This window comes from Falco cherrug (assembly GCF_023634085.1).
Source record: "Falco cherrug isolate bFalChe1 chromosome W unlocalized genomic scaffold, bFalChe1.pri SUPER_W_unloc_1, whole genome shotgun sequence".
NCBI lineage: Eukaryota > Metazoa > Chordata > Aves > Falconiformes > Falconidae > Falco > Falco cherrug.
In genome coordinates, this window is record NW_026599288.1 from 12,875,818 (window position 1) to 12,933,116 (window position 57,299).

A 57,299-nucleotide genomic window follows, 5' to 3' on the forward strand; every position below is an offset into this window, starting at 1 on the left:
AGGAGAAAAAGAGAATAAAATAGTGCCATGGTGGAAATGTGAAAAAGTGTATGATTGCAATAATGCAGACTTAGTAATCCAAAGAATTCCTCCGTAGGCCGCTGTTTTAAAATATGGTTGTTTTTGTCGAGGTCTTAAGAACACTCTCAATTTAACCAGCACTTTTACAGTTATAAAAGGAACTTTGTTTAGTTGCAGAAAAGCTACTATTCGAAGTCCTGGACATTTAATTTGGGCATTAAGTGATGGAACCTGGACAACTCATCTACCATTAGATGGTAAAGTGAAACAAATTACTTTAGGCATGCCAACATTGTGTCCGATTTGGAAGAAATCACCATTTAGAGGATCCCTAGAAAATTTGGAACTGAAACGAATAAAGAGATCTGAGACAAATGATGATAATTGGAATGAACCTTCTACAGGAGTGAAAATTGGCTGGGCACTTGAATCACTTTTAAATCCTTTAGCATCATACAGGAACAGAGCATGGCTTTATAAGTTAACTGGTCAAGTGGAAAAATTAGCAAACGTTACTAAAAAGGGGTTTAAGGAATTGAACATACAATTAGAGGCAACCTCTAGAATGACTTTATAAATAGAATGGCACTAGATATGCTCCTACTTAAAGAACATGGAGTATGTGGATATCTCTAGGATAAATTGGACCACTGTTGTATCCACATTCCAAATGTCACTCAGGATGTGGAACATGGTCTAGACCTATTAGGAAAAATTGAAAAAGAAACTGAAGCAATTCAAAAGGATATGTCAGAAGATTGGCTTGGGAAAATTTTTAACAAACTGGGATGGAATTTGAGCTCTTGGATACAATCTATAATTAAAACTTTGTTTCTGTTACTAATTGTCTTTTTGATGAGCATGCTAGTATATGCATGTTTGAAGAAACAGTTTACCAATATAATTGTAGTCAATCGTATGATTATGAGAAAAGTACCAACTATTTTATCAAGACATGATCCATCACCAAAATATGTTGAAACAAAAGATATATGAATAATGTGAAAGTATTGAAATAATGATTTTCAACACTTTCAAAGGGGGGAAATGTTATCGATTTGTTAATAAGTTAAGATTGATTGACTTTATTTGTTTGATTATTTGATTTTATAGAGTTATTTTATAGAATAGAAATATAGAAGGATAAAAATATATTTTGAGGAAACTTATGATTGTTTAGTAAAAGCTGCTATGAGACCCTCTGTACATCCTGTACCAAGGCCAGAAGAATGTGCTGGAATCATTGTTGAAACTTAGGTAATAATTTAGGGTTTGAAAGGTTTCTTTGTATCTGACCAGTCTTCTGTATGTAGAAAGTGTATTGAGATGTCAGAATATGAGATTAATGGAAATTGGGAAGAGTCGACTGGAACAGCTTGTAGTTGCCTGCCAAGAAACTGTGAACTTTAGTAAAAGGTAATTCCGGCAGGGGTAGATCGCGACCACCGACTCATATACCACCTACCCAAATCGTACCCCAGACCCATTTCTGGACCTTTCTAAGCTCTACTGCGCAGAATCGGATATGGGAGGAGAATATGTTAATGATTTATGGAAAATATTATGTTTATGCATGAATATTTAATGAATATGTATGAATAAGTTTTATATATGATATCTGATTTTGAAGCTTGGTGTGCGTTGATCGTGAGAGGACTCGCTCACGCACCCGGCCGTCAATAAAGAAGTGTCTGCTTATCTACATCACATTGGTGTCGATAAGTTCTTCATTCCGAGATTTTGGTAACACTTTGGCGCGCTTTTTCAAATCTCAAGGTCTTTGTCTCCTTCGGCGGGCCTTCTCTGGCAGGCCTTCCCTGGCATGTTTTGCTTTCCTTATATCCTTTTGGCGGGCTTTTCCAGGCAGCGATTGCCTCAGGGGAAGGGGAAGCCATCACATTGTCTAAAGGAGAACCACACGCGCCCGCTCACAACTGCAATACAGGTCCCAGATTTACACAGGGTACAACAATTACACTTATTACAGTACATTCCATTTTTGACATGAATCATGACTGCGTTTATCACAATTCCCCCTTTTGTTTTTGTTTACCTTATTGATTCATGTCTTAGTTTCCAATGCTCAAATCAAACAGGGACAAGTAACAACCCCCCAATATTCCCAGGAGTACAGCACTCACTTCGGTAACTCAATTACATACAACAATTGGTAAGATTAAATAGTTACCCTTTGTTATATTTTTAACTAGTTTTACAAACACATTTTTAGCAACTGTGGGAACTCCATATTTGACTCCCGTTTTCATCTCATGATAAAACAAGCTAGATAAAAATGATGGTTTTTTATCTTCTCCTTTCTTTATCCATCCCTCTGTTTTCTTAATATAAAGTTGGAAGTACAAAGGGTGTCCACACCTTCCCACAGGGTTCCAATCAGGACCCTTATCAAGAGAGGTCTGGTCAGGATCATAATGCTCAGCGGTCACCACCCCAGGGGTTGCAGCCCTCGGCAGACCTTGTCAGCTGCAGCACCGATTCCCTCCGGTCTTGCCCTCTCCAGTTTTATCAATGTGTGCGACTCCCAACATAACAAACACCAACAGAGGTCTTGGAAAATTAGGGAAAAGCAGGTTCAATCAGCTACTAAAGATAACATTGGTTCTCTTGTACTTTAAATTTTTGTAAATTCAATTACCCTTTTACGGAAGTCAATATAAATTTCCCCAGCTGTTACATCAAGTTATTTTAAATTCAATCTTTACATTTTTAATAATAGGAACCCTGAAAGGTTCCCCTGTTGCTCCTACTACCAAAGCTGTATCTCTACTTGCTCGACATCCCAAAGGGATGTGCCGAACTGTAGACCGTTCAGCTCCAGTATCAACAAAAAAACCCCCAAAACATTACTTTCTCTTCTTGGGGACCAATCTTGAAATTTATCAAGGGCTCAGATGTTGTTTTTGTCCCCAGAATGTAGAGCCCTGATACACCTATTCATCTTCATTAAACATCTGTTTGTCCTTCATTTGTCTCCTCCAGTCCTTTTTGAAATGTCCCCTCTGCTCATAATGATAACATTCAAGCATTTTCCCCGGGAAATCCTCCATTTGTTGAGTTTCCTGGACTGCCGCTACAAACATTCTTGCTTTCTTTTTTTGTTTTTCCTCATCCCTCCGTACATACACTTTCTGAGCTTCCTTCAACAGTTCTTGTAAACCTCGTTCTTGCCAACTGTCCAACTTTTCCAGTTTCTTTCTTATATCCCTCCATGATTTTCCTGTTGTTCACTAAAAACTTTATTAATATTCTGCCCCCTTGGGACTGCCTCCTTGATTCCTTGGGTAATCAACTCTCTCAAATCTGACATATTTTGTCTATCACGGTCATTTTGGTTACTCCAGTTTGGGTTCTGGTTAGGCCATTTCTGTTCTCCAGGAGGGCCTTGTTGATACCTTCTTTCCCACATCTGTATCCCTGCCTGTCTAATCATAGACCTTTCTTCAGTTGTAAATAATATTCCTAAGATAGATTGCATTTCTTCCCAGGTATAGGTATTAGGACCTAGGAACTGGTCTAATCGTTCAGAGCCTCCCAAAGGATCATCTAATAGACGACCCATTTATTTTTTAAAAGATCTCACATCTCCTATATTCAAAGGTACCGATACAAATCCAATTCCTCCTATATCTCCTCCCATCGGTACCTCTCGGAGGGGAGCCAGAGCCACTGCTCCTTCTTTTTTTATAAATTTCATCTCTCTCTTTCTGTACTGTTTTACTCCTTGTGTGACTAGAAGGAGGAGAGAGTAGAGAAGTCGAAGGAACGGGGTCAGGAGGCAGTGGAGGATGTATCCTCCCCTGACGGCCTTCCACGTTTTGCCTTAAATAAGACGGGGGTAAATTGTCTAATGGCTCCCATGATGACGTGGTTGGTTTAGTTTCAATCTCCCCTGCCTCCCTTTCCCTCTTTTCTCTCAAAGGAAATAATGAAACCAATCTTCCTGTCTCCGACCCTCTCCACAGTGCAGCATATTCATTTTCTTCCTGATTAAAGGGGTCTTTATTATTCACATATAAATTTAATGTCTCACACATCCAATCATCAAAACATCCAAATATTGGCCAATATACATAATCGGATTGAATTTCCTCTCTCGTCCACATTCATACAGTAATGGACCATTTTTGTTTTAGTTTTTCCCTCTTGAGATGGTCAGTGGCCCCAATGCCTGAGCATTATGCCTAAAGCACTATTCAGGGGAATAATTTGTGGGTATTCCTTTTCTTCCTTTGTTTCCTCTTAAAATCTTGACTCCTGTTGGCCCATTGTATTAGGAATTTTGCGGCAATTCCTATAGCCCTTAGCAACCAAAAAGTGTCTTGCAGGGGTTCTGTCTCAAATCTGACGCCCCCCTACGATATCCGGGAGTATTATACCCTTGGTTACCGATACCAATGTCTACAGGGGGTTTTGGACCTATCACCCACCCGTGAATCCTAGGACTTTTACAGTGGCTTCCTATCGCCCTTAGTTACCGGTAAGAGTGTTCTGCAGGGGGCTGAACCCTTCACCCACCCACATACCCTATAGGAGTCATGATCCCACCCACGAATCCTATAGGAACCGCTTTGGTCCTTCACCGGCCAAGTCCCTCGCGGGAGTTTGGAACCACGGTTAGAAGACCTCCACACTCGCTTCGGAATTCAAATCCTAGCTCTGAACCTAGAGTCCGTTTCCAGAATTAGATTCCGTCTCAATCACACTCTTACACACAAGTAACCAATACCCACCCAACCGAATGGCTTCCCTTATACTCACGACTCCGTCGTCTTCGTTCGGATCTTCGTGCACCAGAATTACGGGTCCTTTATACTGCAGTTTTTCCCTTAGAGCTCCAATCCCTTTTGGTTATTGTTTTTCTTTTGTTCATTGATCTCCGGAGACTGACCTAGACTGCTACTCTCGAGCCACAATCTGTGGGGCGCCCCTCGAGAAGTCACAGTCCAGGAAAGCACAGCGAGATCACGTCAGGGTCACCAAATTGTTATAAACAATAACAATTAAAACAAATTTATTTTGGGTTCAATCAATTTAGGTTAAGAAACAATAAGCAAAAACAGCGCTGGGTGCGCGGAGAACTCAATTAGTTCCACCACACGCACACCTGAGTCCTAAAAGCAGCGTCTTTTATCCCCGGATCTTGACCAATCTCTTCTCGCCGGATGTTTGTCCTGCTCTTTCCCCATTGGGTCGTTAGGGTACACCTTCTCCTCCTATTGGCTCTCCTTGGGCTCGCTTTTTCAAATCTCAAGGTCTTTGTCTCCTTCGGCGGGCCTTCTCTGGCGGGCCTTCTCTGGCATGGTTTGCTTTCCTTATCTCCTTTTGGTGGGCTTTTCCAGGCAGCGATCGCCTCAGGGGAAGGGGAAGCCACCACATTGTCTCAAAGGAGAACCACACACGCGCCCACTCACTGCAACTGCAATACAGGTCCCAGATTTACACAGGGTACAACAATTACACTTATCACAGTACATGCTATTTTTGACATGAATCATGACTGCGTTTATCACATTGGAGGAGACTGTTTGGCTAGTCCAGACATGAGAGATGAAAACTGTGCCTCGTCACCTCCTCTGACTTATTTCTGTTCTGGGGATGAAGAAAGCTCGCAAGGTCGCTGATTTTCCCATGGAGTAGAGTCAATCAAAGATCCTCTTCTGGGGGGTGAAATAGGGCTGCTTAAAAGTAGTTCCCTGCCGCACTACCTTTTCTTTCAACAAGTGGAGGTACCAGGAGGGAATGGTAAATGAACTGAGCCCAAATTTCCATAGATTAACATCTCTGCTTCCCAGGAATTGAGTAGGTTATGGGATTCTGGTCAATGATATGCCCTTTTCTCCATTCTCGGGCATATGTGTACATATCCAACAATCAGTTTTATTCAGAATCTACAAGATTCCTTGCACCAGAAATATATGTGCATTCTTATTCCAAAAAGTTAAGTACAAATTTGGTAACCACCCGATTATAATTATGACCTGAAGAATCGTAGTCCTGTGGGTCTTGTCGGGGCAACGGCCCATGATTTCTCAGGAGCTTTCTTCACTCTCAAATAGTGGATCCAAGTGGCTTGCTCCCTAATCTTGATAGCGGTATGGGTTGTCAGCAACACTTGATACGGTCCATTCCATTTTTCCTCTAGGGGTTGTCCTGCTACCAGGTTTAAAGGAGTGGAATGGTTGATCTAACCCTCTGGCCCTTGTTCCCACTAAGAATCAAGAGCCAGGAGGTGGGCATTTAAATTTTCATGCCCCTTTAATGTTGGGTCCAATTTGTGGCTGCGCATGCGTTTGTCAAATGATTCATTGAAGTTACTTTGCGTCAAATACACGGTTTTCAAATAAATCCAAAGGGTTGGGTAATACATATAATAATAACCTACAAAAACAAAACCTAAAAACAACACTTATAGCTATACGTTTCACTTAAGTAATAATAAAATCAATATTATTTAAATGAACTATAAACACTATAGTTTCTTATCACATTCCCCTTTTTTTTTTTTTTTGACATGCGTCACTATCATGGCTAGACTATAGGGATTTCGCATGCGCGGTCTTTCCAGATTTTTTCAACACATTCCGTGGGGCTTTAAAATTGCGCATGCGCATGTTCAAAGGCATACACGGATCATTCATATGATAAAAAAATGGCTACTGCGTGTCCAGATGAAGTCCCGGACCCATTTCCCGAGCTTACCGCTCGGTTAAGTCTGTTAATGGTAACATTTATGGCACTGTGGTCAAACAACAGGTCCCTGCTTTCAATGTAATGTTTTCTCACCACCAGACCGCCATGTCACCTGCCAGGGAAGAAGGGTCTAGAGTGCACATTTCCCCCTCTGAACATTCTGTAAGGTGAGTGTTCTCAAAACGTATAACCTATATGGTTCATTAGAAAGGGGATCAAAATTTTTTTTTTCTTCCTGTTGTTGTTTAGGCAGAGGGTGCGTTTTTCTGTTGTCACACATCAAGAACTTATGGCGGAGGTGGAAAAGTATAAAAGGCGTTACCATATCCTCGTCTATGCATTCCTGGCGGGTTTTTTTGCTGCTATTCTATTTTTATTCTTACTCAGCCTACATTGTTATCTGAATTGTTAAGAGTCAATTGTTCCCAAATTCTTGTTGGCTATTAAATTGTTATTGTGTGTACATTTCGGCGTGCTACTCGAATTTGTTTAATGCCATCGGGTGAAACCATAGTAGCAAATTGCATGTTAGTTATAACGTGTTGAATTAATCTTATAAAACATGGAGCAGCACATGGCAAAAACAATAAGGTGGCTAATACACATAACAAATAAAATAGGATTCATTTTACCCAGGGGCTCCTGAGAAGCCAGGAAAACAAGTCAATATTCCAGTCTTTCCAAGTTCGGATGGGAACATGGGCTAACTTCCCTATCTCTGATGTGATTTGTTTAACTACCTCACCATTGTCATCAATTTTCAAACAACAATTGGAAACATTTAATTTACCACAAACACTTCCTTCTTCGGCTAGCAGGTAATTGAGAATCATCCTGTGTTAATAAATTGCATTTCGTATTTGAGTTGCTTGGTCTGTCAGACTGTAGATAGGTTCTTGAGCACCGCTAATGAGTTTATTAGGATTCCAAGTTGCAGTTCCATAATACTGTATGATACGTTGGGGTGTCCATCCATTTAATAAATATCGGTACCCCCCTTTTCTTGTGAGTCTGGAAAAATCAACTTGCCACTGTTGCCCTGGCTAATTTTCAAACACATTTCACATTGCTGAAGTCACCTGTTTTATTACAGTATACAAGTTCCGCCCTATCAATTTCTGATTTAGACTTTTATATAAATTATCAGCTCCCCAATTACATAAATGACTTTGTTTTACCAAAGGATCTCTTCTCTGTGTTCAGTTCACTGGGATATATGTGTTGCTTGTACTGGAGCCATGAAGAACATCACAAAGTGGTTTGCTTTGTTTTAATTCTAAATTGGAAACAAGCCATTTACAACAAGGCTTTCCCCTTTCCCACTAAAGCAAGCATGGTTTACATAGCTCCCTTTAATTTAGAAGTACCTGTTAAGGTCTCTAAGTTTTGTTAACTACAGTGTAGGCATCATTTTAGTAAGACTGGCTACAACTGCCTAAATCTTTCCCCATCGTCTGCACGGTTAGAGAAACCTGTTCCCAGACGGGGAATAGCAGTCCCTTGGCAGAAGCATTAGGGCAACTAACTTAGTATTTTGAAAACAAAAGCACCATGAAAGCTGCTTTAAAGTAATATTTTCATTGAATGTTGATATCCAGGTGGAGAGTGTGGGTTTTCCCTCATTTAACACTCAGGAACTGTTTGAAAAATAACAAGTTGTGTTCCAACCAGTTAAGATCTAATACATTTAAACAGTATGCGCTAACAAGATAGACAAGTTGCACTGAAATTTGTTAGGGAGGATGAGGGTTGAATTTCTGCCCACTCATAAGTGCTACTGTTGTAGGAATGAAATTGAAGACTCGGGACCTTTGATGTTGAGGTTGCTCTGTCCTCATTTTATTGTTCACTGGCTGCCTATAACAAACTGGGAAAGCATCTGAAGCATTTAATTAATAGTATGTGGCATTTCAGTTGTGTGTTACTGCCTGCCTGAGTCCAAAGCCATGAATCAGCATGGGTTGTGAAAGAATGAAGCAGGAAAACTAAAGCAAAGACACAGATAAGATAATTTTTTGGCAGTTGTGAGCTTGAAGATGAGGGGGCAACAGCTGGTTTCAGCCTGTGGAGGTACAGGGACAAAAGCAGCCCAAAACCTCTGGAGATACTGGATGAGAGGTTCAGTGAGATCTGGCATTCATGGATGAGCAGATGGGGAGAGGCAGAGGGGAAGGTGCGGAATGGGCTGGGCCCCATCTCCATGCCAGCCTGGCATTGTGGTGAGAAGTCTGGTGCCTGAATTTCAGGATATGGAAACTGGCATCCCTGCAGGCCAGGTGAAGGAGGGCAGGAGAGCAGTGCCAGTCCTGGGTGGAGAGCCTGGCTGGAGCACCAGAGAGGAGCAGCAGCCATGAGGGATGTCAGTGTGGGTGATGCTTGGGGAGCTGTGGGGTGTACCCGGCATGGCCTCAGCCTTGTGCTGCAGAGGCCAGGTGTTACAGTGGTGTTTTGGAGGTGGCTGCACCTCTTGGGAAGGGGAAGTGAGGAGGAGAGGGAAGGCTTTCCTGGTGACAAGTCACACCACAAGGTCACCATGGAGCACAGGGGTGGAGGCAGCATGGGAACCCAGTCAGAGGTAGCTGGAGGCTGAGGCCAAGGAGAGCACAAACCTTGTTGTGTTCACAGCCATGGGGTTGCATCCATGTCAAGGCACCATGTGTGCGTACATGAGGGTGTAGCCTAGTGCTGTGGTTTCCTCTTTGGTTTTTTTTCTCAGTTCAGTTGTTTTTCTCACATTTATTCTGTATCCCCTCACAGCTGTGTTAAACTATCAACCTTTGAACTTCTGAATGGGACCACCCAAAAGAAATAGCTCATTCTGGGGGACAGTGGGGCAGCCTGACACCAGGCTTCAGATGCCACACTCATGCACGTCAACAATTTCAGTTGCTACTCATCTTGGGTCCAGTTCAGAGCTGTCTCCTGTAGATACAAATGTTTTCCATCCAGTTCTGGTGCTTCCTTTAAAGCTCTCTGCAGCTACTGCTGTTTTTCTGTCAATGGGCTGCTTCTTAATTTTCTTTTCTTTTTTTTTTTTCCCTATTGTTTAAATGAGCTTTATAACACTGCTTTCTGTAGGGATTCTTAGTTTTCAGACTAGAGGCTTGCTCGGCTGTGCATTTTCAGTTGCAACTTTTGTGTGCAGAACAAGGGAGAGAAAGAATTGTCATCATTTCATGTTTTCATTATTTACGTATTTTTTACATAGTGTCTGCAAAAATATGCACGAGACTGGTAGAGCAAACAGACTTGGTGTACACTTGCCTTTAAAAGTAAGCAGGTCTCATTTGGTGTGAGAAATAAAATGGCTGGTTACTGTAGCCAGTTCCTTCACAGTTCCATAGGGATGTAGAATCAAAAGCATTTTCATTATTTGATTGGGATTTCCCTCTTGGCAGAAACAAGCAGGAGGAGCAATGCCTGGGAATCCCAGGTACCTTTTTTTGGCACTTTTGAAGGTGATTGCTTCTCTGATCCTCTTGCAGATGGTGTCTCTGAATTACTTTACAGCCCATAGGTGCCATTTTATGTGTGGGTGTTAGCTGGTATCAGGAAACCCTCTTCTGAGACCTAGCATGTGCCTGAGGCAAACTTCGGGCACATTTCTGTGTGCCTTGTCTTTGTGTCCTTATGTGAACCTGCTGTTTTCCTCTGATGTAGTGTAGAAACACCCCTTCTTGCAAATGCACACATAGATGTATTTGTGCCTCTTCTGTATTTTTTGGAAGCTGTTAAACAATACTAAAGGTTTTTTTGGGAGAAGCTTCTTCAATTTTTTTTGGTTGTGTTTTTTTAAAAGGGAAATAAGCCTTTTATTTTTTTTTAATCCATGTCCCCTCTCTATTTTTAACTTGTCATTTAAAATGTGTGCTAACATTTTTCTCCTACAGAGCATAAACATAAGGCTTTGTCAAGTAACAAGCAAAATATTTTTGCCAATTCTTCTGAATGTTGGTATAGCTTTTTATCCAAAATATAAAGTGGCAGCCAAGTTTTTATGTTTTTGTGGCTTACAATGCATTGAAATAGTAAAATCAGTCATTGCTTTTATGTTTTTCAAAAGACTGGAGGACCAGAAATACTCTTTAATGCTTTTGTATTATTATATATAGAGGAAAACTGAGGTGGTTGGTGAGCGTGGGGGTGGAGGGAACACGGTGGAGGACATAAGGCCAGTGATGGTTCCTGGGTTTCATCTACAAGTGGCTGACAGAAAACGCGGTGGAGGGGAGCAGCAGAGTGGAGGATGTTTGTCTCACTCATCTCTCACCGTTTCACCAAAGGATGCAGAAGGCAAATGCCTTTGTTGTAGGAGCCAAAGTAAATGAACAAGCTGAGCTCCTGTAACTTGCATGCAGATTTTTGCTTTACTGGGTGTTTGTGATAAGAAGAGCTGGCCCCTGAGAGCAGAGTGTCCTTGGGGCACTGGGGATGGGAGATAGGGAAGAGGAGACAGGGACAATGTTTATATAACATTTCTCAAGGTAGACATTACAATAAATGCAACTCTGAGTTTCAGCAGCATTTGAAATGCAGTGGGTGAGAGACTACACATCTTCAGATGGGCTTCTTTTCCATATACAAGGCCATATTGTTATTTTAAACTGTGGGAAGGCACAAATAAGAGGAAATAAGCATGTGGTCATCTTTGTGTGTGGTTAAACAGGGAACCACTTTTGCAGGGAGGTCCAATTAACTGTATATGCTTTGTTTTGGAAGGAGGGGCTAGCTATGCCATGTGTGTTGGGGATTTTAGTAACTTCTGGTAAGGGAAGTGCAAGGAGAGAGGTATGTACCCCCGGTGCTGCCAGACCTGTGGGGCTAAAATGTTCCCATGACTCTTCTTCACCAGCATCTCTGGAGCATAGCCTTGAGGCGAAGAGGAGGGGGAGGGGGCAGGGGGGAGAGCTCGTGGTCAGGATAGTGAGGGGCTGCACTGGAATGCTGAAGAGTTAAAGTTGCTCATTCCTTCTCCTGTTCTAATAAATAAAATATGGAGAAGGCTGAAAGCAAATTTTTCATGTTAAATTTTTGCTGTTTTGGTCATGACCCCAGCCCTCATTATTCCCAAGCTGTCTAAGTGTGAAACAAAATCAAGTTAATGAATTTTGAATACTGCATCAAATGAACTGGATGCAGTACAGTGTTAATAAGCACCCTAAATGCTTCTCATTCATGCTGTGGTACCAAGGAGGGAGTTTTCTTGTCGGTGGTAGGAACAAGATTTGTGGTACTGAGCCTGATCTAGTGCCCCTTCTCCAGCCCCTTCCTGCAGTAATGCCCAGCATCAGGTGCTTTACTGAATGCTGGAGAGCCCACAGCATTACAGGTGAGAGAATAGATTCGTTGTAGTAGCTTGCATCTAGATGTTTAGTAGTTAGAGCTGCCTTAAGTCATGGACATGAATTTTGATGTTCTCTGACAGTCTGGGACTTGTCCCTCCCCTTCTCAGTCCTCCATATCACTTGGGACCAGCAATGTCCTTTGGCAATCTTTGGAGTCTGTGCTCCAGTCACCTGTTCGGTGAGAAGCATTGCCATTATCAGTATATATTTTTTTTTAATATTTCATTTTCAATTGACTTCAGTGCATTAAACTGTAGAGTCTCAGTACTGTGGAGCCTGTGATTTGGCTGAGAGTCAGATAGTCCACTTCTGGCCAATCTGCTTCAGTATTGGCCATTACATCCTGAAAATCAGTGTTGGATCAAACCAGTGAGTTCTTGTAGCTCAATATATGGTCTTTCTTAGGTGCCTCACAAGGAGGCAGATGAAACTAAACCAGAGTGGAAGCATCTGCATATAGTTTTGTGTCTTTTAAAATCTTTATCAGATATAGATTTTAACTTAAATGTTTTACCTATATATAGGCAGACAGCCCAGGCCTTTGTGTGCATGTGTATAGCTCTTCAGATATCGTGCAACTGCTCCTCCCTCTGCCAGCTTGTTTCAGGCTCCTGGGAAATTCTTGATTCTGTTTTCTGTGAGGTTTTTTGTTTGGTTTGGTTTGGTTTGATTTGAGCTCCTTCTGAGCAGTAGCAGGTTGGCCAAGCTAAGCCAGCTTCTGACATTTGTGAAGAAGCGTTCAGCACACTCTGCTGTGATCCTTTGTGCCAGTGTGCTCTGAAGAGCAGGGCGTGGGCTGCATGGTGAAAGTGCCCCGTGGCTGCAGAGAGCTCAAGTTTTCAATGATTGGATTGGTGTGTGAATATTGAGACAAGTTTGCTTTTACATCCCTAGTGAATATTTTTTAAATTGCTGCTCAAGAGAAGTGGCAGAGGCCTGATTCATCATTGTGAGCAAAGCTCACTGTTAATATATTCAAAGTGTAAGTTAATGTTGTGAAGCGTTTTGGCAGTATAGGCTGACTTGAGAGCACTTCTAGCGTGTGCTTGAAAGCACATGCAGAATATTGCCCTCTAAAAGCAGGGCTAAAGTTACACACATTTTATTTTTATTTTTCCTTTTGCTCCCTAGGCTTTGTCCAACACTGATTCTCCTCCTGGCTGTGAGCTGGAGCCTACAATGAAACACAATTTTGCTTTTGACAACATGGGCTATGAGGAAAGCTTTGAACCTGTGCCCTCGTCATCTTCCCAAGAACACACTGTGACAATCAACATTGTGGGAATGACTTGCCAATCGTGTGTGCAGTCAATAGAAGGCCAAATTTCTAAGGTGAAGGACATTGTGAGTATTAAAGTCTCCCTTGAACAGAACAATGCTGTAATAAAGTATCTGCAGTCAGAAATAAGTTCTGAACAGATTTGCCAGGAAATTCAGGATATGGGCTTTGATGCCAACATAGCAGAAGAGAGGTTGACAACAGCGACCGTAAATTTGTCATGCTTGAGAAAAGCAGTAGTTAAGCTTCGGGTAGAAGGCATGACATGCCAGTCCTGTGTCACCAACATTGAAGGAAAGATTAGGAAATTGCACGGTGTGGCAAAAATCAAGGTGTCACTTGGTAACCAGGAAGCAGTTATTGTTTACTATCCTTACATCATACAACCTGATGACCTCAAGAGCCATATCAGTAACCTGGGGTATGCCTGCACTGTTAAAAGTAAATCAGCTCCTTTGAAGCTGTGTGTCCTCGATCTTGAGCGCTTGCAGAATGCAAACCCCAAGGAGACACCAGGAAGTCTTGGGTGTGATGGGGTGGATCCCTCGGTCGCTGAGATGAGTAGCACAGCTACGGTGGCTGTACGAATAGAAGGCATGCACTGCAAGTCCTGTGTCAGAAACATTGAAGGAAATATATCAGATCTTCCTGGCATACAAAGTATTCAAGTATCTTTGGAACATAAACGTGCTGTGATACAGTATAGCCCAAATTTGATTACCCTGTCAGCTTTGCAGCAAGCTATTGAATCCCTTCCACCTGGAAACTTTAAAGTATGCCTCCTTAATGGTTCAGAAGCAAATAAAGGAGAATCTCCATCATCCGCTTTCCTATGCGATCTCTTCAGAGAGCCACTGCAAGACACGACATGCACAGCTGTTATCAGGATTGATGGCATGACCTGCAATTCTTGTGTACAGTCTATTGAAGGGATCATATCACAGAGACAAGGAGTGCAACATATAGCAGTTTCTCTAGCTGGCAGAACTGGGACCATACATTATGATCCAGCTGTCACTAATGGAGAAGAGTTAAGAGCTGCCATAGAAGACATGGGGTTTGATGCTTCTGTGCTGACAGGTAACAGTGTTTTTAGTTTTGTGGGTAGTGTGCCAGGTTGGGCCATGCAACACCTTATTGAGACTCTGTTCTCGAGAGAAACTCTCGAAACATCCCATTGGCACTGTCTTTTCTAAGGAACTGTCCTGATCTGATCTCACTTAGCAAGGGAGAGAGATTTCAGATGTGGAGCACCTTATTTCAGCCCTTAATAACTGCACTAGTGGGTGGAAGAGTTGAGTTATGTTATGAAGCCAAAAGGTTTGGAAGTTGGTACAAGGTCTTTCAAATAGCTGATCCCCTTACCCACTGAAGTAGGTTTCCTCCTATGTCTACAGGCTGCTGTAAGTAGATCTATCAAACCAAATGTTTTCATTTATGTTCTAGAATACTAAACCCATGACAAACTTAATGAAATCTCTTTCATTTTAAACCTCTTCTTACCTAGTTAAAATCTCTTTTTAGTGTCCTAATCCTTTGACCTTTATTTCTTTATTTTTACTAGCCCTACTTTACTAAGCCTTATTTTAAGCAAGGTGAGTGGCAAGATGCAGGTACTCTTTGGTGGGAGCAGGTGCTTTTACATATCAGCTGCAGCACAGTTTGTACATTTTGTACATGTGCTCAATGTTTAAGAAGTTGCTATGGTGCACAACCTCCTCTCCAGTGAATTTCAAATGTGGCAACATTTATCTGCTTCAACTCATTTGCTTTGAGATACTGATGTAGTTTACCTGCAACAAATTAGGTTGATGGCAATAGCCCACATCCTATTCACTTTTCTCATGGGCCCAATCCCTCTGAATCTTTTATACTACAAATGAGGAGGAGACCATATGTGGTGGTTAATTATGATTTTTTTTTTTGTTTATAATTTGTTGGTGGAAGACCTTCCAATTCATCTGTGGAAAAGGAGGGCACCCCCTGTGTTTAACGTGTTCAGAAGCAACTCTTGCTCCTCTACACAAACCTCTGTGTTGACGGCGAGGGAAGTCAAGCGGGCAAACTCAATATGAGTGATAAAGCAAGCTTCAATTTATTACGGCGCAATTATGTCTTATATACAGTTCCAGTTAATTATGCCTACTAGTCATCTGCTGATTGGCTAAGCTCTAAAGGGTTACATTTTCATACATCCTCCTACTTGCGGTTTCTGCGGATAGCTAGCTACATTTTTTTTTTTCCTCTCTTGTCTACGTGAATTCCTCAAAGTTATTTACAACATTAGGCACAAGGTCAGTGTTTTTCTCAGCTTCCTTATCAGCATGCCTCAGCATAGCTGCAAGGCCTGCTTCAGCTAACTTACGCTAACTTTGTTTCACAAAGATCTTTAAGGGAGTCATGGCCGTGATCACACAGCCATTCTGCAACACCTCTGCCCAAAGGAGGCAGGTTGTGAATGCAGCTGGAGCTGTTGTGTGTCTGTACAGTATCTGGTAAGAACAAAAATTATTGCAACTGGCCTGCATGTGTGGAGGTCTTCTGAGTGCTGCAGATCCTTCCACTATTCATTTTGCAGTACTTGCAGTGTAAATATTGGGCCATAAAGAGAAAACTGTTGAGAAACTTGTCCTTTTCTTTGTCTGAGATGAAGTGCTATGAGTCCTGCATAGACGACAACAGGGGCAGAATGAGTATGACTGGACTGCCTTCTCTATGCTGGACAAGGACCCTATAGATACCGATGTATCTTTATCAAGTGGAGGTAGCTGTCAGGTCTAGGCATTGAAATCGGAGGGAATCATTTGCCATCTGAAAGTGGAAAACTAGTTCTGTAGAGTTAAATGGTCATGCAAGTGGTACTGGTGAGTGTATATTGTTATATGCATAGTAACAATCTATATTATTTCCATGAAGACACCGAGATTACCATGTCACCTCTCAAATAACTAAGAGACTTTGCATGACTGATAAATGTGACCTGTTTGTAGTTTTGCCTCATCCAATCACACTGTAAACAGTGTTTGTTCGGTGTATTGTGCATTTATTCAAGATACCGCCGCTGGAGAACATAGGCACCGGCCTGACACCAGCAATGCTGCCATGCAGCCTCAAGCTCCAGAACCTCCTCGCCACGGCTGTGGGTCAGCTGGTCTTCCAGACATTCCTCACCTCGATGTGCCAAACCAGCCCAGTGGAGCGAGAGCGGAAAAGTGTTTTTTACAAATCACAGGCATGACCTGTGCATCATGCGTGTCTACCATTGAAAGAAACTTGCAGAAAGAAAATGGTAATAAATTTGAGATTCCTATAATGAGTCTATAAGAGACTATGGGATGGAAAAGGTATTCTATGTGATTAATGGAAGAGGGGATGGTACAACATCTGGAAGTTAAATAGACTTAATGCTCTTTTTTAGTGCTAATGTAACTATATCATTGTTTAACTATCCTACTGCACTGGTAGACAAACCCAGGGGACATACTTGTATTGTAACAGTAAGTTGTAATGTGATAAAAATTTCAAATAAGGCTCAAGGCAAGAACAGAGAAATGTTTCTTATTTAGTTTTCAGAGCCTTATTGCTTTATAGAGCAATCCATCTCTTCCAGATCTGTTGAGAGCTCTGACACGTGTGATGTGAAACTTGCACTTCAGGGCACATTTGCACAAGCAGTTACAAACAAATGTGTGGCTCCAGTTCCTGGATAATTATATTAGCTTAGGCACAGCAAAGCTGATTAGGTTAGAAGTCTGCAGGCTGGAGCTGCCTTTCCTCTGGCCATATAGAAGATGAACAGATGAGTCTTATTTAATTTGTGCAGGCATGCCTTTGGAGGGTCTTGCTTATCAATTACTGCACTCCCAGTGCCCCAGTGATGGTTTTACTGCCTTGATTACAAAATCCAAGAAACCATTAGCACTGAAGAACAATTTTTTTGCCTGTGATTTTTGTTTTGCTTTTCCAATTCTAAATTTATGTGTGTTTATTTATTTAAAAAAACCAAAAAAACCCCAAACAAAACAAAGGGAAAACCAAGAGAATAAAAAGGCCTAACATGGTGCTGGGGTGGGAGTGGGTGTGGGTTGTTTAGGGCTTTCCAAACTTACAGAGTCCAGGGTAGAGCTTGCATCAATGAGTGCAAAGATTGCTTCTGAACATCCATTTATTTTCATTAGAGCGTAGCAAAACTCACCTCCTTCCACGTGTAACTGTTGCAGTTCCTTTCATTGCTGAAGGGAACTGCAGTGTGGCTGGATCTCGGTAAAACCTTTGCAGTTGGGACTAGGGAACAACGCTAGAAGGAGGCAGAGGGAAATTATTAGGTTTATAACATCTCTAAGTTGTTCCAGCCCTCATTGGCAATCATTTGTGATATTTTATTTTTCTTACCCTCAAAGGAGCTGCATTATCTAATATTTTTTATTATTGACACTGCAGGAATTATTTCAGTGTTGATAGCACTGATGGCAGGTAAAGCAGAGGTAAAATACAAGCCAGAATTCATACAGCCTCTTGAAATAGCACAGCTGATCCAGAATTTGGGTTTTGAAGCTACTGTCATAGAACATCATGCAGAAACAGAAGGGAGTGTGGAGCTTCTTGTAAGTCATGTGGTTTTGAAATTACATGTTGGTTTTGGAAAAGTCAAGCCTGGAAGAGTAGTTTACTTGCAAATGCTTTTGTTTAAGTAGTTGCGGCTTCAGCAAGTCAGTTCTGGCTGGTGACACTATTTTTTCTTAATAGCTGAAAAGACAAAATCAATTCATCTTAGAAGAACCTGTCCAAAGGCAGTGAAATAAAACCTGATATTTGTACATATATAATAGACTTAGCAAGAAGAAATGAAACAGAACTTTTCTGTGACTTCAGTCAACAGTACAGACTCTGAGCAACTGAGAACATATCACCAAATGTGTGTTGATAATGCCTGGGGCTTTGTACAGAGGTCTGAGAACTTTGGGTAAAATTAATAATTTTTTTATATGAAGGACAGATTCTTCACAAATCTATTTTTGTTCTCTGATATACCCACTACAAGTCAGATAACAACAGTCTGCAGCTGTACTAATAGATCAGAAAGTGAGAACCTACTTACTGAAGCCACAGGAAAATTTAAGTGAGATGAAGTCATACATGCAGAGATTGAGTTTGGCAATGTTAATATAGCTGTTGATAGAACTGTATTAGCTATACCATTACACTTAATACAATGTACAAGTGCTGCTATACAAATATATAGCTGTGACTATAACTGCTGGTTACAGAATTTTTTAATTAAAGTGGACAGTTATGTTCTCAGCTTTGTTTCATTTAAGACAGCTCTATAAAATCTTGATGCTGAGGCCGTGGGTCAGTACCAGAAGAGCCTGAACAGTCATTAGCACCTTTGTGACAGTGGGAAGCCTTGTCTAAAATTCATCCACAAATATTGGGTGAATGTGGGGGACTGCTAACTGTACCTAAATTTGTCTTTTCTTTAGATTACAGGGATGACTTGTGCTTCTTGTGTTCACAATATTGAATCCAAACTCATGAGAACAAATGGCATATTCTACACCTCAGTTGCACTTGCTACTTGCAAAGCTCACATCCAGTTTGATCCTGAAATTACTGGACCTCGAGATATTATAAAAATTATTGAGGTAGGCTTTAGAAAATTTTTATGTATGAACAGTTCTAAGGTGAAGTTAAAAAGGAAATAAAGGAGCTGGTATTTGAGAGCTCTCACTGACTTTTGCAGATGCCATAGTTATTGCCATATATTTTTATGCTCTTGTGGTGAAGCTGTTATACTCCACAGTAGTGCATAGTCTCCCAGGTTGTTACTTTAAAACCACACCCTAAAAACTACAAAAAAGAAACTTTTTTTATTTATATCTGATAAAAGTGTCATATATTAATTCCTTGCAGTTCTGTGTAGAATCATGTGTCTCTGATTTCCAGTCATTTCAGTGAAGTGTTGATACTTCAGAAAATAAATTACCACTTTCTCTTGCCAGTGAAAGAGGTTGTAAAAGAAGTTTTGCAACAGCTCATACCACAAGTATTACACATCTCTGTATATGCTGGCATTTATTCCCACATCAATTCAAATAAGAACTTTTTAAACTGAAAGCTTGTGGTACAGCCACTAAAAGAAAACCATCCTGGCTTACCAGTAACCACACAGATCATAAAATCTGCCATTATCATAGCCTGGGTGTGAACAAAACTTTTTGCTTCTCTGCCCCACCAGAAGGGAAGAGAACTTACTCTATGAGGCGCATGCAGTGAGTGGTCAGGAGGACAGCAGAGACTGTTTGCCTTTCGTGTTCTAGAGTATTTACTCAGAAAAAAAGCTCCTAGACCACAGAATTGATGCAGCAGTAGTGATTAACGTGTTAACTAGTACACTGTTCAGGCTGGCAGAGTATTTCCGTAAAGTGTATTTTGCCACAGGAGCATCTCGTGATGCAGGTACAGTTTAAATGTATTGTGCTTGCAAGTGTGCTTTGGGTTTTTTGTGGCTTTTGACTTTTGGTGGGGGCCTTGTTCTGGCGCAGTAACTCACTGAAGCATCTGTCAAAACTGGCTTGCTACTTGTATTTGTTTCTGGGATGCTTTGCACTGTGGTTTGTTGTTTTACAGGTTTAAACTGATTCTAGTAATTTTGATTTTCAGCTTCAGGTGTATCTACTCACCTGTAGTGTTAAGGAGATGCTTGCAAGGTTGACTAGCCCAGTGGCTTGTATGTTTTTACTTTCCCTTGTGGTATTTCCCATCTCTCATACTTATTCCAGTGGAGATGAAGGGGCATTAATTTTCCTTGAGGAGGAGGGCAGCAGCCAGTGTCCTGGGACACTTACTGCATCTATACATTGTGTCCATGTATACATAGCAGAAATCCTTTGCAGTCCACATTTTGAGTACTGTCTGAAATATCCTCTCATGTTGGCAGAATCTAAAATAAGAAGTTAGCATTTATTAAATATGCAACACTGTCCTTTTCTGACATTTCTTATAGAAGTAGTGTAATTTAAGTATAAGTAATCTTGTTAATTTAATCCAAACTAACTCATCTTCCCTCCCCTTTCAATAAAAAGGAAATTAGCTTTCATGCTTCTGTGGCTAGAAGAGTTCCAAATGCACATAACCTGGATCATAAAAAGGAAATACAGCAGTAAGTATTTCTGTTTCTCTCTCACTAATGAACATGTATAGATCATCTGTTTTAACTCATCTTGCCCCTCACTCTTCCCAGATAATTTAGCTTATCCTGTGTAAAGTATATTCAATTTTACAATTTGCCATTTGATTCAAGTACTTTTATTACTCTCATTAGTTTCAGTTTTCAACTGATAGAAGTCTATACAGTTAAACACGTAGGAGACACAGAAACTGTCCCCAAATGTTGTATCTTTCCAAAATATCCCAAAGCTGTGTGTACAGTACTAATAGCTCAAGCTGTACACTGTGAGCACACTGTTTGGCCTGGGTACTGCTGGGTGTATGACAGTTGGGGATTTACAGCTTCTACTTTTCAGGTGGAGGAAGTCTTTCTTGTGCAGCCTACTCTTTGGTATCCCTGTCTTAATCCTAATGATTTATATGCTAATACCCAATGGGGAGCACCATGGGTCTATGGTGCTGGAACAGAATCTCATTCCTGGATTATCTATTTTAAATCTTCTCTTCTTTGTCCTGTGCACGTTTGTTCAGGTATGTCCACAGTACTTCCTAGGGGTTTGCTTTCTGTTCTGTAAAAACATGTGATAAAGAGAAAAGACCGGAAAGGTTTAGTGGATTAGGCTTGCTCTCTTGTCTGTACCACCTACACAGAATAAAGTGACGTTTTTCTGCAGGTTTTCCATTCTGTAATTGCTCACAGGACTTATTCCTGCCAAAGCTGCATCAGGTAGTTTTCCAAGTGGGGAAGGTAGTGTTAAAATGAAGAAATACCTGATCAGCTGCAAACTAATTGGGTAGCATAGGCAAATCTTTTCAACTTCTGTGCCTTGTTTACTTTTCATTGCTGAGGAAAAGGATGATATTTAGCTGGCAGAGTTGTTTTGAGAATGGGGAAGGGCAAGTGAGAGGATGACAATGGAGTCAGCCTCCTAGTAGACCAGTCAACTGAAGTTATAGCAATATAAAACTTGCATGGGACAGCAATGCTTTCCCTTATATACTACATGCTTATAATTCTGCTATAGGCGGCATCATGTACTCTCTGCTTTCACTGCTGTAATCTTAATGTGCGTCTGTCCATGCTTACATCAACAGTTTCTTGGTGGATGGTATTTTTATGTACAAGCTTACAAATCTCTGAAGCACAAGACAGCCAATATGGATGTGTGTGGATAACTGGCTAGCTGAAAAAGTTCACATAGACATAGTCCAGCTGGCTGGACAAAAATGCACATCGCTCTCAGCTTATCTGAAGTAAAGCAAAAATACACTGTCCTTGGCTGTTCTTGTTACACAATAACAGGAAGATTGCGGTGGGAAAAGAATGTTGCAGGTGGGAACAGATAACTACAGAAGAGAAACTAGGGGCGGGCTTGGTATTTAGGCAACTAACCAATAATGAGCTTAACTTTTGTAATATGTATGAGCTAATTATAACAAGGCATAAAAGGTGACTGTAAGGGACAATAAACGAAGTCTGCTGATCACTCATATTGAGTGACTGTGTCTTCCCTCTGTCGCAACAGATGTGCTCATCGTACTGGCCACGACGATTGCTTATGTGTATTCGTGTGTGATCCTGGTGTTAGCGATAATTGAAAAGGCAGAGAAAAGCCCTGTCACTTTCTTTGACACTCCTCCGACGCTGTTCGTGTTCATTGCCCTTGGGAGATGGCTGGAACACATAGCAAAGGTAACACATCTTCACACTAATTGTGTATTTGTGATGAAAGTAGAATAGAACTATTCAGAGGAATTTTGAGTCAGACGTTTATGATGTAGCCTATATTATAGAAGGTCATTTAGTTCATTGGGTTAAGTGGACATCAGCATTTATCTATCTCAATATATCTTACACACTCTTCTCTGTTTCTTAGAGTAAGACCTCAGAAGCTCTTGCTAAACTTATATCTCTACAAGCCACAGAAGCCACTGTGGTGACTCTTGGACCTGACCACTCTATCACCAGGTATATATTTATGAACAAAAACCCCTTCAGCCTGCCTGAATGCACAGACTAGGCTTGTTACAGTTAATGTGAAAGCTTGGTTATTCTTTTGAAGCTACCGGTGTAAACAATGTGTCTGTTCTACTTGTGTCTTTTGCAGTGAGGAGCAGGTAGCTGTTGAACTGGTTCAAAGGGGTGATATCGTAAAGGTTGTTCCCAGTAGATGGAAAGGTCATTGAAGGCAGCTCTATGGCAGATGAGTCTCTTATTACTGGTAACTTCCCTTACACAAAGAAGTGACATTTTCTAGAACTCTTTCTTACAAGGGAAGAGGGCAGACCCAACCCAAAAGCTGCAGTCTGAATAAACTCCCACCTTAATGGATTCTGTGCCTAGCCTTCTTGAGCTTGAATCCAAATCCTGCAGCTGCACACACCCTAAAATGCTGAAGAATTTCTGCTCAGTTTGGTCACCTTCACTAATGTACTGATGGGATGGATAGAGTTTATTCTGGAGATCTGGTGGGAGTTTCCCCTGGAATGTATTTGTGGAGATGGTACCTTCTCAGAAATAATATCTAAAGGGCAATGGGGAAATATTGTTGAGATGTTGGGTGTATATGCATGGGCACCAAACAGGGCTTCTGACAGCGATCTCCCAGTGAGCAAGGAGAGGGAAAGAGAGCCTCACAACTTGATGCTCATTAAGGGTCACGAGACTTTTTCACAGCTTCTGATATTTTCAATTAATTTTGTAAATATAATAAGAATTTCCTGCATCATGCAATTCTCAGAAATAAGGTAAAGGATATAAAAACTTTACATTGGCATTGGCATACTTGTTTTAGTTATGTATTTACTTTGCTTGGGAAACAGGGACGCCCTTAGCTTAAGAGAACCAGTCACTATCACTAACTCTAAAAAGAGAGAAAATAAAGATTTTGTTGAGCTAGTGTTTTTGGAGAGGCAGCATGAGAACAGGAGCTTTGCCACAGAGACAACTTCTCTAGTCTTTGAAAACTGAGGGTGGTGGAAATAAATTGTTCAAACTCCAAAGGCTATGCAAAGTGTTAATTGGAGAAATTCCTAGAAGCTGCTTTTACAACCAGTTTGCTCCTGGCCCTTTTGAGGGATGGCATACTGGAGAGTTAGGATCAAGAAAACAGCATTTGCTTTGAAACTAAACCTAGGAAGATGTTTGTAGAAGTACGAGACCACTTACATATGTCTTCACTAGACAGAGATACACAATATGTGATTTCTGGTCGTGCATACGGGTTAGCATTTCAAGTTAGCATACTGATTTTGCTACCAAAAAAATGAGCTGTGTGCTAATGGACTATGTTCACTGTTATTAGGGGTATTGGCTCATTTATTCTTACCTTTTCTTTCTAGGGGAAGCTATGCCAGTCACTAAAAAGCCTGGGAGCACAGTGATTGCTGGTTCTATAAATGCACATGGCTCAGTTCTTGTTAACGCAACCCATGTTGGTAACAATACCACCCTGGCACAAATTGTGAAATTGGTGGAAGAAGCTCAAATGTCAAAGGTAAAAATAATAGAAAAGAAAACCTTAGTCCCATATTTTGATTAAATAAGGAAAAGAGTCTATATTTTGATATATTTACTTGTTCAGGAAACTGTGTTTTTTTCCAGACTTCTAAAAAGAATCAGATTAAGACTATTAGATATTTTAATGAACTCTGCATATTTATGTGTTTTGATCATAAACATGAAAATACCTGTTTTTCTTTTTTATAGGCACCCATCCAGCAACTGGCAGATAAGTTTAGTGGATATTTTGTTCTATTTATCATCATCATTTCAACAGTGACATTGCTAGTGTGGATCACAATTGGTTTTATAAATTTTGATGTTATTAAAAAATATTTTCCTGTAAGTAATTTCATTAAGAGCTGGATTTTGGTGTTAGGATACCTTCCAGTGTAATTAACATACCATCTGTGGGTTTGATGTTGCAACCTGGCAAATACTTTTGTACAATGTGGTGTTTTCTACACAGAGCAGATAATTACACTAATTAAAATCTATCTGCAGGTATAAATATACCTTTGCATTTACCCCTTAGTTCTGAATGGGTTTTCTACAAACAAATTATTGGCAGTCTTTCTGGACTAAAAATAATCTATAGCTGCATGGCAAGGAGCTGAACCATTCCTATCATGGCTGAAATATTTCTGGACATCCTTGTTCCTGATGGCAGATAGTGATTTTGGCTTTAGAAAGAAGATGAGCTTCTATTATCTTCAGGATGTGTATTTGCTGTGCTCAGCAGCTGTGGGGATCTGTGTGCCTGGGAGTAGGGTTCTCCCTTGCTAAGCTATGAAGGAAATGTCAACAAGTTATATCGTCATCTGGCAGCCTGAGAGCAGAGTCAAGTATATGTGTGCCTGAGCAGGAAAAAATCCAGAAAATACTGCCATAAACAATTCATAACATTGACCTTTCTCTACCATTACAGTAACAATAATAGATTGCTTTCCTATACGGGAGGTTTCCAGGTAAATGTTTTTTGAAATGGCTATGGTTGATTGTACATCTGTGTTATCTTCTATTAGCAATCATCCATCTCTTTCTTTCTTTTTTTTCCCCCTTCCCTTTTCTTGCAGAATCAGAACAAACACGTTTCAAAAGCTAAACTAATACTGAGATTTGCATTTCAAACCTCAATCACTGTGCTGAGCATTGCATGCCCCTGTTCTTTAGTCTTGGCTACCCCCACAGCTGTGATGGTGGGCACAGGAGTTGCTGTGCAGAATGGTATTCTCATCAAAGGTGGAAAACCCCTGGAAATGGCACACAAGGTTAATAGTTTATTCTGTACTTTGGTAGCTTACCCAGCTGTTGCTACATGATATATAATTTCCCAGAAAGTCATGCTGGTGGAGAGAAAGACTGCAGGATGTTGTTTGGGTTTTTTTCTGTTGTTTGCTGCTCATTAGGTAAAGAAGACAAATCTGACCTTCTTTCTTCATAGTCACAGCAAAGTGTTGAGTGAGACTGCTAATTTTCTGCATGACCTCAGAGGTTTCTGACTTTTGTGCTTTCATTACCTTTTCTGCAAAAAAGCCCAATAATCCAGTGTTTTCCTTCTTTCTTCAGAGGAATGTTGTGAAATGTTCATGATCCGTAGCTTAAAATGTAGTATGTAAGAGAAAAACAGAAAGATTTGAAGTTAGTTTAGTGTATAGAAAAAAGATGGGAGGGAGGCAGAAAAAGCCCTTCAAAGACAGAAAAGAGATGAAAAGAGAAGGAGGAAATCTAAGAAGGAACAGGTTTGACATATTCACAGCCAGTGAAAAGAATATGAGTTTAAACCATGCTATGGTAGACTGGATTAGACATACGCAGAACCTTTCAAGTGAAAAGAGTGGTAAGAATAAATTAATCAGACTGGTAATTCTTGTTCTTACTGTACATTATAAAGCATAAACCAGAACTTTTTCCAAGGCTCTGCAAAAACCAAAAAGTTACTACTAATTAGTGTCAGAACTTTCTACCTTTTGAATTTAAGTGAGGCTAGCGTCAGGGCTTGGAAAATGAGGTGACCTGTTGGATTCTGCAAGGTCGATGGGTTGGAAGAGCTGGGAATGGAAATAGTGCCTACTTTATTAATTTTTTTTGGTTCTTGTGTTTCTCTGTGCTGTGTATTTTAGGATTAGAATTGACTTGGTTTGGGTTTCAGTGTATGTGGGGGTGTGTTTTCTGGTTCATTCCCGATTCCTCAAGACCCTTTGTGCTGGCTAACAAGTGATTGAAGATTCTGGTGAATAACATGAGGCTGGTTTTGGTTAGATTGTTTTTTCTGGAACCTGTTGCAGCTTCTTGTACTCTTCCTACCTGCTCTATCACCAAATAACTTCCTGAGTCCTCTTTCTTCAGTGCTATTGTTAATTGTTCAGAACAGCATTTGTAAAAGCCATCCTTGCATCATATCCCTTGTGGTAAAAGTGATTGAAGTGCCATTACGTGAGTCCTGCATGTGAATACATACACAAAGGACAGTACAAGTCCTGCAATGACTCTGTTGTCTGAGATCCTGATATAGGTACGGGATGGTGAAAGCAGGTGAAATCACCTGCTCTACAGACAGTTCAAAGTACATACAGGAATCTCTACTTTTGTAGGTTTATTATGTCTTGGTGTGGATATAGTCACCTTGTTACTAAGGTCTTGCCTGTATTTATGTGCCTCCCTATGCTTGCAGGGCTTAGGCAGTAGCTCTGGCTTAGGCAGTAGCACTGGTTTATTTCTTGCAGATCAAGACTGTGATGTTTGATAAAACTGGGACCATCACCTGTGGAGTTCCTAAAGTCATGAGAGTGCTTTTGCTGGGAGACATGGCTGTGCTCTCTCTGAAGAAGGTACTAGCAGTGGTTGGCACTGCAGAAGCCAGCAGCGAGCATCCCTTAGGAGTGGCAGTCACTAAATACTGCAAAGAGGTACTTAGCCTTCCTGTTTCATCTGAGACCTGAAGGGATCTGTGCAAATGTAGCAATGTTGCAGAAAAAAAGCAAGTCCCTGAGGGACAGGCCTGCCTGAAAAATAATAGGCTGGAAAGCTGGGAGATTTTATGATTGTGCATCTTAGTCTGGACAATACCAGAAGGCATATTCTAACCTTTGCTTTTCTGGTAATGCTGTGGAGTTCTCAAGCAAGATACTAAAAAGTTTTTCCTGAACTAGTGGGAAAATTCAGGTTTGTGGAATATGTGCAGGAGGGATACTTATGCTTCAAATAGCATTGTGAAGCAAATGTGTGTGGTGACATTTCATGTTACCTGACTCTAGTCTCTTCTATTAGTCATTTGCTTATCTGAATAGATTAGTCAAAAAGCTTTAAACCGTGATATTTGTGAGTTTCACAAATGAATTAATAGATCACTCAAATTGTTGCAAATTTTGCAAATGCTCAAAGGTCATTTATGTGTTGCATGTGTTCCTCAAGTGTTTCAGGAAGAATGAAAGCACAAATAGTAACCAAAATAGGAAGCGTGGTTTAAATAAACAATTTATTTCTGCTAAGACTAGTAATTAATTGATTCATGGAAAAATTCATTGGCAAGAATATATCAAATTTATTAGTGGTAGATCTTTCAGTGGTAAAATTTAGAAGCTAACATATAAATGTAGAAGTAAAAAGAGAGTATGGGTAATGACTCAGTTGCCTTTGTCGTATTTTACATTTTCTGGTTTCAGATTTGTCTTAGTACACTGCTGTAGTCATCCCATGCACTTCTTATTACTGGATCTGGCTTATATTAATTGCAATGCTATACTGTCTGCTAATATTCTTACCACGTGCCTTATCATCCCTGTATTGTAATAAGGTTACTGAAAGGTACATGTAATTCCAACTTCCAAAGACAACCCAGAATAACTTGTTTATAAATTATTATTTTCTCCACTCTTTTTGTAACTCAGGGTCCTGGTAATCCCTTTTCTCATCTTGAAGGTACTCACTGGCTTCTCTTTCTAATTCAACAGAAAGACCCAGTTTCCTTATCATCCAGCCAGATCACTCCAGGAATTAGATACAGCTTTTCACTATACTTTTACATATATATATATAAATGGTCTGATCCCCCACAGCCAGTTGTCTGTGAGGTTAGTTAGGATTTGCATCTTTTCAGAAGCTGTATGGCTTATCGTACAGTATTTCTCTTTAGTTCCTAGTCTTGGCTGAGGCCATGAACCACTAATGTAACTGCTTTGTTCTTGAACTGCCATGAATAGCTGTCCTTTATGGTTTTCTGGTGCTAGGGCTGTGATCTGTATGGCTGTCCCTTTCTAGGAGTCTAAACCACAGCATGTCCAGAACATCCTTATTTTTAGTTCTGTGCTACTGATACTCCATGCTGCTTTTCAGTCAGTCGGTCATTGTCAAGGAGAGGAATGAAGCCTCTTTTCAGCAGGAGTTATCTAATATTTATACCCCATGTGGGCAGCACAGACTGATGATGGACTCTGGTTATGTCCACAGGAGCTTGGCACTCAGAGCCTGGGATACTGCACCGACTTCCAGGCAGTCCCAGGCTGTGGCATCAGCTGCAAAGTTGGAGGTGTTGAGGCTGTCCTGGGCATGGCTGAGGAGGGTCTCAGTAAGCTGGACGCTAACAGGAGCAGGGACAGCAGTGCTCCTCTGGGAGATAACGTGCTGATCACGCTCTCGGAATCACATGGTATGTCTGCCCCTGAAGTGACCGCCAGTCACAATGTGAGAGCTAATGAATCAACAGTCCTGACCCCTGTAAAACAATCCTACCAGACTAGGAACAACAGAAAGGTGAATATATGGCAGGAGGAGGCAAAGAACATGGTGGACAAAAATGTGCCTTAACAAAAATGGAAGCTCTCTGTTTCCCCTATTCTTGAGACTCTTGATCTCTCTGCAATTCAGAAATCTAAATAACAATTTAAATGCTACTGTGATGGGTACTCAGAAAGTCCTTACAATACATAGACAATAAGGCATACACAGCAATGTTCTTTTTGTGTAGAAGAATGGTCCAGCAGAGAGCAAAGTTTGCCAATTAGCATTATCTCCCCATTTAGAGCAGTTACCTTTAACATATGTTGTCTTACTGCAACTTCTTATATCCTACCCTTTAGTTCCCTATTAACTTGGACCTCTTGTTTTCTGTTCATATATCTCTCAAGGCACTTAATCAAAAATAAAACCTATTCAGCAGATGCACAATAAAGCATGTTACATCTGCAAACCAAGTTTCAGTGCCTGATGTTTTTGATTAGGCCAATACATTTGTTTTTGTTTCAGGGTCTGTGGAAGCCACTTTGCTCTTTTGTAGTGTAGGAGAGAAAGAAAAAGTATTTAAAGCCATCCTTAAGAAGCTTATCAGTTCTCTTCAGAAGGCTGTGGCTCTCCTGACCTTTTTGAGAAAGCTATTAGAAGAATTAAATAAAATAAGAACTTTAATCATCACAACTGTGCCATTTGTGAATGGTGTTAATGTAATATTTTTCTCATTTGCTTCATACAGCTCTTGTGAAGTTGGATTGAATATATAATGAGGTGCTTTACAAACTGTTTCATTCTTTGTTAGAACAAAACTACTTTTTTCTTACCAGAAATAGCCTTTATATGTGAAAGAAGTCATTAGTTGTGAGAACAAAGCAGCATGGCATTTATGAAATGTGCATACTGCATTTATTCAGAAAAACAATGTCAACTAGCAAAGGCAAATACAGGCAGATACTTCCATTAAGTATGTTAGTTCATGATGCAGTTCTGTGCATAAACAGGCACAGACTGAGTCTTGAAGGAGAAAAGTTTTATGAGGCTGTCTTCAGGTAGTGCCTATGCGTTTGTGTTTGGCCATGACAGCAGCACATCAACAAGACTAATTCTGTTTGTGTCTTGGTGTGAGCATTGCCAGTCTGGAACACACATACACAAAAAAATTTTAGGAAAACATCTTCAGAATAACTTTCTATAGCTAATGCAGCCAGACATTGTCCTCCTCAAACACTTCTGGCTTGTGTTCACTATTTTTGAGTTGCTCATTTTTCTTTATGTCTGTGCACAAAGGTCCATCAGCTTCTCATACATACTCGGTGTTGATTGGAAATCGTGAGTGGATGCGACGCATATTGCAAATGACGTGAATGATGCAATGACAGACCATGAAACGAAAGGACAGACTGCCATACTAGTGGCTATAGATGGTAACTGCTGTTCTTTGGAGTGACTTAAGAAATTGTCAGTTGATCCAACCATGGAACTTAAAAAGAAACTCTGGAGCAATTGATCAGTGACTTAGTGTCAAGAAACTACTGATCTTTTAGTGCAGAACTGCTTGTGAACTGCAAAGTATCAAGGTGTTCTTGAAAGAAGCCTTCACCTCAGAACACTGTTCATAAGATTTTGTTGGGCAGTTTTAAATTTAACTATTTATTTCTGGACTTCCTGTTGTCTAGGTCTGTTGCTCAGAAAAGCAGTGCTAGTGCAGCTAGTCCATCCTGATTTTACATCACGTAAGGATCAGAGGCCAACCTATTGCATCACTGACTTCAAAACATTTCATGAATAAACATGATGATTCATTAGATCATTAAAGTATAGATTTGACTAAAAGAGTTTTGCCAAAGGGGTTCTGTTCTGTGCTGTACATACAGAAAAAGATCCCAGACAATACCTCAACATGAGAAACTGCTGTAATGGTGATATATTACCAGTGCATTTGTGGTCTTGAAGTGAGGTCTCTGGTTCAATTACTGAATAAATATACTTGGTGCTCCTAGAGAGCAATTTTGAGAGGCATTTGCATGCCTTGGCCTGGGCTCCATCATCAGTCCAGTAGTACTGAATGCTCTTAACATGAAAGTAAGGGCTTTGATGTACAACTGGTGTTCCTATCACTGTTAATGATAGCAGATAGAGATGCAGGGGTACGAAACCTACCTAAGTCCTTTGAAAAGGTAACATGCAATGGTAAACCAATGTGAGATTTTTGTAAGTCACATGAAAGACATGTGGATGCACCTTTGAGTCACTATGTTGGAAGGCAGCTGCAACACTTTTGTATGGAAGTAATTAATTGTAATAGAGATCCAACCCTGAAAGATTAGGAGACATAATTCCAGATACTTTATATACTTCCTTCTGGAGGAATGGCTTCAACATGTGACCTGGACACAATTATCCAAACTTTCTCTAGCCCGCTATTGTATTTGTCTGTACCATAAAAGCTAGAAGTCAGGCATGTGTAAAAGCTACCTTCCTCCCCTTCCTCCTGGTCCCTAAACATCAAAGGTGTTTGTTGTTTGATCTGAAGCAGATAAGTGTGAAAAGTTTGTGTGTGTGTGTGTGTAAGAGACCATAACTTAGAAAACTGTAGACAGTTGTTCAGGTTTATGAGTGTCAATTTTGCCCAGAATGTGGGCACATGATGTGATGGAAGGAAGTCCTGTTCTCTCACTGCCTTTCTGCCTCCCACAGCTCTCTCTAACAGAGGACATTTCTTTGTGTAGGCGTTTTGTGTGGAATGATTGCAATAGCAGACACTGTCAAGCAGGAGGCAGCCCTTGCTGTGCACACGCTGAAAAACATGGGAATAGATGTGGTGCTGATAACCGGGGACAACAGAAAAACTGCAAAAGCCATTGCTACTCAGGTATCTGCTTCTTTACATTTTTTAAAAAATACATTATGATGTTCTAAAACTCTGCTTACTGCAGTGAATTTGGGGCAGGAAATCAGAGTTTCACTGAATGCATTAAATGAAGATTAGCTTTTCTTGGATTGAGGCCAGTGGCTGCCTCAAGATCCCACTGAAGACAAGCAGTCAGTACTTCTTCAGAGATACAGAGGTTCTTGCAGTAATTAATCTGTTGCTGAACTGAAGCCTCCTGCTTTCCTTCACTGAAGGGCAGTCATGTTTGGTTAGTGATGAAGGAAATTTGCTTTAAGGTCCAGTCCTGTTCCCAACAAGGTAAGTGGGGATTTGTCATTAAGGGCAACAGTAATAACAGTAAGAATTGTTAAGAAGCATAGCAGTCTAAAAGATGTTGGGTTTACATGAGATTTCCTTGATCTCAAACTATAAATGTTGCTTGAAAGGCAAAGCCAAAATCTCACTCCACCTTGCTACATTTCTATTCTCTCCACCTTAATTTTTCTCTTTCCCTTTTGCATCAATCTGCTTCTAATCTACTGTGTGCTACCTCGCTTTCCTCAGATATCTCACCACACAGCTAACTCAGCCAGCACTGTGGTATGCATGTTCTCGCATGTTGTGAGGTCTGTTTTTTAAATCAGTGTGATGCTTTAATCCTTCTATTTTGTTTCACACTTTCACTTTTGTGTTCAATTGTGGTAAAGTGCTTTCCTACTCAACTTTGTTAAGAGAAGTCTTTCAGAAACAAGCTTTTATTTATGGTTCCAGGCACTCAGGTGAAGTTTTCCAACAAGCTTAGTCTGTGCCAACCTATATTTTCATTGAATTTTTGGCACTTACTTTCTTTCCAATGGAAAAATAGTAAGCCAGTCCTAAAAACTTTTTAAAATGTTACTTTTTCAAAGGTTAAAAGAGAGCTCCTACCTTGTGTAGTGAAAAGCTGATCTCTGCCTGCTGAGGCAGCCAAACCAGGAGCATTATGCCAGCCCTCTTCTGTACACCACCAGTGCTAAAGCCATTGGTAACAACTCCTTATAAGTTGAGATGTGGATGGGTAGAAGTGTTTAGGCAGCCATCTGCTTGATCTTCATAGTCTCCTTGAGACTTGGACATACTTGGCATTTCTGTGTTTCCCCTACTGCAACTGCCTGATCATATGGGGTTCCTGTGTTGCATTATCTGCTTGAGAGCAGGAAGGCTCCACAGAGGGATCTGGGCAGGGTGGACGGATGGTCTGATGGGCCAGTTGTATGAGGTTCAACAAGGCTCAGTGCCAGGTCCTGCACTTGCATCACAACAACCCCACACAGCACTACAGGCTTGGGGCAGAGTGGCTGGGAAGCTGCCTGGTGGAAAAGGACCTGGGGGTGCTGGTCGACAGCCAGCTGGACATGAGCCAGCAGTGTGCCCAGGCAGCCAAGAAGGCCAGCAGCATCCTGGCTTGTAACAGGAACAGTGTGGCCAGCAGGACAAGGGCAGTGAGTGTCCCCCTGTACTGGGCACTGGTGAGGCTGCACCTCGAATCCTGTGCTCAGTTTTGGGCCCCTCACTGCAAGACAGACACTGAGGTGCTGGAGCGTGTCCAGAGACGGGCCACGGAGCTGGTGAAGGGTCTGGAGCACAAGTCTGATGAGGAGCAGCTGAGGGAACTGGGGCTGTTCAGCCTGGAGAGGAGGAGGCTCAGGGCAGACCTTACTGCTTTCTACAGCTGCCTGAAATGGGGGTGTAGTGAGGTGGGGGTCGGTCTCTTCTCCCAAGTAAAAAATGATAGGATGAGAGGAAACAGTCTCAAGTTGCACAAGGGGAGGTTTATTAGGGAAAATTTCTTCACTGAAAGGGTTGTCAAGTGTTGGAACAGGCTGCCCAGGGAAGTGGTTGAGTCACCATCCCTGGACATATTTAAAAGATGTGTAGATGTGGTGCTTGGGGACATGGTTTAGTGGTGGACTTGGCAGTGCTGGGTTAATGGCTGGACTCGATGATCTCAAAGTCTTTTCCAACCTAAAAAATTCTGTGATTCTGTGGTTTCACTGAAAATTTTTTTCATGCTTCAAGCAGCATGATTAGCTGAAATCTGGCTCTTTTAATCATCAAACCTTTATTGCCAGGGCAGTAGAGCTGTAGAAGCAATGTGGGGCATGATGCTAATGACAGAACATGGTTTGCCAACACCTCTGCAGTAAAGATGGAAGGGGCTATAATCAGTCCCTTTCTTATGCCAAAGACATGTTGCTTTTCAGCTTCCTGTGTAGATTGCAAGTGTTGTCTCCAGTGGAATTGGTTTAGTTGGTCTTCCTTTGCTTCTCCTTCACCCAGAATAGCAAATGGCTCTTCCTTTCAGCATGAAGCATATCACCAACTGGATATGTTTTTTCTTTGTACATAGGTTGGGATCAAAAAAGTCTTTGCTGAGGTTCTTCCTTCTCACAAGGTTGCAAAGGTCCAGGAGCTCCAAAATGGGAGGAGGAAGGTTGCAATGGTTGGTGATGGAGTCAATGATTTCCCTGCACTAGCCAGGGCCGATGATGGAATTGCAATTGGAACGGGCACCGATGTTGCCATTGAAGCAGCAGATGTTCTTATCCAAGTGAGCACTAGTTTTGACCTGTCCTATCTTATCACTGACACTCCTCTTTTTGGTTTGTTTTCTGAAGACTGCATGTGGAAAACTTTCAATGCTCTTCTGTCTTGCAGAATGACTTGCTGGATGTAGTTGCCAGTATTCACTTATTAAAGAGAACAGTTTGAAGAATACGGATAAATCTGATTCTTGTCTTAATTTATAATCTGCTTGGAATACCCATAGCAGCAGGTATGTGACTGCCAGAGCTCAGCTTGTTGAAGACGGCAGCACAGTTGAGTTCTGTGGTGCATCTTACAGGATCTCCTGCTCAAGGAACCAAATAGAGGTTCATAGAGTAGTTGAAACTTAGCAGGAGGAGGACAGAATAAATACGTTCTTTTTTTTGTTTGTTTCTCATGTTGTAGAAAAAAAATCTTTGTTTCCCAAATTTTAAACTCTTAGGAAAAAGTTCTCATGCAATGAAATTAAAACCATGCTCTTATTTCTCATAGCGGTACTTGGGGATTAGTTTCTTTATATTCAAAGCCAGCTCTAATCAGAGATACTATCTGACTTCTGGGTGCTCCCTCTTTTATTCACCCTGAATCACACATTTTCTCTTCTACTTCTTGCATTCTCTGTTTCTGTCAGACATCTCATGCTCCAGATTCCTCTTTAAAACTTACTTCAAGCATTCTTTCTTTATGAGTAACTTCTCTGTCCTTTGCCTGGACTATTGCCTTGTCTTTCTGTTGCTTTTGCTTTGTTTCATATGTGCAGAATAGCTGAAGGGGACAAACAGTCTTACCTTGTGGCCGCAGTCTTGTAACTGAACTGGTGCTAAGGTCATCCCTTGCAACAGAAGGGACATTTTAAAATAAGTAAGTAAATATATATCAATCTAGCTCTGTTTATGGAGATCTCCGCAGGTCATGTTGCAGAACTGCCAGTCTGTTCTATAATGTCCAGGGACAGAAATGTCTGTATCGGGACAGGCAGCTCTAGCTCATGCCCGTATGTTTTTTTGCTAGGTGTGTTCATGCCTGTTGGCCTTGTGCTTCAGCCTTGGATGGGATCAGCTGCAATGGCAGCTTCTTCTGTGTCTGTCGTGCTGTCTTCCCTGCAGCTGAAATGGCAAGTTGTCTTATACTAATCAGCTGGGGACCCTTAGGTAGCTCTGCTGCTGGGACTCAAGTGAGAAGTTACTTTGGGCTTTGTATACCTAAAAGTACCTGACAGTCCTTTAATGTAGCGTTGTTCTGTCTAATCCTTGGCTCCAAAGAGACATGTGTCACTATCATGAACAGACCTGGAGTAAGACAGTACTGAGCATTCTTTAACTAGCAGCTAAAAGTGTAACTGGATGCCACTGTGTTGGAGATGTAATTCAGTACCAAGGGAGGTAATGATCAACACTGGGTTTGCTGTGAATATCAAGTGAACAAATCATTCAAAATCTAGATTTGTACATGGTTTTATTTTTTGTCTATTTAACTTAGCCAGAGAGAAAGACAGCAGCAGTGTATTTATTCTTTTGCACCTTACTGTAGATAAAGTATCTTACTCTATTTTTTTGGAAGTGAACCAGTTTCTGAACTGTAGCAAGATTTTTCAAATTGATAGACTCGCAGAATGCTTTGGGTTGGAAGGGACGTTAATTTTATTAATTTCTTTAGGCTAGATTTTTGAGTGCCCTTTTTGGATGCAGTTACAGTGGGCCTGTTTTTAACAGCATTGTGAGCAAACAACTTTCAAAAATAAGACTCTTTACAGTGTCTGAAATTAGTCCAAACCTTCATGTGTTCCTACAGCACCTGGGGTCTTCTGTAGTGTCGTGTAATTTATAGTATAGTGTAGTACAGTATAGTATAAACTAATATAGGAAATCTGTTGCTGCATCATGTTTCTGATCCTGTAAATGCTCAGTGAGACCACAATCTAGAATGAAAACTACACATGTGCTTATGTTTGTTTGCAGAATCAGCCCTACCACTATAGAATTTTCATCCTAAGAACTTTCTGTGTGTAGTTATGCAAAGGATGAGAAATTTCTGAGAAGGGATTCCTTTATTCTCCAATCATTTTGATCTTCTGCTGATTACATTAAGTATCAGACACAATCATGGTTAGATATTGAGAACCCCCCAAAACATACTTGGCTTCAGACTTATGGAAGCTGTATTCCAGTATAACCTGTAGGCCAGTAATCTTTCTTGAAGCTTTACATCAGCTGAATAGAACTTCAGATTCCAAAGAACACGATAATACATGTATGTGAAGAAGACCATGCAAACTTGCCCTTGCTGTTTTTTTTTGACCTAGAATACATTGAATGGGTCATCAAGTCCATTCCCCAGCAACTGTCTGCTATGAACCCTTTCATAATTCATAATTCAGCAAACTCATATTTTTTCTTAAGGAACGTCGCTTTGAGAGTCCTTCTCTTTTACTACTGAAATGTCTTAGTGCAATGGGACCAGTACTCTCAGTCATTAACATTGTGTCTGAAGTGCAGGTAACATTTAGGTTATCAGAAGTTTCAGAGTTGTTCTAATGCCAAAGACACTTCTGCACATCAGTTCCAAACATCTTTTCTCTTTTTCCTCTTAGTTACAAGAAGCCAAACACAGAAAGTTATGAAGCACAAGCTCAAGGCCGCATGAAGCCACTTACTCCTTCCCAAATCAGTGTTCATATTGGAATGGATGATAGGAGGAGGGATTCATCTAGATCAGCTCCTTTGGATCAGATTAGCCAAGTGTCTCTCTCTTCCTTGACTTCAGACAGGCTACTGAGATGTAATGGTTTTGTTGAGGAGGAAGGGGACAAGTGGTCATTGCTCATGAATGGAGGAGATGAAGAACAGTACATCTGAAGCACTGTATTTTTAGTACTGGAGGAAACATTCCTCCTCACTAGCAGTGGGAGGGTCCGACACTTCATCAAGAGTTTCAGGGCTCTAAGTGAAAACGTTCCTTCAGCTCATAAAGCAATTGCAACTCAGCTCAATGTTGGGTTGTATGGACTGTGGGGTTTTTTTCAGGTCACCAGTTATTTCTAGTCACAGAAAGAATCTGTGACTTTATAATTAACTGGCTCCTTTGCACACAGCAATTAGTGACATAATGTAAAATTGTAATTTTCAGAGTCTAAAAATGCTGCTGTCTTCTGGACTGTTTGCTGGGCATCAAATTTCATACTTTTCACTCTTTCTAACTTTACTCTTTTAAGAGCACATGAAACAAAAGCATTTTCAGAGCCGCCAAATACCGTTCTCTGTCTCCGAGTGAAAATAGCCATGGCACAAGAAGCTCTGTGGTCAGAAGTTTTATTTTTATACAGAATCCTAACTAGTCATGTCGCTGTGAGAGCATTTTGTATTTAGGATTCATGTGCATGTCCTTGGACCAAAAAAGCTTCAGTGTTTCACTGACTATAATTCTCTGACAGGTCTCTTTCAAAGCTTTTCACTTGCTTTCAGATATCACATCCTTCTGATGCACATTTCCATTGCTAAACTTGTTCTGTGATTCCCACTGCTCTCCTAGATTTTATCTTTTGCTCCATATCAGCTGTTTTCCCCCTCTTTTTTTTTTTTTTGCGCAAGATATCTTCTAGAGTTACTTATGTTTATAGATATATCTGTTTTGGAAAAACTCTGTTAAGTCACCAGGAACTTTTCTGTTCCTATTGAAGCCCACAGAGGCAGAGCAATTCCTGGTTCAAGTTAGCATATCATTTTCCTGTGGATACCTTGCAGGACCCCATGAAGCTCCTGACAGTTGGGCAGTTATCTGTGTCTTCCTTCTAGCAGAGTGAAGAATTTATGCCAGTGTGAACAAAGGTGGTACTTGCCATGGTGTGACTGAGAACAGAACTAGCACTGGTGTGACTCCAGCACGGCTGAATGGAATGAGTTTGTTGCATAAGTTAAACCCAGGTTGATGGCTGCTTAAAATGGAGCCAAAAGTTTAAATGGTAAAGGTAGAAAAACAGCCTTAAAATGTGGGGCTTCTATTTGCTATCATATAAATAGCCTTTTCTGATGACAGAGGACCTGAACTAAGAATATTTGTAATAGCTTAAAATTTGATGTCAATTTGTTTTGAATTGTTTTAAATTTTCCTCTTTGCTCGAGTTTAATGAGAACCAAGGTTCTTCACTTTAACATCTTTACCAAAGCTTGCAGTAACTTGATCACTGTGAATGTCAATTTCTTCCCTTAACACCTTTTAGAATCACAGCAGTAGGAATCAATGACTTTGGTGCACCGAACCCGATCCTGGCGTGCTGTGTTGCTCAGCTGTAGGACTGTGAAGTAAGAAGACCACAGTTTTATAGTCTAATCTAAAAAGTAAAAGAAGAGGACTTACCATGCTAAACAATGTGACATAACCACTTACTTTCACTAACTCAAATATAGAGCTGTTTCCAGTATGGGTTCAAATCCTGCTCTTCCTAATGTAAAAATGAAAAACAAGTCAGAGAGGAAAAGAATTGTGCTGAAAGCATTGGGCAGATCTTCCTATTATCTCTTCCTCTTAGTATTAACTTGAGCTCTCCTTAGTAATCATTGATGGCACTGTCTTAAAAATGATGACAAATCAGTTTTAAAACGGATAAAATCTCTTTATATGTATAGAGACTACTTTCACAGCACACACACTTTTCAAACATGTGGTAGGTGCCTACACATGTCCCTGTGAGGAAGATGGTTTACTGTTTCACTGTTTTATGTTTTCTTACCCGTGCTTACAGTAAAACTACTGTGTTAAAAAGCAAAAACCCCCAAACCAAACAAGCAAACAAATAACTTTGTGTCTTTGTTTTTCTCTTTTTTCAGAGGGATACAGAAAAAAAAAAAGACTGTAATCAGTGATTGTTGGATTGCAGGATACATATGCACAAGAGATTTTGTGACTGCTTTGTGATCTATTTCAGGCAGGATATATAGCAGAGGGAAAGGAGTGTTGAGGCACACAATATACAATTGTATATTGAGGTACGTGAGGTTGCAAGCATGTTGAAAGGTGGAATTAGGATTCAAAATCGTCTTGAGAATTTGGGCAGAACGGACAAGTTTTGCAAACAGGAAAGGGGAATAAAGGTCAGCTTGGCAGAAAAAGGTCAGGTAGATGGCTGGCATTTCATTTTGTGAGCCATTATAACAACATAGTGATGCTGAAAAATGAACAGAAACATTAAGATGTATAAAAACTATATCACAGAATAATTTAGGTTGGAAAAGACCTTTCATATCATCCTTATGACGTGAAATACTTCTTTCTGTTCAGCTCTGAAGAGGCATCAGCTGAAGTATCAGGTCTAGTATTGTGTGTCATACTTGTTAGGAAAAACCAGAGGCAGTTCAGAGAAGAGCAGAGATTTAACAGAAATCTAGAGAACATAAGTACATGAGAATGAGAAATACAAGAAAATTGAAGGAGTTTGAGTAGGTTTGCCTACAGAATACTCAAAGGAAATACAAGTCTCCAAACAAAGAGAACAATTTATTCCTTTCATGTTTTCAGTGTCTTTTGTGTTTGTGGTGGCTAGAACAAGAAAGAATAGGCTCATTGAGTCAAAGAATATTTTAGATTAGTCACTAGGGAGGAACCATGTAACAGGAAAGATTGTGGAGTGCTGGAAGAGATTGCTGAGGGGGGCTCTTCAGATGCGTGTGGCAATCAGGCACGTACCTGATGAAAATGTGTTAGCTAAAGGTGAATCCTGCCTTGGGGCAGACGACTGTCCTGGACAATCTCCTGACCTTCTCTCCTGCCAGGCTTTCTCTTCTTTCTGTGAACATACAATGAACTAGAAAATTACTGGAGTAGAGGACTGATCACAATATCCTGCTCTCAAGAGGTGCCAAAGGACTGGAAGAAAGATCAGCTTTGACTTTGTTTAATAACTCAAAAGGAACTAGAAAATACGTTAAGCTTTCCTAACTATATTTGCATAATGTCTTAGACCGTAAACTGCTGTGAAACTTGCATAAATGCCTAAAGGAAGTTAGAATAACTACAGATAGTCAAGAAAAAGAAATATAAGTGTAGTGCTGACACTTGTGATCGTGTGCTCTTGTTAAACTGTTGAACTTGAGCTGACTCGCTGGAGGGGCATATGAGGTGGAGGACAGCATCTGCATTTCCATGTAACATAATTATGAGCTTTCCTTATCTTCACTAGGTCCATCCACCTGTGGAGCCTCTGGCAGAGTGAAGTGCTGGCCTGTGGCTGGGGCTCCTCTGCGCTGTGATCCCAGTCCAGTAAAAGGGCTGGAGGAAAGTGCCCAAGAGGACAGGCTCTTGGGGTAATCCCTAAGCTCAGTGCCCTGGCTGCTCGCCAGTGCACCATGCTTCTCCTTTTTCCCACGACTATTTAGATGGATTAGACAGTGTGGAGGAGCTTTTTAAATCCCAGTTTTGGTCTTAGGCGTCTACATTCTGGACGTTCTCCCAACATGACTCAGTCATTGCTGATCTGACTCTACATGTTGATATATCTGATGATTTAAATGGGATGTCTAGTTATTTTGCCCTGGGAAAAGTTCATGAGTCTTTTTCTGTAACTTTTTTCTTTAACGAACACAGAAGATGTCTAAGGAATCAGATCTTTTACTTTGGCTTTCATGTTATTTTTAGTGCAATAGCTAAGGAGCAGTGTTTCCTGTGAAGCTTTTCAACTGTTTTCCTTCTCATGCTATAGTTTTGCCATAAAATTTTTGGTGCCCTAGGTTCACAGGAAATAAATTATTCCATTTAATTTCCTCCTCCCTTCCCCCTTTTTCAAGCAAATTAACTGTCTGATTTCTATCCAAGCTGATTACAACCTTTCTCTGACTAAATATTCTTCCAAAGATTGTATTTTCTCTGAATGCACTTGCCTGTGAAGAAAACAAGTGAGTAGGTGGTGAAATTATACAGTGGTGTACAGGGATGGGAAATCAGATAACACTGAAATGCTGGATTTAATTTCCTCTACTAAGATGCCAACAGCAAGCGTGTTGGTTTTCAGTGGGAAATTGTTTGAGAGTCACAACAAAAGAAGAAGTGGTAAAGCGCAAAGCATCCTGTTCACATGTGAGTTTCAGACAGGCACAAATGTGGGAGAAGGCAGGTTAATTCCTTTCCTTGTCTCAAATTAAAAGCACCCAGACTTTGCGGGCAAGCACGGCCCATCCACAGACTCTCCATGTAATGATCTGATTTTCATGATTTGTTTATCTTCATGATTTCTGAAGTTTCATGTGGCACTGCAGGGGAAGGGAAAGGGGGTGTCGCAGGAGGAGGTGTGTGTTTGTTTCCCCACTTGGGCATTTAGTTGCCCCAGGTGGAGGTAAATCCCCTGGGAGATTTGTGCTGGTCAGTGCTGTGGTCCAGGGGCATTGGTGCGAGGTTCAGGCTGGGAGGCTATGCTGCCTGGTCCGCCGGCACCTTGCTTCATGGGGGACCACGAGATGTCACTGCAGGTCCAGCCCCAGCCAGAGAATCCCCTTAATCTGTAAAGCATTTAAAGATACAATACATTCACTGCTGGTTAGCAGTGAGGGAAAAAATGCAAAGGGGGAAGTTTAAGTCACATAATTGGTGTCTGCTGAAATTATTGTTAACTTTCTTTTGCCTTCAACAAGCTGATATTCAAGAAGAAAAGCAGTCCTGCAGGAAGGCAAAGCATGGTGCCTGCACCCTCAGAACAAACCTGCACAATGTGAGTTTAAACTCCACAGGCAGCTGAGGGTGCAAGACTGCTTCTTTGGTTGGGTTTTGTTTTAAACAAACTCTTACCTTCGGGGAAGTCGCCATCTAGACCTGCACCGTAAGGCTCCAGGAACGTGTTTCTGTTCAGGAGAGCATCAAAGCACAAGTGTAAATCCTTCTGGAGTCAATGAAGATAAGGTGACATGCGCAGTGCTTCTCTGAACTACAGCTGCATGTGTCTCATGACAGACAGACAAAAAACAATTAGGCATAAATCTGAATATTTGACACCCCTAAACACTTAGGGAGCTACCCCAAATCCAGATGACTATCTGTAAAATGAATAAATAGGCTGGGTTTGAAAGAAGTTCACCAAACTGGTTTTTTTCTCCACTGCTACCTCTTTTTAAGTGTGACACAGTGCATGGCTCATGTCCTGCACGCAGGTTACAAGCAGGTTAATCCTGACAGTGCTCACACCTACTGCATCCAGCTCATGCAGGCAGAACTGGCAAAATTTTACTCACCAGGGGAAATGAGACCTGTGTGGGGGCTTGCTCCAAGGCCTGTCTGTGCTTTCCAGCAGTGCCGGGAAGGGAAGGGCGTGCAGAGTTAGGCCCTGCTCCAAAAGACTCGCCTGCGTCCCCGCAGAAAGGGGCATCGCTTCTAAGGGTTAAAGTTATTTTAAGTTATCTCTGCATTGCAGTTGCAAATCTGAGCAGCTGGGAACAACCTGCTGAACAGGAAAAAACTCATTAAATATATACTGTCACTGATTTATAAAAAAGTGCGGAGACAATGTAATTACTGTAATTATGTCAGATACATGCTGCAGAGTTGCCATTTGTGTTGGGAATTTTATCCTCTCACTATGTCAGGAGAATTAAAAAAACCACATACACCTGCCAATATATTCGTGCCATGAGTAACTTACTCAGAAGCTGTTGTTTGATTGTCCTCTTTGCAGACCATGGAGCTCGTTAAGCATATCATCATCTTGGAGATGAAGGGGAGAGAGGCAAGGCTTTTGGGTAGCGTGCTGCTTGCTTCACACCCATGAGGGAGGCAGATTTTGTCTGTAAAGGTGGCCTGGGCAATGCTACCCTGGGCAAGGCCATGTTGCAGCAAGATGGTTTATAGCTGTAGCTCACAAGAAGCTGTTGAAAGGGAAGTTTTGGGTGAAGATGCCTGCACTCGCCTGCCTCTGCAGGTGCAGGTACCCACCGCTGGGACGGGTGGGCTGAGAAAGCCAGCAGTGGGTGCTGGGCGTGAGCTCCTGCTGGACCTGTCCTGCCCTGCCAGCCGGCAGCACTCATGGAAGGATGTGGTGGCCAGAGTGCCTCTGCCCTAGCTTATCTCCCTTTTCCATGAAGGTTTGCTGTAGCCCACTCCTGGCCTCGCTGGCAGGGTCAGGGACACCAGGCAACTCCTGTCTATGCTGACAAAAGGCTGCCTGATTTTCACTCATGACTGCCATGGCAGGTGATAGCTGAGCAGCCAGAACTGTATGACTTGTATGGTCTATGGACCGTAAAATATGGGCTTATATGGGACTATTGGGTAAGGTGGGAAAGGGAAACTACAAGGAGAAACGTTTGCAAGGTACACAGGTATCGTAGGAGATGCTCACTGTGACCTGTGATGAACAGAGAGAGAATAGTAGAATCACAGAATTTTTTAGGTTGGAAAAGACTTTGAGATCATCGAGTCCAGCCATTAACCCAGCACTGCCAAGTCCACCACTAAACCATGTCCCCAAGCACCACATCTACACATCTTTTAAATATGTCCAGGGATGGTGACTCAACCACTTCCCTGGGCAGCCTGTTCCAACACTTGACAACCCTTTCAGTGAAGAAATTTTCCCTAATAAACCTCCCCTTGTGCAACTTGAGACTGTTTCCTCTCATCCTATCATTTTTTACTTGGGAGAAGAGACCGACCCCCACCTCACTACACCCCCATTTCAGGCAGCTGTAGAAAGCAGTAAGGTCTGCCCTGAGCCTCCTCCTCTCCAGGCTGAACAGCCCCAGTTCCCTCAGCTGCTCCTCATCAGACTTGTGCTCCAGACCCTTCACCAGCTCCGTGGCCCGTCTCTGGACACGCTCCAGCACCTCAGTGTCTGTCTTGCAGTGAGGGGCCCAAAACTGAGCACAGGATTCGAGGTGCGGCCTCACCAGTGCCCAGTACAGGGGGACGCTCACTGCCCTTGTCCCGCTGGCCACACTGTTCCTGATGCAAGCCAGGATGCTGCTGGCCTTCTTGGCTGTCTGGGCACACTGCTGGCTCATGTCCAGCCAGCTGTCAACCAGCACCCCCAGGGCCTTTTCCACCAGGCAGCTTTCCTGCCACTCTGCCCCAAGCCTGTAGTGCTGCCTGGGGCTGTTGTGACCCAGGTGCGGAGCTAAGAGGAACTGAGATGTGTGGGTGGCTTTTGTAGGGAGAGGACACCCAGATTTTCAGGCCACTGCAGCACTTCTCTCTGGGATCCCAGAGGGTGGAAAGCCTCAGCTGTTCAGAGGGCTGCTGGGGTCTGGCCGGCACCCACTGCAGCTTACAGCTGGAGCTGGGTGCACCCCAAACCCTGTGATTTCCAGGCAGGTTTCACTGCAGAGGCAGCAGGTTAAGTTTTTTCTCTGCACAAGCCATTAACCAGTTATTAATGGCTACAGCAACAACTCCATGTGCTTAAAAAGAAGGGAGAAAATGAGAATTTGACAGAGCTTTCCCTTCTGAACACACTGGGCTGTAAGAAAAGATCCTCTTGCTTAAATAGTAAGCAGGTTGGACCAATATAAGTCAGTAGAAAAATAGGCTTGCTCTCGAGAGATCTTCAGAAGTAACAAGAAAAGCAGCTTTGCTCTGCAAGTTTCATCCCAGGATCTTGGCCCAGGGAGGGCAAGGCCTCTACAGCACTGCTGGGAGGGAGAGATGGGAAGGGAGGTGAAAACAAGGCTGAGCCCAAAGCAGCCTCACTATTTTCCTCCTTTGAAAAGTGTCAAATTCTATGAGAAAGCACACCACTGATTTAGTAATGCTGTCATTGCTGTTGTTATTTAACTCCCTGTGCATTTGTTAAATGTAAGCCCTGAGATAAAGGTGTTATACAGCAATAAAACGTCAAGCCACTTCCACGAGGAAAGAGCTGATCGCATCTTACACAAGGCTGAGCTGAGGCACAGGTGATGTGACCTGAGTGGTGTCTGACCCCAGCAGGGACTGGGACGTTTTGTGTTTCAGCCATGCCTCTTCACCACCATCTTGCCTTGTTCTCCTGATTGCTTGTCTTGTTTGTAAAAAAACCAAATAAAATAAAAATTGAATTTAAAAGAACTCACTTTTGGGTTCATAAAAACAAAGGAACGTAAACATAGCTCACCAACAGACAAGTTACTAGTCTCTGATTCAGACATGTATGATTGTTTCCCCAACAACTTCTTCCCCCTCTCCATTCTCACTAGCTCTTCCATCATTTTCAACTTCTTGTGTAAGTCAGAAAAGAGACACGTTGAAAAACCCCATTATAAGAGACCTGAAGAGTAATGAAATGAGAAGATTACAAGTTCTGCTACGAGGTGTGTATTCTCTGTGCATCACGTTTACCCATCTGTGCTGATGACAGCGGTCCCTCTGCACGCTCTTCTGCTTACTTCTTTATTAAAACACATGTTTAGAAATGGCAGTAGGTGTAATGAGAATGACTGCACCTATACCAGTATTAACACTCTCACCATTTAATTTACTATGCTATATGTATACACATCCGGCCACAGTATTTTTGCAATGCATAGAGTGGCTTCAGCAAAAAAAGTGTTTTTAACACCCAAGAACCAAAAAAAAAAAAAAAAAAAGAGGCATAAATAGCAGACCACAGTAAATGATATATTCTCTTTATTCTGGTGAGTTGTTCAGACAGGCACTGGGGCACAGAGCAAGACAGAGCAAGCCATGAAACTCCAAGCAATTCCAGCTCTGGACACAATCACCTGCATACAGGGCAGTACCAAAGCAATAACTAGAAAGTGGTAGCACATTTCCCAGAGGGCTGCTTCACCTGCATCAGCTGCTATCACGTTTTATCCTCTGTTAATATGAGAGAACATTAGTCCTTTTTCTTTTCTTTTTGGTTTTCTATTGATCCCAAGGTTCCTGTTTACAGTTTGGTGCTTTGATGACCATAATTTCTCCTCTGATGAGGGTGTCCTATTGCCTCAGAAAGAAAATTATATTTCCATTTACTTAATAAGGACACTCCAAGCTTAAGTCATTGGCCTGGCAAGAGGATGTACGTAGGCCAGTTAAATTCGTAATACTTTACTCCTCTGTTTCTCATCTTCCCCTACAGGTTTAGCTGGTGTCCCGTGTGTAACATGCTTTGGAATTTGTGTGTGGAAATGCAACAGATACTGCCACATGCATAGCAGCTCAAGGGCAGAGTCTGGAGAAACCAAACCTAAATTGCCAGGCTCTTATGCCACTTCTTCTGTTTTACTGAGAGAAAAAGCCTCCTTGTTGCCTCTGAAGGTGGATTCCAGCATCACCAGTGGATTATGTGCAGTTTTTGCAGATCCCAGTGTCAACTTTATTTTTTCAGTGCTATGGGGCGCACAGACTGGAGCAATGCTGACACTGTTGGCCTGGGTCATCATTCACTGGCTTCAGGTCCACCTCCCCTTTCTTCACCCTGCTAAGGTTGAAGTGGACTAGTGTACCTTGTTCAGAAGTGTGGAACTCAGGTGTATTATCCCCAGACATGTAATTGGGGCTGACATATGCCTGGGTCTTTTCCACATGCGGTGGTTTCTTTTTCTGCCTAGAAACTTGTGACAGCATTGGAAGATTTTGAGCATTTGCCCATAGCCTCTGGATATTCACAGTAATTCTGAGCCAGCTGCCAGACACAGCCGTGTCCTTGGCAAATGGCCATTGTCCATATGCAGGTCAACTTCATACAGTATGTGCAGGAAATCCCACACATGCATACTGTATCAAACCTTGTAGACATTTGCAAGGCATCTTTTAACATATTTCAGACCTGGAAATCCCAGACAGAGACATAGCTGGAGACGTGGAGCAGAGGAATAGGAAGGACTTTCAAACTGCCTGGTTTGAGTAATTCTATTTGTATCATTGTCTTGGTTTCAGCTGGAATAGAGTTAATTTTATTCCTAGTAGCTGGTACAGTGCTGTGTTTTGGATTTAGGATGAGAATAATGTTGATAACACACTGTGTTTTTAGTTGTTTCTAAGCAGTGTTTGTACTAAGGCAAGGACTTTTCATCTTCTCACCCCACCCCACCACCAAGTAGGTTGAGGGGCACAAGAAGCTGGGAGGGGACACAGCCGGGACAGCTGACCCCAGCTGACCACAAGGATATTCCATACCATACGGTGCCACGCTCAGCATATAAACCAGGGGCAAAGCTGGCCGGGGGCTGCTGCTCGGGAACTGGCTGGGCATCGGTCAGCGGGTGATGGGAAACTGCATTACGCATCACTTGTTCTGTATGTTTTAATTCTATTATTATTATTATTATTATTATCATCTTCATCATCATTATTATCATTATTATTATTTTCCCTTCCATTTCTGTCCTATTAAACTTCTGTCCTGTTATTACCTCGGTCCATGAATTTTACTTTTTTTCCCCAGTTATCTCCCTCATCCCATCCCACTGAGGTGGGGGCAGTGAGCTAGTGGTGATGTGGTGTTTAGCTATGTGCCAAGTTAAATCACGACTGTCTTTTCTGGGTGCCCAACACGGGGGCAGGAAGGGTTGAGATAACCACAGATCTGACCACAGTGTGTTAAAACAAATTTGCTATAAACATTTATTATATTAATTTAATAGTTGCTGGTCACAATGTTGATTTATTTGCCCTCAGAGCTGTTGCGCTTGTTCTCAGGGTTGCACTGTCCAACACCTCACTTGCTGTATATGTTTCCTGTTGTGCTGTTTATCACCTCTGGGGGCTGGGTTAAGGTTATCGGTTTGTTGTACTTTGTAACACTGGCTTATGCTATGATAGAATTGCTGATCATGAAACTAATCTGGTATTTGTACTCAGCATTGCCATTATCTCTGTGCTTTGGGAGCTGTTTATCAGAAAACATTAGTAATTACACCTTTTACCTTTTCTCCTCAGAGAGCCAATCTATGGGGGAGACACCTTCCTCCACCTTCCCCCTCTCCTTCAGGCTAATTACAATAGCTTTTGAGAATTTTAAATATCCTCCGGATGTTCAAATCAGCATGTTCCTATTGCTATGCTTCCTGAATGTGTTCCAGGTCTTGTTTAAGGTTAAAACAACTATTTAAGAATACCACCCAGAGATCTGCCCTGAGTCTGGCTACTTATGAGTGGCAGGGTGTGTGGGGTAGTATGGGCAAGTGCCTAGGACAGTGGGCACCTCTAGTGGTTTGGAACTTCACCCTTGAGCGAGCCCAGAATCCAGAAAAAGTAGTACAATGTTTGGGAGAAGTAAGTTGTCACCCTGTTTGAGAAGGGGAAGAAAATAGTCCAAACCCTTCTGCAAGCCAGTTTTGCCATGAAACAAAGCAAGGTCAAGGGACCTGTACAGAAGACCCAGTTTTCAGGAATAAAATGGCAAGATGGATGTTGTGAGATCCCAACAGATGTGATCAATAAAATAACAGCAATGCCTCCACCAGCTAGTAAGAAACAAACACAAGCTTTCTTGGGCGTTGTAGGTTTTTGGACAATGCATATTCCAATTTAGAGTCTGATTGCAAGCCCTCTCTGTCAAGTGACTCGGTTCTCTCCCTTGTTCCACCCTGGGTGGGAGGGCTGAGTGAGCAGCTGTGTGGTGTTTAGCTACTTGCCAGGTTAAAGCACAATAATAATTCTGGCTAATGGCAGCCCACCGTCAAGGGGCGTGAAGGCAACTAGTTATTTCTCAATAACTTAGTACGGATTGTAAGAACACTTTTTATCAGGGTGATTATACATTTCCCTTTTCTGGTCTTTACAGCTCTCATCTGTTTGTCCCCAGCAAAGTTGTCTGCCTTACCCTCTCCTGGACTCTGAAACCCAGCAATTCCAAACAACTGATTTAAAAAAAAAATAATTAAAAAAATGCTTCTAATAGAGGCTGGGTGATTTGGAAAAAGAGGAGGCTGTCAGAGCTTTCCTGAAATATGGAGGAGACATTGGCAAGACCTCCATGTTATTTATTTGCACATGAATGGGAAGGTTTCAGGGAAGCTGTTATTCATGCCTAACAGAAGGTGCATAAAGTGAGGCGAGCATATTTCTATACAGCAAAAACTTGAGAACCTGGCTGCCAGATAGTAAATACCCATGTGCTGGATGAGCCATACACTTTGACTATTACTCCAAAATAGGATTGAAAACCTTTGGGAAAAAAAGAGCTGACAATCCACATGGTCTCATTTGAAATATACAGACCACCAGTCATCCCAGTCACTAGCAATGTGTCAGCACAGGGATTTTGTCTACCACTCACCCTGCCGTCCACTCCCCGGTAGCTCTGTGTGGTCAAACAGTTCTCATTACCTTGGCTTATTGCTGCTCTTGCAGGTGGGTGTAGGATCAAAACCACCAGCCCCTCTCATTTATTTAACCTAAGGCCAGTCATGACAGCACAACATACAGCCCTGCAAGCCCCTGAGTCCCTATATCTCTTTTCTATCTGATGCTTAAAAAATATTAGGCAGTCCCCCTGCTTGCATGGGTTTATTTCCATTTTGCCTTTCTCCCCATCCTATTTTCCACGCTAAGCAAGTTATTTCAGACTAAACAAGATATTTCTCATTCACTCTGTTAGTACTTTCAAGTTCTGGCTCAGGCTTTCCCACTGTACGGCAGTCTTTCCTCTTAGATCAGTTTCTCTTTTAAAATACTAGTGCAGGATTTGAGTGATGCCATTTGCAGAAGGAATGGAGAGCTCAAGTGTGAAAAGTGACTGCAAAGGGCTGCAGAAAGATGTATCCATCTAGTTTTGTGAAGAAAATGTTACAGTTTTTAAACTGCTGGTAAAGCTTTTTCATTGCTTCATGCATGGCCCAGCTCCCGTTTCCATCTGACTTCGTTAGCATTTGGCTGAATCCCAGTTCTTTTTGAAAATAATTAATTGCAGAAAATCTATCCTTATTAGTGCTATTCAGCCCCAACTGTATTTACCACAAAAGCAATTACCAGGGATCTGGGAGCTGGCTTTCCTACTCAAAAAGGTTGGTTTGCCTACAGGAAGAACCAGGAACCAGCATTTCCCATGGCCTCAGAAAGCTGGAGAATGTGTTTCAGCCACAAAAGGCCATGTGGACATCCTGTGCCTCTGTCCACGTCAGATGCGCTGTTGCCACCATCGCTGGTCCCGTGCCGAGGATCACGTATCACCGTGTTGGGAACACACATTTTCCAGAGACAGTCCTGTTGCCATATGGGAATGCACTGCTTGTCCCTGCCTCCAGAAGTTGAGAACTGGAAAGAGGTAATAAACGTCAACCAACATTTACCAGCTTTTCTCCATGCCACCTCATTGCTAAGAAAGTTTTAATGTGAAAGGGTAATGTGTTAAGAGCACATGCTGGTGGAGCAATTAGATTCACAGAACTACAGATCGGTTCAGGTTGGAAGGGACCTCTGAAGGTCTTCTGGTCCAATACCTCATGCTCAAGAAGGGTCACCTAGAGCCAGTTGCCCAGGACCGTGTCCAGACAGCTTTTGAATATCTCCAAGGATGGAGACTCCACAGCCTCTCTGGGCAACCTGTGCCAGTGCTCTGTCACACCCCCAGTGGAAAAAAAGTGTTTCCTGATGTTCAGAGGCAACCCCCTGAGTTTCAGTTTGTGCCCATTGCCTCTGGTCCTGTCACTGGGCACCACTGGGAAGAGCCTGGCTCCGCTCTCTTAGCACCCTCCTTTCAGTTATCTATATGTATATTGATGAGACCCCTCTGAGCCTTCTCCAGGCTGAACAGTCCCAGCTTTCTCAGCCTTTCCTCATAGGAGAGGTGCTCCAGTCCCTTCATCATCTTTGTGTCTCTTTGTTGGACTCTCTCCAGTAGTTCCCTGTCTCTCTCGTACTAGAGAGCCCAGCACTGGACACAGCACTCCAGGAGTGGCCTCACCAGGGCTAAGCAGAGAGGAAGGATCAACTCCTTCAACCTGCTGGCAACAGTCCTGCTAATGCAGGCCAGTTTACCATTCACCTTCTTTGCAGCAAAGGCATGTTGTTGTCTAATGGTCAACTTGGTGTCCACCAGGCACCCCGGGTCCTTTTCTGCCAAGCTGCTTTCCTGCTAGCTGGGTGTGCCTGGAATTGTTCCTCCCCAGGTGCAGGACTTCGCTTTTCTTCTTGTTGAATTTAATGAAGTTCCTGTCAGCCCATTTCTCCAGCCTGTTTTGGTCCCTCTGGATGGCAGCACAACCCTCTGGCATGTCAGCCTCTCTTGCCAGTTCAGTGTCATCAGCAGACTTGCTGAGGGTGCGCTCTGCCCCATCATCCACATTAACCCTTTGCAGCAGCAATTCAGCAATTCAGTAATACAGACTTGGCCATCTCTGCTCTTCCCAGTACACTCGTAGGCTTCCCTCTTCTAGCAGAGACATCCCCTTTCTGAAAGTTTGGTGATCCGGGAGCTTAGCTGTGCTTTTCCCCCCACCAGGAGGAGCATGCAACCCCTTAGCCTTCCTTTGAACTCCCAGGCATTGGCTGAATTTGAGAGCTGCCTGAATCTGCTGGTTTGCCTTTAAACGGTGCAGTTTAGCCCACTCTCAGCTACATCTCCCAGTTGCATCCATGTTTCAGAGCCCAGCCGCAGGAGCATGAGGTGGCACTGCCATGACAGGCGCTGCAGGTTTTCTTTAACACTTGCCAGCATAGCAAAGAAATGCTTTTATGGGCAACCACACACTTTGCTTTAGAAAGTATTTACACAGCTATTCCCTATTTGAATTATCTGCTGCCCTGGTCTTTCCCACTGGCACAACTCTGAGATGGCATCATCTCCAGATGGTATGGCCAGGCCTGGAGGATGCCTGCTGGAGGCCTTCAGGGCATTCTCCCCAGGCAGACAGTGCATGCATTGAAAAAACTAAGTATTCCTGAAATCCTTTAGAAGTTCTTTTTGAGAATGAAAATAATAATGAGGAAAATATAGTGTTTTAAGGCCATGTCTAAACCTTGCTAGAATCTTTCTTTAGCTGTGCCCATAGCAACTATTCTCAGGTATTTGAGAAAACCTATGAAACACAATAAGATCCCAGTTCCACTATATTTCTAACTGTGTTATGGGACAGCTATGTTGCAAGTGGACTACTGGTGAGGCTTTATTACTGATGTAGTATTTTGCCATCTGGTCCTTCCTACACAGTAAGTACTTGCAAGAACTCGCCTTCTCCCCCAACCTCAGGCAAAACATCTATAAGTTCTTTAACAATCGCAGAAGCTACCAGTATTAGTTAGGGCATGGAGCCAGCTTCCAGCTTCCAGCCAGCTCCCTGCTCCTGGACATGGGTATAACAGACCCACACACATTGTCCAAAAGGTGACACACCACTGAATTCTACAGTGGCATACATACATTTTCTGCTCTACTCTGTTTCTTTCCAGATAATTCCCAACATTTTTTTTTGATTCTTTGGCCCCCTTTGACCACTGTGTTGATGTTTGAATTGCTCTATGTATTACAGACTGCCAGTTGCACTCCTGGCCAGACCCCCAAGGCAGGGCAGGGGAGAGGGAGGAAGGACCGATATCCTTCCCTAGCAGTGTAGTGTTGGGAAGGAGTTGCATGTGTGGATCTGACTGATCTGAGCACTCCTGCTCTGCCTACCTGTGACCCCCACCTTGCCCTGGATGGGTCCTTCCCACCCCTTCCTGTCCCTACCTTCCACCCCAACCCCTCTCCCTGTTCTATCTGCCCCTGGCATTTGCTGCCCACTGCCCTCACCTCCATTTGCAGGGATCCATTCCAGAAAAAGGGATAGATATCCAAAATAACGCCAGCACCTCGTGCACAGAAGGCCTTGACATTAAGCTCACACAGACCCATTGTCCCTGGAGCATAATTACATGACTGCCTTTTGCATTCCTTGTCACTAAATCACAGCAAACTGATTTTAAATGCATGTGAGTTATTATTATGACTTTCAAATGGAAAACCAGCAACGTATACTGGAACTGATCCAACAGGGATAATGTATTATTTTCAAGATAATAGTCCAAGCCCTTTCCAAGCATCACAGGGCACAATTCCCTCATATCAGTAAAGCCTCCTTGACAGAAGTGAGCAGAGCCATACTGCTGGCAGCCCTCTCTCCCAAGACAGCCAAGGATGAGATGAACCACCAGGCTGGGGGGCGTAGGTTCAAGTTGAATGATCCCACCATGCCTTTCGGACCCATCAAGTTGTAATGCAGTGAAAACTCAGTGCTTGTAACCTTATGCACAACCACATTTCCATCTTGGTGGTGCGAGTTGCTCTGTACAGGCGATTTCAGAGACATGAAATGTTGCTGTACTGTGTTCCAACAGCACTTCCTGAAGCCCAGGGCTCACTATGCACTAGCCAAAAATAAATACGGACAGTTTGAAAGCAAGGTTGGGTCCTGCAATCTGTGTGCACACCCAGGCATGCATGGTGGTTTTAAGAACGGGATGACTCTATTAATACATTTTGTTTTTTCCCCTCTGTATCTCATGAATCCTCCTATCAGAGGAGCCCAAAAGCAGGCCATGAAAAGCATCCAAGCACTGCGGGTGGAGGCACTAGAAATTTCATCCAGCTTGTAGAGCCCTTAGAGTAAACCTCTGAGCAAAAAGCACTTTTTAAAGTATATGTGGCCTCAGGCAGATCTGAGTCTGATTGTGGGTGTTATTATACAGAGACGCCTGTTTGCAGATACACATTTGCACACGTGTGCACATACAGGCAAATATAGTTATAGATATTAAAAAACCATCAACATGTAATCATTACATTGAGGCACTTACTGTTTAATCTGGAGATGAGGATTTTTGGTGGAAGCTGCTGAAAAGCTTCTCCATGATGGCAAATGCCTCACATATAACGGAGTCATTCCTTGCTCTCACTGCCTCTCTCTCCCAACAAACCCTGATTTAATCAGAGATGAACCACAGTCTGAGCATCATCTTAGAATCCTGTCCCCAGCCCCAAGAAAGCTGTTGGATGTGAGCATCCTTGCAATGGGCAGAACTGTAAGGAGCCAAGTGCTGTCCTCCAGCTCTCCCACTGCTCCTCAGTCCCAGCTCACTGCAGGGCTTGGTTCAGCCCTGCCAGAGTCCTGGGGAGAAACAACATTATTTCCTGAACCACTTGGCACTGATCTTGTAGGAACTGTGAGCCTGCTACCCACTCAAATCAATTTTTCAGAGGTTTTCCTTTATAATGAAATTAAAGCATCTGGGTTTAATTTGTGTTGCACGCCTTCAGGGAGTGCAAGGGAGAAAGCCCATGCCTAAAATTCTGTAAGTGAAATCTTTCTGCAACCTGTGAGGAGTACATCTCTACTTAAGAGCATGGTAAAATGGGTAGAGTAATGAAAAATGTTTCTGGCTGACATCAGAAAGACCTTCAGAGAGAAAGCAGAAGAAATGGCCGTGCAGCCTCAGAATTGCTCTTGTCCCCCCCAAATCTGTTCTGCCCTCAGGGGAAAACACAGTAACTTGGTCATTTTTTTGCACACTGGTCATTATACTCCAGTTCAAGAAGCCATCTTCATTCCTGCTGGAAAAATGCATGAAAAATCATCAAGGCACTTTGGTATGACTACAAACGCCTACAAGAGTCTAAAAATATGCAGCAGTGACAATTTGTGCCACATCAGTTATTGTCTCTGTGCTTGAGTTTGTGAACTGGTAATTTACATGCCTGCATTACAGTGAGGAGTCCAGTATCCTTATCTAAAGCACAAATCATTTTAGCAACGAAACATTACATATATTTATCACTGTTGTTTGCTGTTCAGTGGGAAATAGGCACATCATGAGGAGGGTTTTGCTGGCGGTAGCTGCCACCAGTTTGGGTTTTCCTGGCCGTGTCCTCTCTTTCCAGCCAGCACATCTGCCAGCTTTATTTTGGTTTTGTTTTTTTCTCTATTTCCCAAAGTGTCTAGCTATAGGTTATATGATAACCTCCTGCTTGCCTCTAGGCGGGCTGCCAGCCATCAAGAAATCCCATGAGGAGGAAGAGTTGGGGCTGAGCTGGGCTGGGCTGCTCCAGCAAGGGGAAGAGATGGGGCAGAGCCAGGAGACAAAGTGCAGCAGGGGGTGCAGGAAGGTGAAGTCGGTGGCTCTCACCAGCAAGGTGGGTCTTGGAGGCGTGACGGTGGCGTCACCTGGCCCTGGGAGCATGGCTTGTTGTCTGGTGACTGAGCTGTCCTTCAGGAAACATAGCCCACAGGTTTCCCATAATGTCTGTGGTGTGCTATCAACAGTAATTGGGTTAAAAATAGAATTCCTTTTGTTACAGTTGTCATGCTGGTGGTAAGACCGTGAGCACGTAATGTGTGAACAAGCTGCAGAGGTGTTAAGTGTGTGGTTAAATGGTATGTATGTGTCTGAAGGCAGGGGTTATCTTACCGCCTGGTCAAACATGAGCCTGGAAATCACCATGTTGCATTTAGGAGTTTTGTATAGCACTGTCAGGTTCTTATTGCTGTTTCTGGGGCCTCCACCGTGACTGCAGCCGAGGAACAGAGAAGGCAGCTGTGATCCGTGCACTGTGAAATGCCTCAAAAAACCCAGGGTCAGCCCTCTGAGAGCCATCTTTCTGCTGTCAGATAGGCCACCCCTGGAGGTGTGCAGGGCTTTCATGCAGTGACATTAATCACATTTGGTGCCTGATTATCAACATTTAAAGCTCTGGACCTTAGTCCGGACCTAAGGTTTATAGTGTGATTGCAGTCCTACCCCTGACACCCAGACCCATCTGTATCTCTAGTGTCTGCCTCAGTTTCCTTTCCATGTAGACCAGGGCACTGGGCAAGGATGCTGGTGTGCCCTGGGCTTCTAGTATGGCATTAGGATGCACATAGACCACGTGTGCTGGTAGCACAGGCCCTGTCCCTGCATTTCCAGCCCATTACACTAACACAATAATGTGTATGTGTACCATAGTAGGTGTCCTGACCACACAGAAGATCTGTACGATAAACCCACTGGAAGATGTCAGATGTTCACTAGTAGAAAGGTTCTTGTGATGGGAACTGAATCACAAATGTTTTCTAGAGGGGCAATGCAGAGAGCAGCCCATGGGCATATGCATGCAGAGGTATTGTAGTTACACCCTTGCCTGCAGTCCAGCAGCCAAATGTGTTTGCCCCTCTACAAGGTAGCTTCTGTTTGGAGTAGGCTATAAATGCTGTTCTGTGAGATTCTTGAGTCAGATGCTAAAAATAGCAGGTGATTATAAAGGCTCATTTCTGGCATTAAAATCTGGGGTCAGTCCATCCCATCTATTTATATGGAGCCATGACCATGCTGTGACTCTTGGGGACAGGTCTGACTCAACTGGTGTCTGCCCATGTGAGATCTGTGCCAGTGGCAGTGTGTGCTACCCATGGATGGGGTCCTACACATCCCCCAATGAGTGCACCAGGGCTGTGTACCTGTACTTGTCAGAGATGCTGACTTCCCTTGCATGGTGACACGTATTGCACCTAAGGCTGGGCTTCATACAGGGATGATAAGGTTTAATTAATTATGGGATTGGAAGCTGGTGGTTGTGTAGAGACTTGTGATCCTGAGTTGACCGTACTTAACATAGGCAAATGTAGGGCATTTCCAGCTAGTATAGAGCTGGGGGCAGATTCAGTGCAAGGGCTGAGGTCTTGAAATTACAATTAAGGTCACTTGGAAGACAACATGTAAGGTGGGTAGTAAATTCCTTGTATGTTCTGTGGGGCCAGTAAGGTGTGGGGACCTGAGACAAAGCACCAGGAGCTGCTCCCTGCCAGCCCCAAATTCACCTAGCCAAGGATTCACATGAAACCCATGGTCCTCTCCAGAGCTGGGGCTGCAGGAGAAAAGTGTCTTTACTCCCTCGGGATCAAGAGAGCCGTGCTCTGGAAAGCAGGGCTCTCCGGAGGACGCCTAAGGGAAAGCCATGGACCATGACTGCAGTGCAGGCTGCAGTCAGCTATCACCCTTGGAGTGGCAAGAGAAAACTCCACATGTTGAAAAATAGATTCAGTCCCATGAAAAAGCTAGATCTTGAATCAGTGTCTAGAAACTGGCCTTTTTAAATGGAAAATAAGGATATACCATAATTAATGGTCTAAACATGAGACTAAGGAGGTGGAACATACTTGCCTGTGATATACCGTAAGCTCCCAATTGATAAATGTCTGCTAACAGGATGGGTCAAAAGTAAAAAGCACCAGATTTTTATCT

General features: G+C 42.3%; 1 protein-coding gene across 1 annotated transcript; it reads left to right on the forward strand.

The window, feature by feature from the left end:
- Positions 1 to 13,211: 13,211 nt before the first annotated feature.
- LOC129734145 (copper-transporting ATPase 2-like) lies at positions 13,212 to 38,389 on the forward strand. Its single transcript, XM_055700355.1, is given in 23 exon segments — positions 13,212 to 14,436; positions 16,409 to 16,645; positions 17,797 to 17,960; positions 18,840 to 19,001; positions 20,442 to 20,518; positions 20,883 to 21,057; positions 21,622 to 21,694; positions 22,053 to 22,219; positions 22,404 to 22,495; positions 22,635 to 22,685; positions 22,687 to 22,748; positions 23,869 to 24,023; positions 24,236 to 24,370; positions 25,105 to 25,299; positions 26,755 to 26,937; positions 28,478 to 28,676; positions 30,044 to 30,100; positions 30,103 to 30,180; positions 31,486 to 31,628; positions 34,018 to 34,218; positions 34,326 to 34,443; positions 35,226 to 35,328; positions 36,805 to 38,389. Coding segments are annotated over 23 exon segments (4,272 nt in total). The 5' UTR covers positions 13,212 to 13,256; the 3' UTR covers positions 37,070 to 38,389.
- Positions 38,390 to 57,299: the final 18,910 nt, after the last annotated feature.